Source organism: Rhineura floridana, chromosome 12 (assembly GCF_030035675.1).
Source record: "Rhineura floridana isolate rRhiFlo1 chromosome 12, rRhiFlo1.hap2, whole genome shotgun sequence".
NCBI lineage: Eukaryota > Metazoa > Chordata > Lepidosauria > Squamata > Rhineuridae > Rhineura > Rhineura floridana.
In genome coordinates this window covers 33076225-33148313 of record NC_084491.1, presented here as the reverse complement: position 1 = coordinate 33148313, position 72089 = coordinate 33076225, and positions in this window count along the sequence as shown.

Below are 72089 nucleotides of genomic sequence, written 5' to 3'. Positions count from 1 at the left end.
TGGGAACCCAAAAAACTGATTATGTAGGATCACCTATAGGCAGACACTTGTGTGATATAACTCGTGAGTCACAGACTGTTAAGAGCCATGCAAAACAACAAAACGGGGGTGGGGGTGGAGCGATGAGAAGGGGAAAGGGACCAAATCACATAATTAGGGACTAGGTCCTCTACCCCAAATTTGTAGGGTCTAGATTTGATGACTGTGCATTTGCAGGATCCAGAAAAGATGTTTCAATCCAGCAGTTACTTCAACTGCTACCAAAATAGGGTTGTCAGGTTCATGGCCTGAGACTGATCCCGTATCTTTAGGAGAAGAGAAAGTCAGCCAAGTGCAGGTGTTCTTGCAACACTGTAATAGGAAAAACCACAAGGTGGAATTCTTCCTTCCCCCTGCACAACTTTTAAAGATACAGAAGACCTCTTCGAGGTCGGGCCTGGTAACCAAGAGTTCTTCTGTATCTTTAAAAGTTGTGCAGGGGGAAGGGAGAATTCCACCTTGTGGTTTTTCCCATTACAGTGTTGCAAGAACACCTGCACTTGGCTGACTTTCTCTTCTCCTAAAGATACAGAAGCAGTCTCAGGCCCTGAGCCTGGCAACCCTATACCAAAATGCAAAGTTTTGCTGTATGTTTGATATGTTAGGAAGTCTTAAAACCTCCACACGTGTTAGGCCCCACCTGCACTATACATTTAAAGCAGTATCATAGCACTTAAACAGTTGTGGCTTCCCTGAAAGAATTCTGGGAACTGTAGTTTGTTAAGGATGCAAAGTGTTGTTAGGAGACCCCTATTCCCCTTACAGAGCTACAGTTCCCAGAGACCCCTAGGAAGAGGGATTTATTGTTAAACCATTCTGGAAATTGTATCTTTATGAGGGGAACAGGGATCACCTAACAACTCTCTGCTCCCTTAACATATTATAGTCCCTAGGATTTTGGAGAGAAGCCATGACTGTTTAAAGTGGTATCATAGTGCTTTAAATATATTTGAATATGGCCTTACAGAAAGATGCTAAAAACATCTTTGATTTTCTTCCTAAAGCCTGTCTGTCTCTAGACGTATGGAGAACCATATTCATTCCTCCTAGCCCTTATGCGTTCCGGGCCTTTACTTTTTCTAATACTGTACTCTTAAGTCTCAGCTTTTGAGAGCGGCAACCATGAAAGCAATATCCTTTTCCCAGATGTTCCCACATGGACAACACTAGATGGGGAAGGTTTCTCGCAATCCCATCTTCTCAGTTCAAAACTAGTGATGGATGAACTTGCCTTCACTTGTAATCAGTTCAGTATTTACAAGCTTTCTTGGTGAGGGTTTAGAAAAAGCTCAGCTCTTATCTTAGAGTTCTCACCTGACTCATAAGGTCAGTGCATGTGTACAGATGCCAGCCCGTAGTATTTTGTTTTATAGTATATATTTACTTTTGTTTTTAACAATACTGTAAGTTGCTTGGAGACCTTTGGGTAACAAGCGATTGATTGTTTGAATGATTTAGCCCAACACTGGTTGTGTCATTGTCCCCAGCTGAATCTTCACTTACTTTATTGCCAGGGGTCTACTCAGGAGGAGGGGAACAATGACACAACCAGTGGCCAGGAAGGGGAGGGTCCAGCAGTAAAGATATAAGCCTCTCATTAGTTTGTTGTCAAAGCCTGCTCAAAGCACTGGGTGCTATTGTGGACAGTGCTAGATCAATGCAAATATCACCATTAATACAAAATGGGCCCAAGTTGGTTTCAGAAAGACTTTGTTGAACTTGTCTGAAGTCCAATGTTCTAGATTGTTTATTCAAAAATGGGGTAGACTGAAGCTATTTAAATCTATTAAGACCTACTAATCAGATGGATACAGTTTTTCTGTTATTGGCTATCCAGAGCAGCAGTTTGGTGTGTTATTTTGTTTGCTTGCTGACATCTAAAGACATACACAGGAGTAATTAAAAGAGAATTAACTGATTCTGTCTAGTTTTCACCAGATCAAACCCTTGAAAGCAAGGGTTGCTACAATCATATAAACACTTACATGGAAGTAAGTCCCATTGGATTTTGATATGGGGCTTACTCCCAAGCAAGGATGGAAAGATCTGTTAATTGTGGTTCTCTCAGTTTGTCATTTTTCCAGTCTTAAGTTCAGTTCTACATATTTCTGCAGCAATTTGTGAATTATTTTATTTAAAATCCTCATGAAAATTCTTCAGCATTTCAGTGCAAATTTCTACTGATAAACACATTTTGTATGTAGTTTTGACTCATGTACACGTTTTTGCAAGCAATTTATCCTAATATGGTGCATTTTTGTATGTTATTTTCATGAATATCTTCATTTTTATGCACACTTTTACAGAATATATGCATTTTTAAAAACATTGGTTGGAAAACTGCATCACAAAATTTTGAAGGATGGCTATGACGATTCTCATATTGTTTCAGAAAGCGCAAATTTAATAGTTTTTGCTTTAAACGTGGACTGAATCGAACTTCTCCCCCATTCCTATTCCCACGTAAATAAACATGCATAGTATTGGGCTGATAGTATATTTTCTTAGCTTTTCAAAGGCTAGGGAGGACCACATCTCCATAGCAGAGCATATTCTATCTGCATAATTTGTCAGATCCAATCCCTGGCATCTTTTGCAAAAGCTCAAAGGTTTCGTGTCAGTCACTTTTTACTTGTAATTTCGGTAATCCTCAATTTAATGGAAAGTAGCACACTTGCTTTTCAGATTATTGAGGTGGCCATCGAGCCACAGCCATGTATATGATTTTTTTTTCCAGTTCATTGGTAAAGGAAAGTGGGTTCCTGTGATTATAGATTCTTCAGCTAGTGGGGCTTTTCTCTCATTGTGTGGGCCTGTCACCCCCCACCCTGCCCTTCCTCATGCCCTCAACTCTTCTCCCCATGGTCACATCACAAGGGAGAATATTTATAATGAAAAATAAGTAGAGGACAAAAGCAGGCTAGGAGCAGACTCTCTGGTAGGGATATTAGAAGCATTAGGGTCCCACCTCCATTAGGTCTGGTGTCCACTGTGAGAAAAGTGTGCATATAGAGAGATAGTAGGGGGAGGCTCCTTATTAACCCTAATCTGAAGAAAAGCGGCCATTGAAGCCACACTGAGGGCTGGTTTCATAGATACAGCAGGCCTCCTTCAAACTTGTGACGGTATGAAGGGCCGGTCTCCCCAGCAACCATGTCTCTAATGAGTTTGCAGGCTCACTGTCTAATCTGAGGTAAAAATGTCACAAGTAGGCCCCAGGCTGGCAGCTTCCAGCTATGGCCTATCTAGAAAGCACATATCCAGCTCACCCCTTCTGGTTGCTCGGGTGAAAGGGCCCCTTTATTCTCCACAGGGAGAGGTAGATGAAGTTTGAGCTCAAACAAGGGGCCTGCCTTTTTGTTCCCCCCCTCCCTCGAGCGACATTCCCCTCTGTAGTTAAAGGACCCTTTATTATGACTTTAGCTCTAATCTTGAAATGGGAGGGAGCAATAAGCCTGGAGAAATGGGGGGGAGGCCCCTCTCAGTGGGGAAAGGCCTCAGTCAATGGTGTGTGAAAAGAGAAGGCAGCAAAGGGGATTAGAAATGTCAGCTTCATGGGAAATGCTTGATATTTAATAGTGTTAATTGATTAGTGTGAGTCACTGACATCCACATCCTCCACAAGGTGATTGGAGCCCCACTTATGCTGGGTGCTGCACAACCTTATGGGCCCTTATTATAGCACGGGTCAGGAGCCTATGGAAGACTGCATCAAAAATCCTGTGTGTGATGGTGGTTGATGTCTTTCAAAATATAATGCTAGGTAATAAATGCTGCATTGCTAGAGATAGTATGGTTGATGTCTCTCCTGGGAGGTAAGCCAGCAATGACATGCATTAAATATATGCAAACGCTTAAACTTGCTCAGAGGCTGGTATTGAGGTTGATAGATATCCTAGCTGAAGGAAGCTCTTGCAGTTTGCATCCTGTTCTGAATGCGGCATAGTGTCCTTAAACCAAGGTTATAGAAGCTGTTTTTCAGGCCAAGGGCCACATTCCTTTCTGGACAATCTTTCAAGGGCCACATGCCAGTGGTGGGCCAAAGGCAAAAGTGGATGGAGCAACTGATGCAAATTCTACTGTGTACCTTATGCTAGTTTCTACACACACTCACACATCCCTCTCTATCCTCCATATAGATGAGCAAGAAGCATCATTAGATTTCAAGGACCCATTCCAGCCAGGCAAAAACAACTTGGGGTGCAAAGCAAGGCCAGAGGAGTGTGGCTTGGGGAGAAAAAAGTGTGGCTGAGGAGAGTACCGAGGGGCAGATAACAAGGCCTGGTGGGCCACATTTGGTTCCTGGCCCTGAGGCTTTCCACTCCTGCCATAAACAGTAGACTGATAAGGTGGTAAAACAGGTCATGGACTATATCACCATAGACTGCAAGCAAGGGATAGCATGACTTCTCCTTATAAAAATATATTCCTCAATGTAGAAAACTAGTTGCCCAGGAAAAAGGCCTAGGCTACCTTTGCCTTCTTCCTGAATGTATTTATTAGGCAGGGCACATATTCAACCATGTGATCCCCTGCAGTCTGAAAGTGGAATAGCGATGCTCTTGAACTAAGCCTGAGTGGTAAAACTAACAGCTCTTTCTTTAAACCTGGGCAAGTCAGACCTATCAGCGTGGTTTTTTTTCTGGTTGTAGGAGCTCAGCTCTACAGGAATTTGAAATAAAGTAATTTATCAGTAACAGCTCTCTAAAACAACCATTTTCTAAAGGGTTTTCAGAAGATGACTTCAAAATATGGCTCTGTGTGATTAAAAATCCTAAAGAAACAATATGTGCTAAAGTGGCTTGCAGAATTGTTTTAGCTTACCTTTATCAAATGCCAACAGGTTAACTGTGTTAATCTGCTGCAGGAACCAGTCTGGCGGCACCTTAAAGATGAACAGATTTATTGTGGTATATGTTTTCATGGAGGAAAGCCAATGCTGTCAGATGCATGAAGCAGATATACCATAGGGTACAAAGAAAAAATAATAGTTGTAAACAGTGAGGCCAAAAGCCCATGAAATGTAAGAGGCAGCAGCAGTAGATGTGAAATGGTTGTAAAATTATTCCAACATCACCTCACGACTTTGACCAGCTTTTACCCTTGGAACCACTTTATGAGCCTCTTGTGCAATCAGCTGTGAACATTTTAGCAATTTCACTGGAACAGAATGGGCAAAAAAGCAGGGACTGGGAACTTTGTTCTAAAATGATCAAACTATCAGGAGTCCATTGAGTAAACAGTACAGTCTGAACACTGTAGCTCCATATTGTCTACACCAACTGGCAGCAGCTCCCCAATGTTTCAGATCAGGGTCTTTGCCAACCCTACCTGGAGATACCAGGGACTGAACCTGGGACCTTCTCCATGCAAAGCATGTGTCACTGAGTCACATCCCCTCCTCTAATAGTGTTCATTAAATGTCTCCAGTCCAGTCTTCTGTTTGGAACAATGTCTGGTACTGAACATATCACAGAAAATGAAAAATGCCTATGTTAGTAACTTGGTATACATTATTTGGGTGAAAACTGATTTACATTAGGCTGGACTAGATGAAACTTTCGTCTGATCCAGCTGAGTATTCTTATGTTCTATGGAGCGCAGAGTTGGCATTTCAACCTCACAACAGCTCTTGGAGCTAGATTAAGCAGGACTTGGGTTCATTATTACATTTTTGCCTGCTTTTCTTTAGCAGAGACCAAGCAAGTGTGCATGGTCTCTTCCTCCCCCCCCCAATTTTACCCTCAAAACAATCACCCTGTGAGGTAAGTTAGCCTGAGCAACAGTGATTGACCCAAAGTTATTAATTGAGCTTCATGGCTGAGTGGGGATTTGATTCTGAGTTTCCCCACTCCTAGTCTGACATACTATCAAAAGCTTTATTTCAACAATTTATATATTGCTTAATTACAATTGTCTCTAATAATAATAATAATAATATTTAATTTGTGTGTCGCCTATCTGGCAGATAGCCACTCTAGGCGACGTACATTAAAATGAGATAAAATACAATAATATCAAATGCAGTCACATTAGTCTCAATAAATAAAATACTGGACAGTCATCAATACATTTATAAAATATTTACATTTGCAGCATATAATAGATGACAAAATCATGGAGATTAACCCATCCCAAGGATCTCAAAGGCCTGTTGAAATAGCCACGTCTTCAGGGCCTTGCGGAATACATCCAGGGAAGGGGCGTGTCGAAGATCAAACGGGAGGGAGTTCCAGAGAGTGGGGGCCACCACAGAAAAAGCCCTCTCCCTAGTACCCACCAACCTAGCTGTTTTGGTTGGTGGGATTGAGAGAAGGCCTTGCGTGGCTGATCTGGTCGGGCGGCATAATTGGTGGCGGTGGAGGCGCTCTTTCAGGTAAACTGGGCCGAAACCATACAGGGTTTTAAAGGTTAATACCAACACCTTGAATCGGGCCCGGAAAACAACCGGCAGCCAGTGTAGATCAAATAACACCGGCGTAATGTGATCACGGCGGCGGCTGTTGGTAAGTAACCACACCGCTGCATTCTGTATAAGTTGCAATTTCCGGGTCGTTTTCAAGGGAAACCCCACATAGAGCGCATTACAGTAGTCCAATCGAGAGGTGACCAGGGCATGTACCACGAGTGGGAGCTGTTGAACAGGGAGGTAGGGTTGCAGCCTATGTATAAGATGTAATTGATACCAAGCTGCCCGGCTCACAGCCGAAATCTGAGCCTCCATGGACAGCTTGGAATCAAGAATGACCCCGAGGCTGCAGACCTGGTCCTGTAGGGGCAACCTCACCCCGCCAAACACCAGGTCAACATCTCCCAACCCTCCCTTGTCTCCCACAAGTAGTACCTCGGTCTTATCAGGGTTCAGTTTCAGCCTGTTCCTACCCATCCATCCACTCACGGATTCCAGGCACTTGGATACGGTCTCCACAGCCCTCTCCGGTGAAGATTTAAATGAGAGATAGAGCTGAGTGTCATCCGCATATTGGTGGCACTGCAGCCCAAATCTCCTGATGATCGCTCCCAGCGGCTTTTCATAGATGTTAAATAGCATGGGAGAGAGGATAGAACCCTGTGGCACACCACAATTGAGAGGCCAAGGGTCTGAAACCTCATCACCCAATGCTACCTGTTGACGCCTATCAGAGAGAAAGGAATGGAACCACCATAAAACCGTGCCTCCCAATCCCAAACTCTCCAGGCGATCTAAAAGGATACCGTGGTCAACGGTATCAAAAGCCGCTGAGAGATCCAGGAGGACAAGGAAGGTGAATTCTCCCCTATCCAATGCCCTCCTCATATCATCTACCAGAGCGACCAAGGCTGTTTCAGTTCCATGTCCAGTCCTGAAACCCGATTGGTATGGATCTAGATAATCCGTTTCATCCAAGTGTGTCTGCAACTGATTTGCCACCACTTGCTCAATGACCTTGCCCAAGAATGGTAAATTCGAAATTGGGCGAAAGTTGTTTAAAATTTGGGGATCCAAGGAGGACTTCTTTAAGATGGGTTTTATAATAGCCTCCTTGAGGGCTAGTGGCATAACACCCTCTTGCAAGGATGTATTAACCATTGCCTTGATCCCCTCGCCCAATCTCTCTTTGCAGCTCATAAGGAGCCACGACGGGCAAGGATCAAGTAGACAAGTGGTAGGCCTTACAGATGAGAGCACCTTGTCCACATCCTCAGATGGAAGAGGCCGTGTAGAAGAATCTCAATACAATGAAAATAAAAATCAGTTAAAATTATAACATCAGAATAGTTAAAATGCCTGCTGGAATAAAAAAAAAGTCTTAAATAGGCACCAGAACTTCAAAGGGAGGGACCTGTATGACCTCAGTTGGAAGGCAGTTCCATAAAAATGGGCCCACAATACTAAATGCATGGCTCTTGGTAGATATGTGTCATGCATCTGAGCCATGGGGGACCACTAAAAATGACTTCCCCAAAGATCTTAGTGATTAAACAGGGATTAAAAGGACCAGGTGGTTCCTGAGATATCCTGGACGCAAGTTGTCAAGAGCTTTATAAATCAATACAAGAACTTTGAACCTGGCCTTGGTAGTGTATAGGCAGCCAGTGCAAGGTTTTGAGCACTGGTTATTTGCTGGTGATAGTCTGTCCCCATCAACAGTCAAACCATAGCATTTTTCACCAGCTGAAGCCTTTGGACCAGGCCCAAGTGTAGCCCAACATAGAGCACATAGCAATAATCTAGTCTTGAGATTAACACTCTTGGCTCTGTGAGAGGCTCAGGTTCTTTCTCACACCACAAAGTAGAATTGGAATCCTGTTTTTATAGAAAATTATTAATAATGTCTACAAAGAAAAGTCCTATTTCCATGGTATAAATTGTGAGGAGAAATGTCACTTTTGTCAAGAAACTGTCAATGAATTGCAGAAATGAGTTTTCTTCTCCTTCTTGTAGGCTCAGGACCTTGGGTGAAAAATATTTGCAGGAACAAGAACCATTTTCATTGCCCTTGCATCCCTTCTGCATTATCAGCCACTCTCAGGATGAACCGCTAGAGGGATCTGTCTGCCTCCTCAATGAAAATTCAGTGGACAGCTGTGAAGGACACTGGGTGGTGCTGTTGCCTCAGTCATCACAACAGCCATGCAATTTTGTCACATCCAGGAGTGATTAGGCCTTAATACTAAATATACCTCACAACATAAATGGGTAAAAGATTGATACTTCTGCCTTAGCACAAGCTTAGCTTCAAATATATATTCTAAAACCTTCCAAAGAAAAGAAGACAAACAATTCCTAAAGAAATAAGTACATTATGTACTTACAACACTTAATGTTGTTATTGGTTATTATATTTATAAATATTGCCATTAGTACAGATGATTCTTCATAGTATAATAATAATACCCAACCAACCCATAGATCTCTGCCCTGGTTCTAATAAGGTTGCATTCTAAATCAGGGATTCTCAGCTTTAGCACCCAAAGGGCCTACTCGAGAGGGTTTAAATTACTGAAACCCAGTAGTCACAAAATAGCAGTGCATAGGTGGAGGCAGAAATAAAACGGTGGATGGAGACATTGTTGTGACTCAGCCTCCCCATTTTAGGCAGGATTTGCAGACCAGAAAGCTGGAGAAAGCTTTTTTATTTTATATGTCCTCTCCACCCCACATGCCCGTCAAACTATTTTTACTCATCTCCTGTCATTTCTTCTCCCCTTTTCCTTTCACAATTAACATGTAGTCTATGCCCATACCCAAATTGCCAGTTTCTTTCATCCCTACTCCTTTTACCTTCACTTTCTCCTTCTGTAACAGTTTTCCCTCTCTTATCCCTTCATCTTTGTCCCTAGTTTATTATTATTATTACTTTTGGAGCAGCAGCTGCTACAACTACTACTTGCATCTGTCCAACCAAAAGGTTATTGCATGACTAAGTGGTAGCATTCAGAGCTGAGCTCCACTGGTTGGCCGTTAGCTCACAGTTTGAAAAATGTTCATCTAAATGTTGATGATGGGAGAGACAACAGAGGAATAAAAATTGAGATGTGCAAACATTCTGCTCACCTGAAAGGGATGGAGGCTTTGCGTGTGTTCCAAGCCAACCCCCACAAAGCTTTGAGGGCGGTAAAGAAGTAGTGGAATAACAACAAAAGCCAAGCACAAAAACGTATTTCTAATTTAGTTACCTCTCTGTTTTTAAAGCCTTATTGATTTTATCTTTGTTTTTTATTATGGCAGTCCTATGTACTGTATATTTGTTTTGTATGCATTCGTTTTTTAGTGATGATGGTTTCATGTATATTTGTCTTAACTGGACTGTGGATTTTAACTGCGTTTATCTCAATTTTATTTATAAAAGTGTTTGGAGAGCTTTTTTGATCAAGTGATATATGAGCCTAAATAAAGAAAGGATACTACTGTTAAGGACTGTTAAGTGATCCTAATATTGCAGGATAGTTCTCAGTGCATTTTGGTGTTGCTTTCTCAGACATACAAAACACCCTTTTCCATTTGCCATTTGACAAGAGGAGACACAGCTCTTCTTGCCAAATGGTGAGTAGAAGGTAGCATTTCTGTCTTTGAGTAAATGGGGCATTACCCCTGAGGAAGGCAGCTCTGACATGGGGTTTAACACTATTAAAATCTAATTTTCATGCACCTGTTGTTTCATCATATCAGGTGTGCTTTCCTCCCACTCCCTCTTACACACATACAAACACACTCAGCCTTTCCTCCAACTCACTTTCACAAACATCCCAGCATTATTGTCATCCTTGCATCTCTTTTATAGAGTTCATTGTATTGCTTCCATCTCCTTTTATTTTATCTTGGTCAGTCAGGGTGTTCCCCTGTTGATTATTCAGCATCCCTACTCTTGGTTTAAATTTCCCTTTCATTTCTCTGATCTTTTGGAATAGGGCTTTTGTTCTACCTTTTTTGTTATCCTTTTGTATTTCTTTACAATAACTATTGTAATAGTTCTGTTTGTCCCTACATACTAGCTGCTGTATTATTGCATTTAGGGTTCTGACTGTGTTTACGTCTCCTTTTGCTTTTGCTTTCCTTCTGTCTTTAACCATTTTAAGAGTTTTGTCAGTCATCCATTGAGATTTTTCTCTCTTTTTAACTAGGGGTATTGTCTTTTTGCATTCTTCCCTCATAATGTCTCTGTCTTCAATCCATAGTTCTACTGATTCTCTGTCAACTAAATTTAAAGCCTCAAATCTGTTCCTTATTTAATCTTTATATTCTTCTGGGATGTTATTTAAATTGTATTTTGGCCTTATGATTGCTTTGTTCTTCGCTTTACTCTGATTTTCAATATTACCAGTTTATGATCTGTACAGCAGTCTGCTCCTGGTCTTGTTTTCGCAGAAAGTATGGAACTTCTCTGTCTTCTGCTACCAATTATATAAACAATTTGATTCCTATATTGACCATTTAGTGATGACCACGTGTACAGTTGTCTTTTTGGTGGTGGTGGTTGTTTTATTATTTTGTTTTATAGCATGATCTATTTACTTCTGTTTTTAACATTGTTATAAGTTGCTTGGAATCCTTCAAGTAACAAGCAACTAAAAAGGCTAATTTAACAACAACAACAACAAACAAACAATAAATAGGCAGATAGTCAACTGAAAATGCTTTAATTGGTTGAAAGGCATCCTGATTAGTCAGCATGGTCTCCAAACTGTGTCTGAAGCTGTCATTGTGATCTGCACAGGCAGAGGGCACAAGCTGTCAGCAAAGCAGATGGTGAGGAATGAGGATGCAGGATATATGATGTGTTTCCCATAAGGAAGGCTCCACAGAAAATACACGGCATTCATTGAACTATGTGATAGGAAGGGATCTGAAAGCAGCCAACTCCTTTCTCAGGCAATATTTCATGACAATACTTCATACATCATTATGAATCAAACTAATTTGTACAGGCCTGGCATCAGCACCTGGCATGGCAGGGCAAATGTCATGGTCCCATGGAGCCCACAAGGTCTGATGTTGGTATCCCTTTAAAACAATTACTCTCTCTCTCTCTCTCTCTCATATTTATTACATTTATTTATTTATTTACTACATTTATATACCACCTCATAGCCGAAGCTCTCTGGGCAGTTGACATCAATTTTCATATTTCAGAACCTGCTGATGTTAAGAAAAGTGCCAAGTGAAGCAGTGCAATGGCTGCCATCTTTATTTCCCCAGAATGCTTCTATGGACGCCCATTCGGGAAATGGAGATGTCAGCAGCTGCTACAGCCATTTCAACCAATGCTTTTTTTCTCAGTGCCAGGCTCCCCACTGTTGCCTGACCCTGCTGATGCCTGTGGCATCACTGCCCACCCCTCCACCTCCTAGTAAACTAACAGAGGTGGCTTACATGGCATTCTGCCCAAGGTACCCTCAAACCTGACTCCAGCTCTGATTTTTATATATCCTTCCTTGAAATACTAAAAATAACATGGAGCCCAGTAGCACCTTAAAGATATTGCAACATACGCTTTTGAGGAAGGTTGTAACTCAGTGGTAGAACATCTGCTTTTCATGCATAAGATCCTCGATTCAATCTCCACGTAGGGCTGGGAATGTTCCCCTGCCTGAAACCCTGGGCAGCTGCTGCCAGTTAATGTGAATAATACTGAGCTAGATGACCCAGTGGTTTGATTCAGTATATAAGACAACTTTCTATATTCCTCTGTTTACATGCTACAACAGCTCTCTTCATCATATGGGTGAAGGAGAAAGTGATAAGGATATAAATGTAAATAAGGATGGGGAACCGTTTTGCAAAGGGAGAGTTGTAAAAACAATTAACAAACACTTTTAGAAAAGTGACGATCACACATGAGTTATAGAGCACTTCCATTCATAGACCCACCAAGTTTGCTTGATTCAGGAGAGCTGTAAAAATATTCCTTTTTCATCAGGGCTTTGGGTTAAAAGCAAGGCACAACATGACTTCATAAGAACATAACCCAACAGCTTATGTATATTTAATTTGATGATTTCTTGTTTAATGTTGTAATAAAGTATATTGTTTTTAATGCATTGTTAGGCATTTTTCCTGCAGAACAAAAAGCAGGGTACAAATTGAAAATAACTAGGACCAGTTTCAGGGTCCTTGGCAAAATGCCTTCTGTGTGTCCCCTCCATTGTAGGCAACCCTCTGAAAGTTTTGCAAAGCTTTCCTTTTAGCACAGCAGAGTGATGGGCTATTTTTCTTTTATTAAGTACACAGAGCAGCAAAGTGACAGCCTCCCAGCAGCTTCCATTTTATTTTCCCCACAATGCACTGGAAAGATGCAATGCCTGTACATCATGGGACAAACAAAATGACAACTGTCTGCCAAATTACATCTCCTGAAGCTCAGTCCCCCCCAGCCATGACCAGAGGACAGGCAAACATCAGCACAATGGACCCTATCTAGATGTGAAGCCCTTGGCAGCTACACCCCAAGGATGCTGTATGCTGACACAGGGCCTGAAAATAACAACAAAACCAGCAATAATTAATAATATTAACAGTACAGGCTTAATCCAACAATGGGTCAGCAAGTTTATAGATAGATTTTACGCTACAATTCTCATCAGTCCCAGCCAGCACAGCTATAAGATGCTAGGGTGAAGGGGAATGCCTGTACTGGCTGAGTTGATGGGAGTTTTAGTCGAAAACATCTGGAGGGTATCAGGTTGGTGACGGCTGTTTTACATAATCTATTAGCCAAGAAATGTTTAGGCACATCCATCCTTTGAAGGGCTGTCCTACATTTGCATAAGGAGCCTTTGATAGAGTTGCTGTCTGTCTGCTGTGATTATATTTGCATGTGAAAGTGATATTGTTTTGTTTATGGGTTGATTGGGTAAACACTTGCCACCCTGCTTTCACAGATTTAAAAAACATCTAAAAATGAAGGGATTGTTCACTCTGCCTAGTGAGGATAAGCTATGGAATAATTTGTTTAAACTGTAAGGATGTAGGGTGGAGTTAACCATTAGGAAGAATGGCCATATGAGTGGGTAACCAGTGAAACAAGTTGCCTAAGGAGGTTGTGGAAGCATCTTCATTAGAAACTTTCAAGAAAAAAAGATGGAGGAATCTGGAGATGCTTAAGATACCATGTTATGGGGCAGAAATTTGAAGGAGGTCATTTGTTAGGGAACTGAGCTGATTTACATGTGCAGAAAAAAAGCACATGGTTGATCCCTCCTCAGATGGAACCATTTCAGCATACAGTTGGTAGGCCTATGAATGCTCCCTTACATGGGAAAAGAAATCTCTCTGCATATTGAAGGCTAGAACTCGTATCAAAACAGACATTCTGAGGACATTCAGATATGCAACCCACAACATTTCCAATGAGTTACAACATGAAAAAGTGGGGTAAAATGTATTTATAAATAATAATCATCTAGTCCTCCATCTGCACTTTGTTCTAGCACAGTCCTATGAAGATGATACTGTGTTCTTTTTTCTTCAGAGTATGGAGACTTCTGAATTTATATAGCTGAGAATCATGACTAAAGCTGTGTACACACTAAAATGTTTGCAGCACAAAAATGCAGTTTTTCCTCAATTGGGAATCGTTTGTGCTTATCCTCCACTTGCTACTTTTAGTCTAGATTGATTCTACATCCTGTCGTTCACAAGGGTGGGTACATAAGAACATAAGAAGAGCCTGCTGGATCAGGCCAGTGGCCCATCTAGTCCAGCATCCTGTTCTCACAGTGGCCAACCAGGTGCCTGGGGGAAGCCCGCAAGCAGGACCCGAGTGCAAGAACACTCTCCCCTCCTGAGGCTTCCGGCAACTGGTTTTCAGAAGCATGCTGCCTCTGACTAGGGTGGCACAGCACAGCCATCATGGCTAGTAGCCATTGATAGCATTAGTTGATACGCATTTGAAAACTCTCCCTTTGATTATCCAAGCCTTTTCCTCCCTGCCCATGCCCGAGGGGAAAGAATAAGGGAGTGGTGATTGTGATCTTGGTATTCACCCACCCAGACTGTCATTGGGCAGGTGTGGATACACACACACACCCCATTGCTTGGACTGCCTACATCTGTTTTCACATAGACACACACTGGGGTAATGAAGACTCAATCTGCAGTGAGCTTTTATTGTTGGAATGAAATCAGTTTCTCAAGAAGTGCTTTTGAGGGGCAAAACATATGCAATAGATCTAGGTTGTGGCTGTGAACACGCTAGCTGCCTACAGCAAAGTTTTTCCATTAGCCACACCTGGAAGGGGAACAGGTTGATCTCCCAATCAGTTGTGAAATCTCTTTGAAGCAATTTTTTTTAAAAAATGCACTCAAGCTGATCCCACCAGGTTTTACAATAGAAAAAGGATGGGGTTTGACTAGTGTTGTGTGCCCCCATTTTCAGAAGAGAGAGATGGAGACACACTGGTACCGGCAGAACAGTGAGTGTGTTTCTACCCTGTGTGCGGAGTACACAGAAGAAACGAGTCCTCAGTCTTCAATTATTCCAGAATAAAATGGTGTATGTGTGTGTGCATCCTGATTCACACATGGATGTGGATTGCTTGGTAGTTCACTGAGTGGTCAGTCATGCAATAAGGTGCAGCTGAGCCTGGTGAGGAACCACAGACAGTAGCACAGCACATACTTTGCATACAAGAGGCCCAAGGTTAATCTCTGGTTCAAAAGATCAGATAGCAAGTGTCTGAAACTATCTGTGCTTGAGACCCTGGAGAGTTTCTGTTAGGCACATTCAATAATATTGTGCTAGGGGGATAAATGGTCTGACCTGGTATGAGACAGCTTCTTGTGAGTGAACTGTCTTCACTGAAGAGGTCTGGGTGAGATGAGATAGTAATCTGAAAACTCTGCAGATTATATAATGGCAAGCAGAGCCATTCCATAGGCTCTGCTGAGAAACCAGCTCTATCAGGCTTCATCCTCCCTTTACTGTCCCCTTGCATCAGTAATTCCATCAAGCTGCAGAAGGAGAGATGGGAAGAACTGCCCATCAGCCTATTGAAAGACCAGTTCCATCAGGCTCCTCTTTCTCTCAGCTGTCACCTGGCAGCAGCCATTCCGCCAGGCTGCAAAAGAGGGAGAGAAGAGGGAAGCAGGGCCCACTCCATCAGCCTGCTGAAAGATCAGCTCCATCAGGCTCCTCTTTCCCTTGGCTGTCACCTGGCAGCAGCCATTCCATCAGGCTGCAAATGAGGGATTGCAGGGCCCACTCCTTCGGCTCTTTCCGAGTTTGCTTTCCTCTTATTTACTCATGCCTTTTTCCTTTTGTAATCAGCCTTCTTTTTACTGATCTTATGTAAGTTGCTCTGGGAGCCTTTTCTGGCTGAAGATGCTTTAAATAGCTAAATAAATGTAAGCTTATCACTGCAGGTGCAGCCATCAAGTTATGAATATGCATACACAAACAACACTGCTACCTTCCTTCCAGTCCACTGAAGAGCTTATATATAACTCTGCACCAATAAGTATACTCATTCACTCACTTCACTTACTCACTCACACACACACCTCTTTCCATTTTGTGCCTCGCATTCCTGAGATTGATCACATAGCAGCAATTATCCATACTCAGATACAGTCTTGTAAGTGTGGGAGCTGCACCTGCCGCTGGCTGTTGACAGTTTTCACAGATCGCAGCTTGTTCTCTCTTTCTTGTCTAATCCAGCCTCCGGGGATGGGATGCACGCCTCTGATGGCAGTGCTAGACCTCACACGTCGCCTCTTTCTTACTGCATTAGGATGAGTTGTGTTGACCTCTTTATAGACTGGAAACACACATCTGCAGCACAGTCATAAACACCCTTATTGAGAAGTGTGTCCCTTTCTCAAAGTGGTTCTCAACCTCTTTTGCTCCATTCCCCCCTTTCACCATTGTTCAGAATATAATTCCCCCCTTCCCAAGATAGTCTCTCATAGCGTGTTGATGTTTCGCGAGTGACGGTGGTGTTTCTAGTGAGAGAAAAATGTCTTAGTTTATATTATAACAGAATTTCTTGGAGCATTTTCTGGTCTTTAAATAATAATTTAATTTTGCAAATGAAAATAATGCTGCATGTTCAAGAATCGATTTTAATCTGTGACATTCAATAAACTTTATTGAATGTCGCAGATTAAATTAAAAACAAACTACAATTTTACAGATTGTACATAATCTACAGGACATCACACTTTGCTGAATAGTGGTCCCAATTCCCCCCCTGGAACCCTAAAATTCCCCCCCGGGGGGGAATTCCCCCCTTGTTGAGAACCCATGGACTAGCTGATGGAGCTTCAGTTCTGATCCAGCAAGGCTCCTCCTATGATTTCAGTGGCACTTTCTTCCTTTGCGGTTTAGCCAAGGAGAGAGGAAGAGTCATACATTACACATGTTCCTAGGAATGGGGGAGAAATTAGATTTGTTTGCATTTAAAGCCAAAAATTCATGCTTTCCTAAATAATATCAGAACTGAAACACAGCTATTCTTCAAAATTTGCACTTACCTGGACATTGCAATGCTGTTTGCCAGCCAACTAATGTTTACTAAAATGCATAGATTAAGGGAAAGTGTGCATAAAAATAACTATACTGTATTCATGAAAATAACATACCAAAATGGATTATATTAGGAGAAAGTGCTTGCAAAAATTTGTGCACAAGTCAAAACTGCAACCAAAAATCTGCTTACTACAATAAATTTGCACTAAAATGCTGAAGAATTTTCATGAGAAGTTTTTTGAATGACATTGGAGGAATTTTAGCTGGTACAGCTTTTCTCTCACCCCTTTTGTGACAAGCTACATCTGTTAAAATCTCCTCTTCAGGACAACTATTAAAGATATAGGAGCCCTATAGCTTCTTTGCAGGAGGTTGCTTAGGTGAAAATCTGCTCAAATCATGTTTATTTTTATTTATTCATTTATTTGAGTGGACCCCAAATTCCAAACACTGGGGGAGCCATTATATGGAACAGTTTTATGCATAGCCAGTGTGCAGAACTGGTTACAGTGCCAGGATACTAGAACCAAGAAGATCCAGGTTCAAATCCTCGTAAGGCCATAAGGCTTACTGGATTACCTTGGGCCAACCATTGTCTCTCAGCCTAACCTGTCTCAGGTTTATTGTGAAGTCAAAGGGAGTCAGTGCAGCTAGGCCTGAGTTCCTTTCTGGGTGATCGAAGGAGGCCAGAATCATCTGTCGAAATAAGATATTGGGGGGGGGAGGCCATAGAGATTGCTTTTTTAAAATAGTGTGGAACTGGCACTGGCTGCAGACTGAATCAATTTTACACAGTGTGCTGTGTGTTCTTTGCTTCATGTTCCAAATGGTGTTTTTTTAAAATCATTAAATCCATATGCTTGTCCACTCTGGAACTGGTGTTTCCTACAGTGAGGTCTCTGCATGGTGCATGTACGTTCAAGTAATTCTGGTTTTCAACCAGAGATCCCAGATACTGTATCACAGCTGAGCATCCCAGAGTATCTTGCTGCCTCGACTTCCACAGAGGAAGAGGTGGGATACAAATGTGACAGGTAATATGCTATGTGTCAATTTTCTGTATGCAAGGAATTATTCTATAAAAGAATATTCAATCACATGAGCTTCTGCCTGCATTCTGAAGGCAGTATAGTCCAGAGACAGCTTTACTACCTCTGTGAGTTATAGGTCTAACAAACAGAACTTAGGCTGGGACTAGAAAGATGAAAGCAATGTGTTTGAAAGCATTTATTTATGGCTGGGGTCACCAGAGATGTCGAGTAAATTTGCTCCCCCCCAACCACATAGTCTCCCTAAATGCACCCTTTTACTTTCTCCCATGTATGGAACAGTTACTATTCCTCATGTTATGTGAGAAAATTAGGGTTGCCAGGTTCATGGCCTGAGACTGTATCTTTAGGAGAAGAGAAAGTCAGCCAAATTCAGGTCTTCTTGCAACACTGTAATAGGAAAAACTACAAGGTGGAATTCTCCCTTCCCCCTGCACAACTTTTAAAGACACAGAAGACCTCTTCAAGGTCGGGCCTGGCAACCAAGAGGTCTTCTGTATCTTTAAAAGTTGTTGCAAGAACACCTGCACTTGGCTGACTTTCTCTTCTCCTAAAGATACAAGATCAGTCTCAGACCCTGAGCCTGGCAACCCTAGAGAAAATAAAGCACTGCATTTGGGGATTTTGTTACACAGAGAGCTAAACCCTGCCCTTCATATTTAATATTGGGTGGCCAGACTTCTGACAGAAGATCAGAAAATGGCAACCAAAATGATCAAGGGAATGGAGTGACTCCCCTATGAGGAAAGGTTGTACATTTGGGGCTTTTTAGTTTAGCAAAAAGGCGAGTAAGAAGTGACATGAGAGAGAAACGTATAAAATTATGCATGGCATGGAGAAAGTGGATAGAGAAAAGTTTTTCTCCCTCACTCTTAACACTAGAACTTGTGGACATCCAATGAAGCTAAATGTTGCAAGATTCAGGACAAATGAAAGAAAGTACTTCTTCACACAAACAGCACATAGTTAAACAATGGAATTTGTTCCCCCAAGAGACAGTGATGGCCAACAGTTTGGATGGCTTTAAAAGAGGGTTAAACAAATTCATGGAGGATAAGGCTATCGATGGCTATTAGCTATGATCACGATGCTCTGCCTCCATACTCGGAGGCAGTATGTTTCCAAATACCAGTTGCTGGAAACTGCAGGAAAGGAGAGTGCTGTTGCTTGTGGGCTTCCCAAGGTCATCTGGTTTACCACTGTGAGAACAGGATACGGGCCTAGATGGACTACTGCCCTGATCCAGCAGGCTCTTCATATGTTCTTATGTATGTGCTTATGATCCAGCAAGGGTACACAATGCTGGACAGAGGCACATTGTACCTCCTAAAGTTTTCTGCAGTTCACAGAAAAAATGAAGTTTGCTGAAGTCAGATGAATAGACCATCTAATCCAATGTTGTCTATTCTGTTCAGCAGTGGCTCTCCTGGGTCTGCAACAGGGAGCTTTCCTGTCACCCACTACCTGGCCATTTAAACTGGATACCCAGGGACAGAACTTGGGACTTTCTGCCTGCGAAGCATGTTGCTCAACCACCCATCTCAGCGGCACAGGAACATAGGAAGTTGCCTTATTAGAGTCAGATCATTGGCCCATTTACCACAGTATTTTCTGTACTGACTGGCAGCGGCTCTTCAGTGTTTCAGACAGGTGACATTCCCAGCACTACCTGGAAATGGCAGGAACTGAACCTGAGATCTTTTGCGTGCAAAGCAGATGTTCTACCACTGCCACCCTGGGCTCCTACTGGGAGGAAGGGTGGGATATAAATCAAATAATAAATGCATGCATGCATACATACATACACACATACCACTGGCCTAGGGCCCTTCCTTGTGGCCACATAAACTCAGTCCAATGGCACCCATTTTCCTCGACTTCAGTACCATCTAATAGAGCTCATTTACTAAAACTAATTGCCTGTTAATAAACTGCTCCTTGTTGCTTTGATGACTTGCCTTGCCTTTACCCTGGATATGTGCCGAGTTGCCTTTCTCACTAGCTGAGCTCAGCCACTCCCTCTGTGAGCCTTGAAATCTCGGCTGTTATGTCTGGAAGACTGCTCTGGATTTTGGCTTGGGGGTCCCAGCCTTTGGATGTGTACAGGCTTGTATGGGAATCTGAGTTCCCTTTTGACTCTGTTTCCTCAAAGCTTAAATTACCCGTTGAGTTGTGGGCCTGAAAAATCCTCTGGCTGAGCATCTTTCAGTGCCAACGAAGATTAGTCGAGTGATTAGTTACACACACCTCTCGGACCAGGCTCTGTTTCTTTTCTCTACTTTCAAATATAGTTTTACCTAATATATGTAAAGGCTTGCAACAGATGATGGGGGAAGGAAAGAGAGAAAGAGAGAGGACATCCAGATAGGGCTTTGTTTTGTTTCAGATTATCTTACATGGGATGAAACAAGAGCAGCCTTTAATTTTCTATTAATTTTCATGCTTTGGGGCATCAACCAATCTCCGCAGAGATTAAGAAGGAATCTTATTCCTTCCAAAAGAGCATTTTCAGGTGTTGTTTTACTGGGGCTGGGTCTATCTACTGGACAGATGGGAATCAATCCAGAATGCTGAGCCTGCAAGGGAAGTTGTGCAGCCAGCTGAGAAGCACTTTGCCAGCTCAATACCTGGGCAACGCCTCTCAGCCTTTCCATCTTGGACAGCAGAGCATTTCACTGGTCTAAATGGGCAAGCCGGGTCTGCTGAAATTGATGGGAATGCCATTATTGGTAGAGAAAGGATTTAGATGATACCCTAAAGATGGACTCAGACGTTTACCCGGTGGAGGCTGGTGCATTCGGACAAATGGAGCATTGCCCCACAAAGTTCAATCTTCCCTCAGCCAGCCCCTCACCTGTCTGCTTCCTTACTTATAACCAGTCCAGGGGATAGGGAGCACTCCTCCTTTTTAGTTGCAGTGTTGTCTTTGTAGAATTCAGCAAGGAGAAGGATAGGGCAAAACCAGACCCCACCTATCATTGGCTCTGGCTCCATCTGCCATTGGCTTTGGCGCCACCTACTGTCAGTCTCCCTGCCTTCTACCCTACCAGTCCCAATGGGCACCAGCCACCAAAGCTTGTCATTGGCTTTGGCTCTGCCTCTCATTGGCTCTGGTTCCGCCTACTGTTGGGGCTCCCTGTCTTCTGCCTATCCAGTCCCAATGGACACCAGTCTCCACTGTATTTTCCTGTCATTCAAATATCCACAACGCATGTGCAAACCAACCACACTTTGGTTGAGAAGAGAGACTGGCTCACATACACCCCAAAATGAGATGGGTCACACACCAGTGAAATCACCAGTGTTTTCTTCTTTACATAGCTGAAGGTGTGTTTGAAAAAGAAAAGGGAGGGGAAAGGGAAAGAGATAGAAGGAAACAGAGAAAGACAATTGGTCTCATGTTCCATGTTAGGGTTAAAATATGTCCCAAATACTGAAGGGTACTGCTGTATAGCTGTGGTGGTTGGTGCCGATTGCTAGGGCGCAAGGCAGGGAGGCCAAAGTTTAGGTGGAGCCAGAGCCAATGACAGACAGAGCCTACTAGGGCTGCTTTCAGACATGGGGCTTATTGCATTAGTTTAACAGATTAAAATGGTAATGCTTCTGACCTGATTTCTAAAATTTCTTTCACACTGCAGTACGTGTTGCATTAAGGATATATGCCGATGTATCAGCATCTTGCACAAGTGTCTTTCACACATCTACAACCAATGTCTTGTTTTCATCCCTAGCCTATGCCGGAATACCAGTACGATTTTTGTCAGGCAAAAAATAAAAAAGTGCACCTAAAGGGCAGGAATGCACTGCATGCTGGGATGCCTCTCATGTCAGCGGCTGCAGCTAGTGAAAAACTCCTGCAATTTTCCAGGTTCCCAAGCTTGTGAACAGATTATTTCTGGGATTATTTATCATGAAAATTAGCGCCAAACTTCCACTGTATTCCAGAACTAGCTTGTTTGTTGTGTGAAAGATCAAATATAATGCACAAATTGCCAGGTAAGAAATAGTCAGAATATCGGAATAAAGTGCAGTATGAAGGCAGCCTAACTCTATAATTTTGCCCCCATCCTCCTCCTTGCTGAGTTCTACAAGGGCAACACTGAGACTAAGGAGGTGGAAGTTGACAGCTAGTGCCACCCTTTGCAATGGTTATTAGTAACAAAGCAGGCAGGTGGGGGCTAGCTGAAGGCAGGCTGGGGATGATGAGGCTATGCCCCATTCACCCTAAGGGATCAGCCTCCATTGCTGTACTGAATACATTAGATAGTATGGACCCAAATGGGGATTAGTAATTATGCTCTAGTTCTTAATCAGAAAGGCTTCTGTCTGACACATGATGTTACAAACACAGGGCAGCTAACTAATGAGACGTAGGGCAAAGGTGGACAGCTAAACCTGCTCCTGATTTTTCAGCTGTGCACCAACCCAGCCCACGATCCTGCATTCATCTTTCATCGTCCATCTCAAAATGAGCCATGCCCAAATTTTCTCCACTACCACCCTAGGGTGTACAAAAAAAAGAAAAAAATGATCCCTCAACATGTCCAAAATATACAGCCCTGAGCAATTAGTCAGGTGCATTGTGGGAATTTCCTTTCTCCTCAAATATCAGGTGTTGTGTGTTACGGGAGGAGCGGCCACATCAGATGGATCCTCTGGCTTCATCCTTGTAAGATTCGGCAGCTCCCCAAGGATTAGGGTTATTTTTAGGAACCAATGCACTTGCTTTGATGTGAGTCTTTAGAGAAGTCCCATTTCCCCCTTTATTTGGCTTTGGAGGCAGCACTGGAGATGAAAAAAAGAGGTTTGTTTTTTTCTATGTGTTACTTGATTAAGGTTATGGCTGCTAATAAACACTCTCACGTCTCCTCCTTTCATCATGCTTTAATGCCAGTAGTGGTTCTTTCTTGGCTTAAATGGAGTCTCCCATCACTCTTTCAGATCAGAAGAGCTCAACCAAATCCCCATAAATATTTATTTGGCTTTCCTTTTCCTTAGTTTGCAATGGTATTATTCAGTTTATTTTCCTCAAAGTGCCATTGCTCTTAGTTTTATGACAGGCTGGGAAAGAGCAATATAAAAACCCTTCTGAAACCGGGGTTTATGCATTTAAACCAGCCTTCCACAACCTGATGTCCTCTAAATGTTTAGAAGGACAACTTCCATCAGCCCCAGCCAGAGTGGCCAATGGTGAGGGTTGATGGTTCTTGTAGTCCAAAACATCTAAGAGAGGGCACCAAGTTGGAGATGACTGATGTAAGCCAAAATACTTTGCCCCCAAGTCAACTGCAATTGATAGGCTTAAGTGGAACAAAAAAAGAGCTGGGGCATATGATGAGGAAGAGATGTCTGTCAGGGACTCCATATCTACCAGCTAAAGCTGGGACCTTGCTCTTTTAGGCTGTGTGTTCCTCAGAGCCCTCTTCAGATGAAAAAAGGAGCAGCTGTAACTTTGTTCCCTAGGATTGGAAGGCAGTACGAAGCCTCTGGATTGGTTGGCCAGAGCTTGGAAAAGTTACTTTTTTGAACTACAACTCCCATCAGCCCAATCCAGTGGCCATGCTGGCTGGGGCTGATGGGAGTTGTAGTTTTAAAAAGTAACTTTTCCAAGCTCTGGTTGGGCCTGATATAAATAAACACAGCCTGACCTTCTGGCCTTGCCTGTTCTGTAGAGCAGTACATTCTGTGCTTGATAAGCCTGTTTTCTTTCCTGAAGTTCAAGCTCCCTGTTCAAGCTGTTGACCCCAATGATCTTGAGTAAAGCAAGTGTCCTGTACACTCTTCAGGCTCACAGCTCCACCTATCCCCCCAAAAAGTCAAATTCTACAGAGTCAATGACAGAAGTAGATTTTGTAAATAACAAAGAGACAGAACTGCTTAAATGTACGCCAGTAAGTCAGCCGTCCTCCAGATGACAGCTACAGTCATCAGACTGGGGAAAACGCTGACTGTTGTAGAGTGAAAGAGAGTTAATGCAAATGCTCTCAAGGCAGACAGAGAATGAGGAAGGGGTGAAAAAGAAAGAAATGTAACTCTCTTGTATTAATTAATGTCTAGGAATGGAATAATTAGAGATGTGTTGAGGTTATATACACTGTAATCTCCTAAAACAGGAATCCTCTTGAAACTTATCCAGCAATCAAAATAATTTTCCCAAATCAGTAGCATGCATGCGCTCTGCCCATGAAGACACGCACCATTTAAATGTTCTCATAGTTGCTAGTGTTTATATCGGTACACAAGGATGTGCAGAAAGATACAGAAGTTCTATCTATGCTCACATGGATACACATCCATTCTTTTTTACTCATACATACCTTGACCTGACTATCTCTTACTGCCTTCTCTGATAATTTCAGGAGAATTTCTAACATGCATTCTGGAAATGCAGTCTGGGCAGACTGGTGCAGCTCCCAGTTTGTTCTGTTCATTTCCATCTTTCTCCCCCTCTGTATTACTGATGCACTCATGGATACATGGATTAAACAGTGTCTTCCCCCCCCCAAGTAATGTGATTGTACGTAGAATTGCATCAAGGGTTCTTTTGTACAGTGTTGTATTGATGTGCACATCAACTTCTGGCACATCAGTTCTACTTCAAGTAATTCAGAACTGCAAGATTCAGCAGGGTATTTGGACAGGGAGGATTTGGGAAAGAGCCCTAGAATTGGCCCACCAACTATCCCTGTTAAAGGTGGTGGAAAACCCAATCCAAAAGCACCCAGATGTGCAGCTCTAAGCCAGCACACTAGCCCTTTAAGTTCCCTGCAATTCCTTGAAGGGCAGGGTTCTTGTTATCATTAGGCCCTGCTTGAGGATATAAGAGGTCAGTGGAGTCTTGTGGGAGCAACATCTACTTTCCCCAAGAGCTGTCCAAGGTCCTGTAGAGCCTGACCCTGCTACCTAGAGCCTGATGTTCAGAACCTTCTACATGCTTCCCATTGGTGGATGATTCCCTGCTCAAGTTCAGTTCCAGGCTTTGTTTAGTGTTCATCGAACACACAGTTTGACTGGAGCAGGAAAGCCTTGTCATCTAAATCTTAAAAATCAGAAACTCCTAGGAATATGTCTCACTTTTTTAAAAATAAAATAAGATAGCTGAGTTGGTCCATTTGAAAAATATAGATAAAATTAGCTCTGATCCAGATTAGGAGCCCTACTGCTGCTTTATTGCACAAGTGCATGTGCACACACACACACACACACATACACACACACACACTGACAAATCTAAGGTCATTTCTGAACCATATGCTTGAAGTTTGCTTGCAGTTTACTTCAGAAGCAATATTTCCTCATTAAGTATGCTTAAGGTTGCAGCTTTAGAGGAGTTTCATATGTGAGTCTTATGTCACCTTTAAACCTCTTTTAAAAGTGATGTCAACTTTTAAGTGTTGCTGATGTGGAAGAGAAAGGCGTTTGTAATGCAAATTAGACTTCTTACCAATGTAATTTTTTATGCTTTAAGCTTTATGCAAATGACTGAGGGGACACATTAGATAATGTATAACATTATGCATGGTGTGGAGAAAGTGGAGAGGGAGAGGTTTTTTCCCCTCTCTCATAAACTAGAACTCGTGGGAGTTGGGAGACTCAGGACAGACAAAAGAAAATACTTCTTCCCAAATGCAGAGTTGAACTATGGAATTTGCTCCCACAAGAGGCAGTGATGGCGCCTAACTTAGGTGGCTTTAAAAGAGGATTAGACAAATTCAAAGAGGACAAGGCTATCAGTGGCAACCAGCCATGATAGCTATGTTCTACTTCCACTGTCAGCAGCAGTATGCTTCTGAATACCAGTTGCTGGGAAAAGCAGATGGGGGGAGTGCTATGTGCTCAGGTCCTGCTTGTGGGCTTCCCACAGGTGTCTGGTTGGTCACTGTGAGAACAGGATGTTGAACTAGATGGGCCACTGGCCTGATCCAGCAGGCTCTGCTTATGTACTTAAGGGCCTGGGTTCCTGGGAGTGCAGGCAAGGAAGATGAGTATTAGAGACCTGGTGTAATGGCTACAAACCTAAGCTATGAATCTGGAATTCAAATGTCACCTCCATCTGGTTGGCCACTGTGAGAGCAGGATACTGGATGGGCCTTTGGTCTGATCCAACTAGCCTCTTACATTTTTCCCACCAGAATTTGATCTCAATCTTTCCCTGTTGTTGCCTGTGTTATGTTCTGAACGTCAATAGTTTTTGTTCTAGATGTTGGGAGCTGTCAAACTGGCATCCCTAAGGTCAGAGTAAAGCCAATCAGGGATAATATGCAATTCTTCTTGCTGTGGCATGACGGATGCTTTTGTGTTTCAAAGTACGCTGCTTGCCCTCATGTGGATTTCAGCTCTTAGCCTCTCATGTTCCTCCACAATGAGGCCTATGTTATTCCATGTGCTCTTAGGAGACAGTTTGGGACTGTTTGAAATGGTTGCCATCCATTCAACTGATGTGGGGGTAGGCTTGGCTTCAATGATTTCATTATCAGACTGCAAACCTCAGTGGGCTGAAATTAGCTTTGAAAGTGTGACTTGAGCAGGGCTGTACTCCAATATTTCTCCAACACTTTCTAAGGCTTTCGTACAATGCCAGGGAGCAACCACCACACCATGCCTCGGCATTTCACCTTTCACACTGTCGGAAAAGAAGAGTGGGACTCTAGAAGATGGAGGGATGCTTGGCAAGGTCCAATCAGTATAACAGTAATCAGGCCAAATAGCTTAGAAACAAGCTAAAATGAAATATGGAAATAAGATTGCTAAATTTTGGAGAATGAGCAATATGTGGATTTTTTTAAAAAGGCACATGTTATACAGAGATAGTTCCACCTCACAGCCCACATCTACATTGCAAAGACTCTCACACTTTGCCCCAGTTATGAAACTATGGAAAAGTTTTTCCTTTCCTCCATGGGCCTTTAAAAGGCTCACACCAGGCCTGGTGGAAAACAGGCATGCAGCTGGTGGAATTGAATAACAACCCACATTTATTTGTCCGAGAGATTTTCTAGGCTGGTGTGTTGGTTCCCCTCCCCAGTCCTCCTCAGATTATTAGCTAACCTTTAGCTTTCAATTTTACAACACCATTGTGTTGTAAAATATTTCCTATTTGATTGTTGATTTCAAAACCCTTTGGTCAAATAGTATTTTCATTTCAAAGCTACAAGTAGGGAATGAGTTTCAGAGAATGGCTGGCAAAAAATTCTAAGCAGTGTGCGTGTGTGCACGTATGTGTGCACGCACGCACGTGTGAAAGAGAGAGAGAAACACATTTGTTCTGCTGATCTATAACCTTCCAACTGTTCTGAAAGAAGATCATTATTGGAGAGAGAAATGGCTTTTGTCTGAGTATTGGACTGAGTGCAGTAGCTATCTCACATATATCCTTACAGTAGAGCCCCACTCATACGGCGGGTTATGTTCCTGACCCCTACTGTAAAGTGAAAACCTCTGTAAAGCAGAACTCATTGAATAGAATGGTGTGTGATGCCTGAAAACCACCGTAAAATCAGAACAAGCGCCATATGAGTGAGGCTTTAGTCTAATTGTGTCTAATTGAGACTGCTGTATTAGCGAATCTCCATAAAGCGAAGTGCCTTAAAGCGGGGCCCTACTGTATTGTGTTTTTCATAAGAGTCCATGAGGTCTAGAAGGTCTAGGAACATAGGCATGGAGGGTGCGGGGAACTGACCTCCTCAGGGATATTCCTAATTGTTCAGTTTTTGCTAAAAAATGGGGGGAAAGGTCTTATTCCCTTTTACCTTTAGAACAGAGATGTTTTTAGTCCAACAACATCTGGAGGGCTATAGATTCCTCATCTCTGCTGTAAAGATATAAAGGAAAACTGTGGCAGTGAAATCTATCCAGTTGCTCTCTGAGAAGTAAATTTGCTTCATCCTTCTAATGTTCTAGTCTTAGGATGGTTAATCTGTGGCCTTTGTATGGCCCCCTAAAGGTTTTCTGTGGACCCCAGAGAACCCCCCCCCCGGACACAAGTTTGTGCTCTGCTCAATACAAGAGGTGGTCTGATGTGAGCAAAGCTTGATTGGGTCAAAACTGCCATATTCTGTATATGAATTTGTTTGAACTCCAGGCTTCCTAAAGTTGTGATTGCAACTTATTTTAAATAATTTTTAATGTTGTATTTTATATTATTGTGACCTGGAACCTTTTGGTGAAGGGCAGGTAACTAACAATGATAATGAAAATACTGCAACCAACACACAGATTCAGACAACAACATGTATAACTGTATTGAGATATGTGTGCATTGATATAAAATTATGCTAGTACAACAAGGGACTTGACTCTTTTATATGTATTATATTTTTAATATGCGTGTGTGTGGTTGCATATAATTTTGCTTAAAGTTGTTTGGGCTTTAAAAAATAAACCCCAAAATGCATGAGCAGCCCAGACATAAGCGCTCCTCTTACTTTCCTCCCGACTTAATCATCTCATTGGAATGAACTCCCACTGATTTCATGAGAACATGCATTCAGTGACGTTCAATTCTGAGTAAATCCTTTCCAAACAGCAGAATAGTTGTCCCACATATATTTTCCTATCAGAATCCCAGTTGATGTAATTAAGTTTTTCTTTTCTTTGGGGATTTCATATTTTCAAAGAACAGTCTCTTATTCAAATGTCTGGTCAGTTTCACCCATAATATAGACACTCCAATCAACATGCCATGTTGCAGAGAGATTTAGGGCAGAATGGGATGTCATCATGTCCCTTATTCCTCAGCCCCAAACAGCTGTTCACTGCAAACAAAAAAAAAGTGTTGGCCCTCAACAGCTGTCTTGCACTTATCACAGCCCAGATATCTGTTGGCTAAGCTGACAGCAAGGATCCTGTGCAGCCAAAATAAATATAATACAAGGGGAAGGATAATCAGAGCATAAATATGCATGACAACATGAGTTTTGTTTCCTAATTTATTAGCATGTTTGTGTCCATTCATGCACTGGTTCACTCACTAATGTGTATATGTGCCTTGATAAAGCACACCAAAAAACAATCACCATCTTGATGCGATTATACATATGATAGTAGCATTATTTGCTGTTTTCTCCCAATGTACAGGAGTGCATGTGTGCATCGGTAAAACATTACTCGCCAAACCCACCTAATCCCCACCAACCCCCTCACCTTTTTCCCTTGCAAAGGCTACCCACCCCTTCACTTTGCAGGTTGCCAAATCTACCCACCTTTACCTCTTGCCAAAGCTACCCACCACCTTTACTCTATGCCAACGCTACCCCATAACTTCTCTTTACCCCTAGACAAAACTACCCACCCTCACCCTTTACTCCCTCTGCATCTGTCTCCCAGCAAGTCACAGAAGTCTGTCATCACACTGTAGTTTGCAGTGCCACCTGTCAGCAGCCAAGCAAATTGCAGAAACGTGATGACATCCTTAGAATTTTATGTATATAGGAAGATGTACATCTGCATCAGTAATGAGGGTGGAGGCGACCAAGGAAATGCAAATGGACAGAAGGAAATTAAAGCTGGATCAATTCCACAATTAATTTTAGGAATTCTCCTAGTGGGTTAAACTGGAATTCAGTGATGCAGTGAAAGGAAAACACAGGAGAGTGCAGATCCAGGACTTTTTTCACAGCAGAAGTGTTGAGGTCATCTGCTGGAGTGCCAGGGTAGCTGATGGATCCTCCTTGCTCTAGCAAGTGAATTAAGATAATCTTGATGAGTTTCTGCACTGTAATATTAACCATCACACCACTGTTGAAACTCAGAAGTTAATCGCAATAAAGCAAAGGTGGGGAACCTCAGGCATGGGAGTGGTGGCATGTGGCCCTCAGAGCTCTCTCCAGGAGGACACACCAGTCCTGCTTGATACCCAAAATGATTTGGTTGCCTGGATGAAAGATAGAGAGAGGTATGTGAGTGCGTGTAGAAACTAACCTACTATACAAAGATAAAATTTACATTCATTGCTTCACCCACTTTTGTCTGTGGCCTCCTCCAATGTGGCCCTTGGAAGGTTGCCCAGAAGGAAATGTGGCCTTTGGGCTGAAAAAGATTCCCGCCCCTGTAATAAAGGAGTGAAAGAGGAGTCATTGTCTTACTCCTAGGCCCAAGTCCCTGGGACTGGAGGCTGTGGAAATCTAGCCAACAGTGAAACAATGGCCACATTTGCAGGCAAGGCAAATGTCAAGCCTTACTGCTGCTACGTAGTAATAATAATAATGTACTAATATTAGTAATTTAATAATAATTATTTAATAATGATTTTCTAGGTTCTGTACAAAGTGTACGAGAACAACACAGTTTCCTGCTGTAAGCTCACAACAGAATGCTCATGATACGAACTGGGGAGGGGGAAGGGGAGGAAACAGAAAAGCAAGGAAATTCAGGTGCTACTTCTTAAGTTACATAATAAACATAATCAGATTTTTTTAAAAAGGCAGTGGTGACTGACAAAGGCTCTAGAGGGATGATGATGTCAGTGTCCCCTCCCCAGTGGTGGCTGGCACCCATTGGGACTGGTGGGGCAGCAGGAGGGAGACCAAGAGTGGATAAAGCCAGAGTCAATGACATCACTGCCAACTAACTCTGGCTTTGTCTCCCACCCTTCTACCTGCTGAGTTCTACAAGGGGCAACATTAAGGAGGAGGAAGCTGATAAGCAGTGCCACTCCCCTGGACTGGATGTAAGCAAGAAGGCAGGCAGGTAGGGTGATGGGGCACTGCCCCATTTGCACAAATGCACTAGCCTCCACTGTGCTCCCCCCAGCCTTTAGATGTTTCTTGGAAGCTTTTAAAGCCCTGACAAGTCAGGAGAAGCCAATGACTCACCTGAGCAAGTAGAGTCATTCTGCAACTGGTGAGGATCTCACAGCCTTGGGGACCTTTCATTCTGCAGTGCCAAGCATCTCACCACTAGGGGCAGCAGAGAACAGATCCAAAGATTTTAAATATGTTTTTAAAGTTTTGGGGTTTTTTTAATATGTTTTTGTTTGCCACGCTGGGCTCCTACTTGGAGGAAAGGCGGGATATAAATAAATAAATAATAAAAGATTCCTGAATGCAGTCCTGACAGACTTTGGACACAGTCTTCCCACTACTGCACTGGAATTTCTGTTCTCATTGCTGGAAAAATGTGCTTTCTTCCAACAACTTCTACTTACCTTTTGTTTTCCTGGACAGAACATTTAAAGGTGTATGGCACAGGGGTGGGCCACCTTTTTCAGCCCAAGGGCCTCATTCCCTTGTGAACAACCTTCTGGGGACCACATGCCAGTGGTGAGTGGGGCCAGAGGCAAAAAAATGGCCGGAGCAACTGGATGTGATGTCTACCTTCTTACCAGAACTTGGAAAAGTTACTTTTTTGAACTACAACTCGCATCAGCCCAATCCAGTGGCCATGCTGACTCAGGCTGATGGGAGTTGTAGTTTAAAAAAGTAACTTTTCCAAGCTCTGCTTCTTACAGTAGACTGCATTCCAGGCACACTAATGTCAGTGGCTTTTATACACACACACACCCTACCTCTCCATCCAAAAGGCAACGAGTCTGAGCTCATGATGGGGCAGGTGGTGGTATTATCACAGTTCCAGGGCACATTCCAGTCAGGCAAAAGCACTTGAGGTGGGCACTGAGGAGGGCCAAGTGAGGGGCGTGGCTTAGGGAGAAGAGGTGTGGCCTAAGCCACATTCATCCTTCAGGCCTGAGGTGGCCCATCCATGGTGCATGACAATCAGACAGATCAGTTCCATCAGGTTGACCTCTGCTCACATTTCAGAATGTTTTGACTGGGTTATTTTGAAAGTGCAATAGATGTACTTCTCCATGAGCTTGGAGCAGCACCCATTTCCTTCAGCTTTACACTCTCCCTTTAAAAAAGTTCCTCCAAGGCATTTAGTCCTATCTTTGCCTGTACATTTATCCTGTGTTTCAAGCACACATCGTAAATGTTTAAGAAAATAAAGTGACAGAGCTCATGGCCACACATCTCTATGTGATGATTCCTGGATGTTGCCTAAAAGCAAAGTTTTAGGGTAAATTTGGGCGTTCTCCTTAGGTGAAAAATCTTAGGGATTTGGAAAAAAGCTCAAAAGATTTAGATAAGACATCGGGGGAGGGCAGATTGGATGAAAAGGTTGTACATCCTCTTGCATAGGGGTGGGTGAATCTGTCCGTTTCAATTTCTCATTTTTCCAATCTTAAATCCAGTTCTTCACATTTCCATATTAGTTTGCAATTTTTTTAAAACAAATCATAACAATGTTAGCATGCATCTCTCTTAATATACACATTTTCCATACGACTTTGCCTAAAATGTACATTTTAGTAAATCGTTTTCCATAGTAATATGTATTTTATGCATATATTCATTTCCATGCATACTGTACTCTAGCATGTGCACTTTTTACACATTATTTGGCTGAAGAACTGTGCTGCAAAATTTGGAGAAGTGCAAATTTCAAAAGATGGGAGCGTTTCAGTTTGTGTATTGATTCAGAAAGCGTGAATTAGGTTGGTCCCCCTTTAAAAATGAAGTGAATTGAATTTGTCCCCCATTCCCTGCTCTTGCAGCAGTTTAGAACTCATAATTCACCCGTAATTTACTCATGGGCATGAATTAAAAGCATGCCACTTTCTTTCATCAGGCTTTTTTAAGAGGCATCCCCTGTAGAATCCTATTAGATAAATATAATTATCTGTGACAATATGCTATCAGCATTTAAAATATGTCTCAGCAGCAGCTGCAGTATTAAATGGCAAACTGTGTAATGCACACGAAAAGAGCAAACATTTATACATGTGCACTAGAGATTAGATCTATTCACCCTCCAGTAAAAAAATCACACATGTAAATGTATAATAAGACATCTCCCAAAGGCAAAAATCGAGGCAGTGATTTGCCAGCGACTAGCAGCAAGGAGAAAAAGAAAATATCCCTCGTAAACTGGTTCAGTTGAAGCATTTCTTTGATTCTATTGTTGCCATTTTGAAACAGATCAGGTTCCTGGTTCTCTTTCTAATGCTCACCGTCCCTGAGCATCCTTCTCCTGAACAAGGGCTTTCATCAGGTGTTGAGGAAGAGGGGAAGGAGATGAGAGGGGCTAATGTTGAGTTGCTATGGAAACAGAGCTTATACTGTCCAGGGCAGCAGCAAAACAAAACAAAAGGAAAGGGGGGGATTTCAAATACTTAGAGCAGTAGAGGAACAATAATATTATCCCCAAATGACGTGTTCAAATTGAAATCAGCTGCAGGCCTTTGCCTCAGCAGTCCCGAATGAATGGAGGAGCTGCAAGAACAGAGGGACTTGATGCTGTGGAAGAGATGAAAGGTGATACCTTGAGAAGAAATTAACTTTTTAGCCAGGCCCCTCCCAAATTCCCAGGCCATTGTCACCAGCTTTGTTAACCGTACCCCTGGTCATCCCAGCTCACACAATGTTAATTGGGGGTACTAAGAGACAAAGACAACACACTCTGTACATGCTCACAAGCAATATCTCAACAGATCACTCTTCTGCCACAGTACAATAGGAGGTCCCATCCCCTCTTCTAGGCCAAGGCAAGGAGCCAGGCGGTGGGCCCACTATATTAATCTATTTTTTTTAAAAAAATCAGGTCATAGGAAAGGAATGGGGAACCTGTGGCCTTCCAGATGTTGTTCGGATAACTTCTCTCAGCCCCAGCCAGGATGACCAAAGGTTAGGATTGATGAGAGCTGGAGATCAACAGTAACCGGACGTTCCTCATACCTGGTTAGGAGATGCAAGAAGAGCTGGATTCTATGAACTGTATATAGATTACAAACATTTCCTCTTATTGTACACAATTCTGCTCTTTTGGTTATGGAGCCCAATGTAACTCAGGGAGTGTCCTACTTTACAGAGGACAATCTTAAGTCTGAAGGGCTGCAAGCCCTCGATTTGAAGCATTGTCTGGTCCAAGTCTCATTTCCAGACAAATAACCATCATAAGAAGTGAGAGCAGGTGGGTCCTTGAAGTTGCGTGTCCACAGCTACTACTAGCTGGATAGCAGACTGAGCAGGTCACCTAGCCACGGTCTTCCCCACACCCCAGGGTACAAAGCAGTGGTGGCTAGTGCCCACTGGGACTGGTAGGGCGGAAGGCAAAGAAAGACCAGCAAAAGGTGGAGCCAGAACCTATGTCAGACAGAGCCAAGTTTTTCTACCTGTGTCTCCATCCTCCTCTTTCCTAAGTTCTACATTGGCGATACTGACACTAAAGAGGAGGAAGGTGGCTGGACCATCCAGTTGTTGCAGGACTACAACTCCCATCATCTTGGACTATTGGTTTTGTTGGTGGGATGATGCCTCATTAGCCCTAACGATGGACCAGCCTGCAACGGTAAGAAGTACTGCATTTCAGTTTATATTATAGTAACTCTTTCTAAATGTGCGTTAATGCATGGGAATTAGTGCATTCAGATCAGTGTCTCCTTCTGTCCTCTGTTTTTGCTGCTGCATAAGTGGCTGCCCTACCTGTGACTTTGGTTACGAACGTCTGTAACATTATCACGTCGCACATAGCTTCAAGAAAAATCATGTGAGCTGTTCACCACAGCCAGTTGGAATCTACAGCTTTATTAACAAAGAAGGCCACGGGCTGTGAGAGCCTAAAAGAAAAATGGGACCATGAAGGAGCATCCGGGAAGGAGGAGAGGACCAAAAAAGGTATCAAATCAAAGATTGTGCAATCATCAAATATTCAGCATGGAATTATTTGCGGGGTTCTGTTGAGCTACTCTGAAATGGGCTTTTGAAGCAGTTGTCAACAGCAAAGAACATTTGGAGCAGCCCTAATGACTGGCCTGTCTGTGAAACTTTATTTATTTATTTATTTATTTATTTATTTATACCCCACCCTTCCTTCCAGCAGGAGCCCAGGGCGGCAAACTTGTTGAACAATCTAAAGCAGGGATGGAAAACCTATGGCTGTCCAGAGGTTGCTGTTGGATTCCACCTCCCATCAGCCCAAGGCAGCAAAGCCAATGGTCAGGGTACTGGAAGTGCAATAGCAAAGATTATTCAGTGTGTAACTTCAGGGTTAATTCTGATACTAGCCAAGGGGATGATGGGTAGGGGTGCTGCTTAGCAACCAAGCAGAATGCCATGATCTTCACTGAGGTAGAATGTGCTCTGATTGGATGTGTAATTCTGAGGGAGCTTTTCCTCTCTACATTTGGTTGAACATCTCCCTGCTATGTACAAGGCCTGACCTAAGAAAGACAAAACCTCTTTTTTGATTTCTCCTCAAGTTATGCACTGCTTTTGTACAGTTTTTTTCAGTAAAGCGTTATCAGGACTTTTCTCTCTGGACTCTGTCTGCCTTATTTAAATGATTCTCCTGACAGCAGGATGATGGGAGTGGTGGGCCATCGGCACCTGGAAGGACAGGTTCTCCACCCCTGATCTAAAGCACCATACGGTATAAATGCTCTGCATCATTCTTATTACAACATGACAGTGGAAAGGAGGCAATGTTGGGCATCCCTCGTGTTCATAGGGAGGCTGCCAAAGGTGGAGCACAGCGAGACAGGAAGGGAGAGCCAGGAAACCTGGGAGGGAGAGACTTCTTGTAAGCTGTGAACAGATAGGAGTCGGAAGCTCTGGAGGGCCCTGGATTGTTATAACATTTCCTATTCCAGTAGAAAAAACTTTGATCTCTCTTACACAGACAGACACACACACATGTCCACACACAGCTGCCATCTTACAGATGTCTAGCAAAAGCCAGGAAGGGCGACTGCTCAGTAGGGATGGGTGAATATGTCAGCTTAGGTTTCTCTCCATTTTTCATTTTTTCCAGCCTTAAGTTTAGCTCGTCACATTTCCACATCAATCAGCAACTTTGTTTAAAAGCTGCATGAAAATTCATCAGCATTGTAGAGTGACTTTCTCCTAATACACCATTTCTATACGCAATTTTGCCTAATATACACATTTTTACACAGCAATCTTCCCCAATATAACGCGTTTTAATACGTTATTTTCATTAATATGTTCATTTGTGTGCACACTTTCCCCTAGTATATACATTTTTGTCCACATTGCTTGGCTGGAGAACTGCACTGCAAAATTTGAAGTGTGAATTTCGAAAGATGGCTGTGTTTTGGTCCATGCACTGTTTCAGAAAATGCCAATTTGGTGTGTTTACCTTTAAATGCAAACTGAATCAAATTTCTCCCCCATTTTCCCCAGTGTAATGCATCTTTGTATTCTCCCCCACACTGATATGTATATTTATATGCACACTTTACCCTGGTATATGCATTTCTGTACACATGGCTAGGCTGAAGCACTGCATTGGAAAATTCGGAAGAGCGCAAATTTTGAAGGATAGCTGTGTTTTGGTTCTTACATTGTTTTGGAAAATGCAAATTAGGTAAGTTTGCCTTTAAATGCAAACTGAATCTGTAGTGGTCAGTGGTAGAGTACCTATTTCCCATGCACAGGGTCTCAGGATCAACCCCCAGAAACAGGAAGTTGCCTTATACCAGGTCAGATTATGTGTCCATCTCGCTCCTTGTTGTATGTTTTGACTGGCAGCAGCTCTCCAGGGTCTCAGGCAGAGCTTGGAAAAGTTACTTTTTTGAACTACAACTCCCATCAGCGCAATCCAGTGGCCATACTGGCTGGGGCTGATGGGAGTTGTAGTTCCAAAAAGTAACTTTTCCAAGGTCTGGCAGAGACCCTGTTACCTGCTGCAACCTGATTCTTTTAGGTGGAGATGTCAAGGATTGGACCTAAGGCCTTTTGCATGAAAAGTGGGGTGGACAAATCTGTCAGTTCCACAGGTCTTAAGTTTAGTTCATCCCATTTGCACAGCACTTTGCAAAGCAAAACAAGTCTTAATCTTTTCCCCTAATGTGTAGAAGGAAGGGCCATAGGCCAGTGGTACACCATCTGCTTTGCATGCAGAAGGTCCCAGGTGCAATCCCCCAGCATCTCCAGGGAGGCCTGGGAGATAGCCTTGCCTGAAAACCTGGAGAGGAGCTGCCAGTCAGTGTTGACAATATTGAGCTAGATGAACCAGTGCTCTGACTTGGTATAAGTCAGCTCCATCTGTTCCCAATACTTTGTTGCAGGCAATTTTGCCTCATATACACATTTTGCAGTTTACCCTGATAGAATGGATCATTATGCATTATTTTCATTAGCGTGTGGATTTTGATGAGTGCTTTCCCCTAGTATATACACATTTTTGAATGCTTTTGCTTTTGTTGGAGAACTACATCAGAAAATTCAGAGAAGTGCAATTTTGAAGGACAGATGCGTTGCAATTAATGTATTGGCTCAGGAAGTGCAGATTAGGTAGATCTGTATGAAAATGTGAACCAGACAAATTTCTTTCCCATCCCTAATGCAAAGTGTGTGCTGTACCACTGAGCTATGTACTGTCTCCAGAAACTCCAGTTAAAGGATCTCAGGTTGCTGCAAAAAATAGACCTTGCTTTGGCTGCAACCTTAGACCAGGGTAGGGACCTATGGCCTTCCAGATGTTGTTGGACTCTCCGCTAGGGATGGGTAAATGTCAGTTTCTCACTTTTCCAATCCACATTTCCATATCAGTTTGTGGTTTTTTTTAAGACCTCATGAATATCCATCAGCACTTTAGTGCAAATTTCTCATTATACAAAATTTTATATGCAATTTTGCCTAAGATCCACATTTTTGCAAAGCAATTTTCCCCAGTGTAATGCATCTTTGTATTCCCCCCCACTGATATGTATATTTATATGCACACTTTACCCTGGTATATGCATTTCTGTACACATGGCTTGGCTGGAGCACTGCATTGGAAAATTCGGAAGAGTGCAAATTTTGAAGGATAGCTGTGTTTTGGTTCTTACATTGTTTTGGAAAATGCAAATTAGGTAAGTTTGCCTTTAAATGCAAACTGAATCAAATTTCTCCCCCATCCCTACTCTCAACTCCCATCAGTTCCACCCAGCATGGCCAATAGTCAGGGGTCATGGGAGTTGTAATCCAACAACACCTGATGGGCCGTAGGTTCCCCATCCCTGCCTAAAAGAGAGCTTCCAGTAGTCACAAAAGGGAACACCACTGCACTGAATGGATCAATGATCTGACTCTCTACAAGGCAGCCTCATACATTCAGAATTCCCAATGCTAACTTTGTAAACCAACTTAATTTGCACAGAGGCTTGGAATATATTTCACGTGATTATCATTACTGAGATTCCACTGGTCACCAGCACTGATACCTCCAAAATGGAAAGCCAGTGAGACACATCCCTTGAAGGACCATTTGAAGATTTATGTGTCTGGGTTTACTTTCTAAAAAAAATATTATATGAGAGAAGCATGCTTTAATCAGTATGAGCACTGGCACAAATACATTCCTTTACAGGCCCAGTTCCCCATCCGATTTATTTTCAAACATATACTGCATTTTAATCATCTGCAAGTTTTGCAAATGTTCTCTGTGACGGTTGAAAATATGTGGTTAGAAATGGAACCACAATGAAGAGGGAGCAGAGCAAAGGGCTTTCCATCACTCCTCCTTCATCTCCGCTTTAATTGTTTTCGGTCTTGAGATGATTTCTAACAGCTGGCCCAACTATCATCCTGATCGTGTTGCTCTGAGCTTCGGCTCACAGTCAGTCGATTGGGAGGGACTGAAGGGGAGGACTTGGCAGGCAGGCAGCTGCTCTGGACTCTAAGCCATGAATGAGCTCAGAGGAGAAGAAAAAGAGAGAGAGAGCAGCAGGCAGAGGAAGGGACTTGGATAGGATCGATGCAATTTAATTATTATTATTTTCTAAGTGAGAAAGGCTTGAAACTGTTGACTGGAACCAGACACAGAAGGAGCCAGCGCTGTGCAAGTCCTGCATAATTCTCCCAACAAACAGTATGTGCGCCTTGCATAACTTGTACCAACAAAAAGAGCAAAGTATGCATTCGATTACCTAAGATTTGTCAGGACAATACTGAAACACAAAATGTGCATTTGGGCAGAAGGCACATCTCGCCTTGCTTATGACCTCCTCGCCTAAAGATAAAGCCTCCCATCAACACCACCCCTAAAAGTGATTGTCATGGCTGTCATCTCAACATTAAAAAGGTATCTTCCAGAATGAATTTTAGAAAATACTGGCCCTGAAAACGACGACAGTAGCCTTCTGGCACAAAGTGTGGCTTTAGCTGTAACAGTTTAGAGGTCAAGTGTTTTCCTTCCACTGCAATCAAGGATCATACCCGATACTTCTTTGGTCCAGATAAAGTGCATACATAGCTAATTGCACTAGAATTCATCAGCCTCCACCTGGTTTTTACACTGCCTTAGAGAGCTTTGCCAGCGTAGTTTAGCAGTCCCTTCACATACCAATCAGTGACACAGATAAGTGTTGCGACAGGTTCAAATCTTGCCTAGTAGCCTAAGATCTGCCATTTATTTCCTGCTTGGTCTCCTGAGAGGAAGAGTGGGGGAACCTTTTTGTTTTCTGCCCGAGGGCCACATTCCCTTTTTGGCATCCTTCCAAGAGCTGCATGCCAGTGGTGGGCAGGGCCAGAGGCAAAAGTAGGTGGAGCTATGACTGAACCGTTGTACAGTAAGGCTAGTTTCCACACACATTCACACATCACTTTCTATCCTCCATCCAGGCAAGCAAGAGGCATTTTTAGAGTTCGTGGATGCATTGTACCTGCACCAAAAACATTTGGGGTGGGAAGCAGGGCCAGTGAGGGGTGTGGCCTAGGGATAGGGGGTGTGGCCTGAGGAGAGTTCTGAGTGCCATATAGAGAGGCCTGGAGGTCTGCATTTGGGCCCCGGGCCTGAGATTCAGAGCCAGTAATTGTTGGGACCAGAGCTCAAATTGAGCATGGCGCCCGTTTTTCTCTCTTTCTTACATCCTGTTTTCTCTCTTGCTTTCTGCCACCCCATTTTCCCTCTCCTTGCTGCCCCTGTGAAATTAGGCCAAGGACCATGCATGACCCACAGAATGAGTTCAGTGGAGCTTACTCCCAGGAAACTAAGCATAGGATTGCAAACATGCTGATCCTAATAAATTGGGGAGAATGCTCTTTATTGCTACTCTTTTGTTATGTATGTGTATCATAACGGAGAACCCAGCTGCTGGCATTTTTGGACTCTTCTGGGGGCGCATGGCTATGGACTCTCCTTGGGGGTGTGGCTATGAGGCTGTCATGCTGAGCACCTGTACTTCAAAATTTAACACTACACCACTGTAAAACACACAGTTAAATTGGCCTGTTGTTGTTTTTAGTGATGCATGCCAGAGGCACAAATCCCTTGGCATAAAATGTGTGTTCGCAGCTTGATTTATGTGGCTAATGCTGCTAGCTATTAATATGTTTTAAGAAGTAACTGCAACATATGTTCTTAAAATATACTGCCTTTTCTTGCCATTTATTCTTGAATATGTCCAGGATGGGGCCTTTAGATGTTGTTTAGAATCTTACCCTTCCCCCCACCTCTAGTATCTCTCCACACAGATGCAGACTGAAATCCCACCCGCCTACCCAAATTCAGTTCCACTCAACTGGAAAAACACAAGCAAATTACTGTAGCAAAGGGTGAAACGACAGGGCAGGAGCATCTAGGAGGTTAAGACAGCTCTGCCCTGCTTGCATGGAGAGAAGGTTGCTTTACAAACCTTTGCTTGAACAGTAACAGCCACAGCAGGCCATAGGACTGGACTACACTGTTTGGATGGATCTGTACCATATTCCTCAGAGCTACTGCAAAAACAAGCGAATCCATAATAGACTTAACTCAAGCCCCATGGCAAGTCCTTATGTGCACTGATGTGTCACCTCTGGAAATTATCTTGTTATGCCACATAGCTAATGGTTCATGCCACCACAGTTTGAAGTTTGATTCCATGATTTTTGGTGCACATGACCTGCGGGAAGGGGGGGGAGTTAAAATATAGCCTGTGGACTGGGACAAGTTGTCCTTGGCAGAGAAAGAAACCCTGAGTCATTGTTGTGCTAGGCTGCTTACATTTTTAAAAATGAAGGCATTCCAGAGCTGAGACAATAGATGGGATTTCTGAAAAGCCACCTGGAATTGTTCTGCTAACACATCAAGGCATTTAGCAGCCACAACACTGACACCATACATTTACAGGGCACCTGGAGTTAGGCCAAACCTGAATGTCAAGTGGCAAGAACTAGTTGCTGTCTCCTCCCGCACTCTTCCTCTTATAACATGTGAAACATTTATTAACATCCCCCACAGGCCAATGGTCTTTAAACAGGTCACACTTCTGATATGACCAAAGAGGGGCTCAGCACATCAGCTTGGGTGTGTGTGTGTGCAATAGGGTGGAGGCGATTGTTGCATGTTTCATTTCAAATGCAATAGTTTTGGAACTCCCTGGAGCCACTGGTGATGCGTTGCTATGCAATCCGGGATATCCTCTACACAAGTCTTAGAAGGTTGGAAACAAAGCCTCAATGACATTGACATATTTTTTCGACATCAAGGGTTTTCACACTTACACTGTCAAGTAACTGTTGTTTTCTAGGCGAACCCTGTGGCCTATTTGGCTTCTTTTAGAATGGGACAGTGTATTGTCTGAGTGAAAAGAGCCCTAATTTTGACAATGAATTAACTATGCAAATAAAGCAGCATGGGAATAATAATAATAATAATAATAATAATAATTTTAAAAAAAATTGGTATCTGGTGGCTATGGCAAGGAGTGTGGGAAGCAGAAAAGCTCCATGCTGGACCACTTTTCCATTGGAGTTCTGCATTAACTTGTATGGAGAGGACAACTGGTGGGTACATCAAAGCAGCAATGAACAGCTCTGTCTGTTTCAGTTTCTCAGTTTTCCAATCTTAAATTCTGTTCACCCCATTTCTGTATCAGTCTGTGAACTTTTTTTTAAGCCAGCAAAAAAACAACAACACCAAGTACACATTTTCTTGCATGTTTCTCTTAATATATGCATGTTGGTATTAGGGATGGGGCTCACTGCATGGTTCCGATCCGCTTGCATTCCAATAGTCCGTCGTTTTATCCCGATCCACCCTTTTTTTGTTCCAACTTGCTCTCGCACTTGCCGATTCGATCTGCTGTGCATATTTTTGGGTGATTCGATCTGCGGTTTATTTTTCTTTTCAATGGCCAAAATCTCACAGCTATTAATGTAGATACTTATGTAAATGATGACAGTATTTGACATGGTTTTTTGGCAGCAGGAAAAACATTCAGTAATTTTTAGGTAGCTTACGTGAATGATCACAGTGTTCCATGTTGTTTTTGGGGGGGCAGGAAAAACATACGTAAAGTAGGGGGAAGTTTTTTAAAAAATTCTTGCCGATTTTCAGCCGTGGCCACAAAATCCATGCCAATTACAATCCATTCCCCATTCCCACCCTAGTACAGTACAGCTGAGTAATCATCCCAACAAGAAAAAAGGTCACCAGCCGCAAGAAGTTAGTGCTGGGCCAACAGCAAATTCAACTGGAATCCAGTGCCAGGTCTGATTTAGCGGATATTCTCTCCCATCCCTAGTTGGTATACAGTTTTGCCTAATATACATATTTTGGTAAGCAAATGTACTTAACAGAGTACATTTTATTTTACTTGCTACCTGGGGTTGCCTCCAACTAAGTTTTATTCAGAGTAGAACCACTTAGATCAATGGATCTAAGTTAGTTTTGTTAATTACAATGGGTCTACCCCAAGTAGGATTACAACCCATGATTTTCACCAATATATGCATGTTTGTACATATGTTTTTGTTGTTTGGGGAAGTGCATCACAACATTCAGAGAAGTACAAATTTGAAAGGATAGCTGGGTTTTTATTCAGGACGTGTAAGTTAGGCAAGTTCACATTAAAATATAAACCAAATGAATTTCTCCCCAATTCCTACCTCAAAGTACCCAAAGTCACAAGCAACCACTGAAATGAGGCAATTTTCTCAATACATCACATTTGGCAAAGTGAGCAGCTGGTTTCTGCTATCATTTTAAGTTTACAGGATTGAAAGGAGGGGGAGATTTGATTAGAAAGATGCAAAATTCACATCAAGTTCCAAAGACATACTCTTGGATATATTGAAAATTAAATTGCAAAAAGGGTTGTATTGTATGCATTGTAAGAAGATGATAAAGGACTTGAAGTTATTGCCAGTCATATGATGACCCTGTACCAGGGAGTGGGGAAATTCTTCCAACCCAAGGGCCACATTCCCTTCTGAGCAGCCTCCCAAGGGCCACATGCAATGAATGTAAACAGTACCTTTATACAGTAGGCTAATTTCTACACACACACCTCTCTGTCCTCTGTGCAGGCAAGTAAGAGGCATTATTAGAGATCCAGGAGACATTCCAGCCAAGCAAAACCACTCCAGAAGGGTGCAAAGTGGGGCAGTGAGGGGTGTGGCCTCAGGAGAGTCCTGAGGGCCAGATAAGGATGCCCAGAGGGCCATATTGGGCAAGATAATAGAACGAGTGGTAACCGCCCAGTTCCAGAGATTTTTGGATGAGACGGATTATCTAGATCCATTTCAATCTGGTTTCAGGCCCGGCTATGGGACTGAGACGGCTTTGGTCGCCTTGGTGGATGACCTACGCAGGGAACTGGACAGGGGGAGTGTGTCCCTGTTGGTTCTACTGGACCTCTCAGCCGCTTTCGATACCATCAACCATGGTATCCTCCTGGGTCGCCTCGCTGGGATGGGACTTGGAGGCATGGTGCTACGGTGGCTCCGATCCTTCCTAGAGGGGTGAACCCAGAAGGTGGTTATGGGGGATACCTGCTCGACCCCTTGGCCATTGACCTATGGGGTCCCCCAGGGTTCAGTCCTGTCCCCCATACTATTTAATATCTACATGAAACTGCTGGGAGAGGTTATCCGGAGTTTTGGGGTTTGGTGTCACCAATATGCGGATGACACCCAACTCTATTCCTCCTTTCCACCTAATGAAACCAAGGAAGCCGTCCAGGTCCTAAACCGCTGCCTGGTATCAGTGATGGACTGGATGGGGACGAACAAGTTGAAACGAAATCCTGACAAGACAGAGGTGCTCCTTGTCAGTCGGAGGGCGGATCAGGGAATGTCAGGCCCAGGATGTGACTCAGGAACCAGACCAACGGCTGTAGTTAATTCGTGTTTTATTAGGGTAATGTCCAAACAAAGACTGCGTTTTCTCATGAAGCAATACAGGGATACAGGTCCTGCGGCATTGGGAGAAAGTTGACAGAGCAAGGGACTTCTTCCCGCCTGTTCTTTAAGAAGGGGCCAAACGGGCGCGCAATCTTTTGCTCCTCCTTAACTGCCCCTCAGGTACTGCCCGCCTTCCCCCCCTTCTCTCCTGTCTTATCAACCGTCTGCGTGTGCGTGGTGAGGGGGGAAGCATCACCCCCTCCTCGTCTGAAGTTTCCGATTCCAGGATGGGGGATAGGGGAGGGGCTGATGGTAAACTGCCTCCCCGCTTTTCGGCTGTGAGCAGCCCTCCCTCTTTCCCCTCTTGCTCTGAGCCTGAAAGAGGGGGAGGCGTGAGAATGTCCAGGGAGGGCTCAGGCTCCCCGTTGCTAAGCGACCTTATCACTGGCAGTTCCTCTGTTTCATCTTCGCTCCAAAGGGGGGAAGTTCCTCCCCCTTCCCTCTGCCATCCATCCGAATACTCTTCTCCCAACTCTCCGGGATCCAGCTCCCCGGGATTGGGACCCCAGCTCTGCCTTCCAACAGGGAATAGGGATTCAACTTGTGCTGGACGGGGTTACACTCCCCCTAAAATCTCAAGTTCGCAGCTTGGGAGTACTCCTGGACTCGACTTTGAGCCTGGAGGCGCAGGTCTCTGCTGTGGCCGGGAGTGTCTTCGCTCAATTAAGATTAGCGCACCAGCTGCGCCCGTTCCTTGACCTGTCAGACTTGACTACGGTAACACATGCCTTAGTTACATCCCGATTAGACTACTGTAATGCGCTCTACGTAGGGCTGCCTTTGAAGACTGCTCGGAAACTTAAATTGGTACAAAGAGCGGCAGCCAGAATGTTAACTGGAGCTGGGTTCAAAGAACATACTACTCCTTTGCTTTACCAGCTCCACTGGCTGCCAATCTGTTTCCGGGCACAATTCAAAGTGCTGGTTTTGACCTATAAAGCCTTATACGGCTTAGGTCCAGGCTATCTGTTAGACCGTGTCTCCCTCTATGAACCTGCCCGGATTTTAAGATCATCCGGTGAGGCCCTCCTTACTATTCCATCTTTCTCGCAAGTTTTTCTTGCCGAGACACAGAATAGGGCCTTTTTGATGGCTGCCCCTAGATTGTGGAATTCCCTCCCTAGCGAGGTTCGGTTGGCTTCCTCGCTATCGTCCTTTCGTGCCCAGGTGAAGACTGTTTTATTTAGGTGGGCTTTTAACTGAAAATGTTACAGTTTTAATCTATTTGATTTAATTTATTTTTAATTGTTTTTAACATGCATATTGGTTGTTCTGATTGTTTATTGTTTTAATTGTGAGCCGCCCTGAGTTTCTTGGAAGAAGGGCGGGGTATAAGTATTTTAAATAAATAAATAAATAAATATTCGGCCCCAGGCCTGAGGTTCCCCATTCCCACCCTAGTATAGTACATCTGAGCAATCATCCCAACAAAGAACAAGGTCACCAGTTCACAGATGGGAGGGCCATCATGCCTGAGCATTGTGACTGCTCTCCAAAATTTACATAATGGTTTTTTTCCCTGCCGTGCACCCACTTTCTCAACATTTGTGACTTGAACAAACAGAAGGAAGCTTATGCATGCGGAGAAAGGTGTTTGTATAGGTGTGGGGACCTTTCCTGCTGCAGCCCTGAGGGTCCTCAGGCACAGAGGTGACATCAGTAGACCTACCAATGGAACATGGGTTGCTAAGGTAAACTCAGGATGACGTCAGCCAACAGAAGTTCCAAGCCAAGGAAAGACTTTGTAGGCTGGCTTTTTCTTGTGCTAGGGCAGAGTAAACATCAACCATTCTTGCGATATCCAAATCTCTTAAATAACTTCCCTCCCCCTTCTCGTTGGCAACACGACCAGCTTAAAGAGCTATTTGTGCATGGAGAGCGCCTGCCTTGTGGCTTTTCTCAGTAAAAAAAATAAAAAAAATGTTTTCCCCTTCTGAAAATAGATCATTTCTCCAGGGAGGAGAGGGCGGGGTTGATGGGGTCATTATTCATTGCTGCTAAACTTACCTCTGCTTGCCAAAACACCTTTGCAAAAGCTTAGTCTTGAATTGGTGTTGATGTAACATCTGAAGACTATTGGAGGGCAGCCCTTGGAGGGAATGTGAGGCCCATGTAGTGCCCCATCTATGGACTCTTACTGCCCATACCTCAAGGGGGAGGTGTCACCAGCAAGATTTAAAAAGGTTAAAAATGTAACATTCTGTCAGGCTCCAGTCACAACTTATGGACGGTCTGTAGCTCAGTGGCAGAGCACCTGCTTTGCATCCAGAAGGTCCCGGTTTCAGTCCTCGGGATCTCCAGCTAAGGCTGGATAAGACCCCTATCTGGGAATCTAGAGAGCCACTGCCAGCCAGTGCGAATTACTGAGCTGGATGAATAAATGGTCTATCTTGATATAAGGCAGCTTCCTAAATTCCCATCAAACCATACACACCAGTTTGTTCGTTTTTCAGAGAGGCAAATGGTACAAGCATGGAAAGGAGTGAATGCTCGACTCAGCCTCTGGTTTGATGGTGGTCTCCCCTTTCCTTTTGTTTTAAAATCTGTCCCACTCTCTGTTCAAAAGAAATCAGACCAGCTAACACTCAAAAGGTTGTATTCAACTACGTCTTACTCAGTGTAGACCCGTAAAAATTAATGAACCTGATAGTTGTGTCCATTAACTTCACTGGGTTTACTCTGAGTAGGAAGAACATTGAATACCACTCAAAGAAACAAATAACAATATCAAACCCATCAAATCAAAATGGGCAGAAAAATGTTGACAGCAGAAGGAAACTGTCAGAGGTTAGACCTCCTACGTGGGTGAAAATGTAAACCAAGAAAACCAGCCTTCAGCCAACTCTGGAAGCTAGCCAATAGAGCCACATTTTTGCAAAGCATCAGAAGACACTCTGCAATGAAGCTGAGAAATTGGCCACCCTGCTGCCACCACCAGTCGGGACCTCTGTACGCTTGTTAAAATAGCTTGGTCAAATATCCCTGAATAGTCCATGGGCCAATGGTTGTCTGTGTTAAAAATCCATCAATAGTGGCAATCCGCTATGGACAACATCAGGAGGTAACCACACCAAGGTGGTAGGGCCTGTTGCTAGACCCAGCTGGGGAGTTTTACATCAGATGTTTCTGACCAGCTCCCAGAAACCAAGAGCAGGTGCTCACTTGTAGATATTTCTTTATGCCAAGAATGACTTGGAGGCTGTTGACAGAAGGAACATGTCTTTTGCTAACAAGAAGAAACAGCGATTTGCCTCATTTATAGCCATCATTTCACTCAACGTATACTCTTGACTTAATCCAGTGGGCTGCCATCCATCCTCCAACATGGATTGCTTTATGTCCCATCAGCCAAAACCCTTTTACCACCCAGCCTCATGCCAGTCTGGGCAGCGGCGTTAAGAGAAGACCATACCATTATGTCAGGCTCTTTTTATTTATTTATTTTTGTCCATGTCCATAACAATGTTAGCTCAGGGCTGCAGCATGTGTCAATGCCGTGACCAGTCTAACAAATTGCAAGCAGAGGGCACAAAGAATGGAATCCTGCTTTTAACAGAGGCAGAGTTTCTCTCTTGCTCTCTTTGCCCTTCCATCCTGCATCTGTCAGCGATCTCGGCTTGACGGAGTCCCGGTGGACTTGCTGTGGTCCTTGTGTTAAGGAAAACCAACACATTAGTACAAATGTTTTTCTGTGAGCTGCTGGGATCAGTGATTTAATACTGCCCGATATTTGATAGAGGGTGTCCAGGGAATACAGACTGGAAACCAGGAAGTAATATTACATGAAATGAAAATAGAAACATATCCCTAATGGGTTAGGTCATTTTTTCCCCCGTGTCTCCCTGGTATAATCACAAATTAGCTTTCTCCTCTCTTTCTTCCCTTTTACAGTTGCTTCTTAAAGAAACTGCTATTTTTCTTCTCCATAGGATTCCTGGACACCAAGCAGTGAAGCTATCGTGCTCGGCATAGGTCATGGGCTTCTGCAAGCAGTGACGGGTGAATCGATCAATTTTGGTTTCTCATCTTAAGCTCAGTTCTCCACATTTCCACATCAGCTCGCATCCAGAAGAAAGTCCTCATGAAAACTCTTCAGCATCTTAGTGCACATTTCTCCAAATATACGCGTCTGCATGCAATTTTCCCTAACACAATGCGTTTTTGTAAGTTATTTCACCAATAGTTGCATTGTTATGCACCCTTTGCCCCAGGATATGCACTTGCATACACATTACTAGCCTAGGGAACTGTATTTTTAAATTCAGAGACATGTGAATGTCAAAGGGTGGGTATGTTTCAATTTGTGTACGTTTTCGAAAGTGCAGATTAGGTGGGTTCCCCTTTAAATGTGAATGGCATTAGCTGCCTGTATGTTTCCGAGCTCGATTCAAGGCGCTGGTTTTAACCTATAAAGCCTTACACAGGACCACAATACCTGATGGAACGCCTCTCATGACATGAACCCACCCATATACTACGCTCAACATCTAAGGCCCTCCTCTGGGTGCCTACTCCGAGGGAAACTGGGAGTCTGGCAGCAAGGGACAGGGCCTTCTCAGTGGTGGCCCCCACATTATGGAATGATATTCTTGATGAGGTGCACCTGGCGCCAACACTGTTATCTTTTTAGCACCAGGTCAAGACTTCCCTCTTCTCCCAGGCATTTTAGCATGTGTTTTTAAATTGTTTTAATTGTTTTTAATTGTTTTTAAATTTTTTTTGTGTTTTAAATTTGTGTTTTAAAATTTGTGTTTTAAAATGTGTATATTTGTTTTTATTGTTTTTAATTGCTGTAAACCGCCCACGGAGCTTCAGCTACGGGGCGGTATATAAATATAATAAATAAATAAATAAATAACTTTCTTCCCGTCTCTATCACTGTGAGCAGGTTAATGTATTTGTCCAGTATGTGAACATAAGAACGTAAGAACATAAGAAGAGCCTGCTGGATCAGGCCAGTGGCCCATCTAGTCCAGCATCCTGTTCTCACAGTGGCCAACCAGGTGCCTGGGGGAAGCCCACAAGCAGGACCCGAGTGCAAGAACACTCTCCCCTCCTGAGGCTTCCGCCAACTGGTTTTCAGAAGCATGCTGCCTCTGACTAGGGTGGCAGAGCACAGCCATCACAGCTAGTAGCCATTGATAGCCCTGTCCTCCATGAATTTGTCTAATCTTCTTTTAAAGCCGTCCAAGCTGGTGGCCATTACTGCATCTTGTGGGAGCAAATTCCATAGTTTAACTATGCGCTGAGTAAAGAAGTACTTCCTTTTGTCTGTCCTGAATGAGAGAGGGAGAAGAACTTTTCTCTATCCACTTTCTCAATGCCATGCATAATTTTATACACTTCTATCATGTCTCCTCTGACCCGCCTTTTCTCTAAACTAAAAAGCCCCAAATGCTGCAACCTTTCCTCGTAAGGGAGTCGCTCCATCCCCTTGATCATTCTGGTTGCCCTCTTCTGAACCTTTTCCAACTCTATAATATCCTTTTTGAGATGAGGCGACCAGAACTGTACACAGTATTCCAAATGCGGCCGCACCATAGATTTATACAATGGCATTATGATATCGGCTGTTTTATTTTCAATACCTTTCCTAATTATCGCTAGCATGGAATTTGCCTTTTTCACAGCTGCCGCACACTGGGTCGACATTTTCATCGTGCTGTCCACTACAACCCCGAGGTCTCTCTCCTGGTCGGTCACCGCCAGTTCAGACCCCATGAGCGTATATGTGAAATTAAGATTTTTTTGCTCCAATATGCATAATTTTACACTTGTTTATATTGAATTGCATTTGCCATTTTTCTGCCCATTCACTCAGTTTGGAGAGGTCTTTTTGGAGCTCTTCGCAATCCCTTTTTGTTTTAACAACCCTGAACAATTTAGTGTCATCAGCAAACTTGGCCACTTCACTGCTCACTCCTAATTCTAGGTCATTAATGAACAAGTTGAAAAGTACAGGTCCCAATACCGATCCTTGAGGGACTCCACTTTCTACAGCCCTCCATGTGGCTAGCAATGCCTCTCTAAGTTCTCCCCTGTCACCTGTTACCTGATCCTATGAACTGGAGGTGCCAGGGATTGAAGCGGGGACCTTCATAGATGCAATATAGTTCATAGCTCCTGAACCTTTAGTAGTTGTGAACATTTCCAGCAGGTGTGTAGCTCATCATGCTGAAATCCCTCCTGTTGTGAATCCTTGTGGGTTTTTCTTTTTTGTTTTGCATTACTTTCCCTTCTGCTATCTGGTTTTGTTTCTGCTTTTATTTCTGTCTGTTTTTAAGATTTATAATTTTCTATTAATATTTGTTGTTTTAATAGACCATCGCTTTTAGATATTTGGGCACTCTTGATTTTTTTTCTTGTACTGTATTTGTCAGGGTATATTTCTCCTTTTTTACTCAGTCTTTGAAATCCCTCTTTCTGCATAACTTCTGAAGGTGCAGGAGCCCTGCCCTCTTTTCCATTTGCCACCCTAGACCATATGCATGCAAAGGTGGGTGTAGTACAGGTGTGGGAGAATCTTTGCCCCCCCCGATGTTGTTGAACTACAACTCCCATCATCTCTGGCTGTTGGCCATGCTTACAGGGACTGATGAGAGTTGTAGTGCAGCAACATCTGGAGGGCAAAGGTTCCTAACATCTGGTGTAGTGGTTAGAGGGTGGGATTAGAACCAGGGTTCAAATCCCTACTCGGACAGGTAGCTCATTTGGTGACCTTAGGTCAGTCGTCTCTCTCTGCCTAACCTACCTCACAGGGTTGTTGTTAAGATAAAATGGGGAGGGGAAGACCTCCATGTACGCCACCTTGAGCTCCTTGGAGGAAAAGTGAGATAGAAACATAATCATAAATAAAAATAAACAACAAAAGCCTGTACTCCACCACTAAGCTGCAGTCCCTTCCTACTATCTGAGAATGGCTTGGGACCAGTTTACATAAGGAATTTCCTTTCCCTGTATTACTTCAGTCTGCAGAACTTGCACTTCCCCTCTATTTGCCACTGGCTAGGCCTCATCTCGAATACTGCGTCCAGTTCTGGACGCTACACTTTAAGAAGGATGCAGACAAACTGGAACGGTTTCAGAGGAGGGCAACAAGGATGATCAGGGGACTGGAAACAAAGCCTTATGAGGAGAGACTGAAAGAACTGGGCATGTTTAGCCTTGAGAAGTGAAAACGTAGGGGAGATATGATAGCACTTTTCAATTACGTGAAAAGTTGTCACACAGAGGAGGGCCAGGATCTCTTCTCGATCATCCCAGAGTGCAGGACATGGTTAGAGGAAGTCAGATTTTGACTAAACATCAGGAAGAACTTCCTAACTGTTAGAGCAGTATGACAATGGAAACAATGAGCTAGGGAGGTGGTGGGCTCTCCAACACTGGAGGCATTCAAGAGGCAGCTAGACAGCCACCTGTTGGGTATGGTTTAATTTGGATTCCTACATTGAGCAGGGGGTTGGACTTGATGGCCTTATAGGCTGCTTTTAACTCTATGATTCTATGATTCTGTGCCACAGAATGTCCACCCCACATTTGCAAGGAGTTGATCCTATGCTTTGGAATTCCCTGCCTATTGCTGTTAGACAGGTGGTCTCGCTCTATTGTTTTAGATACCTATTGAAAACTGTTGTTGCTGCTTCAGGAAGCCTACCCAGATATATAATTTAGTTACCTAGGGTGGTATTCAACACTAGTCCTACTCAGAGTAGTCCTATTGAAGGTAATGGACTTCATTAACTTAGGGTCATTAATTTCTATGTGTCTACTCTGAGTAGGGCTTAGTTGACTGAAACCCCTATATTTGCTTTAAGAGTTTTACTTATTTTAACTGTGTTTTGACCCTGGTTTTATCTATATTTGTTTTTAAAAACTCTTTTTGTGGACTTTAGCTGTGCTTTATCCATAATTTTATTTGTACACCACTTAGTGAGCTCTTTGATTCAGAGGTTTATAAATCTTCTAAAGAAATAAGAAATAAGAAATCATATGCAAATATGCTGGATTTGCATAGGGTTCAGAGGGCACAAAATTTGAGTCACTATATAGGACACAAAACCATCAAGTTCAAAGTGCAAGTGAGCTTGACCCAGGGAGTTTTTCAAAAGCTGTCATGACTACATTCTTGGCAGCCAATCCAACTGCCTTTTGCACACATGAGTCTTCACACTCCTGTATTGCTCAATGTCTCCTACACCACTGTGTTGGGATTTTTCAGATAATGATCGTAAGTCACAGCAAGGGAATTTATTCCCCCCCTTCAGAAAAAACCACAAGGCATGGAAATTTTTCTGTTATTCTTTGCTTTGAAGGGGGGGAGACTCCATGCACACACATGTTAAAAGAGATGAAGTCATGCAGGTCCAGTGTTAACTACCAAGGAGGTCGTGAAACTCAGTTCAGAATCTCCACCTGCCCATCTTGTGGTTGCAGATATCCCATCAGGGCCCAGAGGTCCAATGAGGAGAGAGAATGACATCACATCCTGGTTTGTTATTCAGAATGATGTTATGGCAAATTGTGGCCTTTTGCACCACTTGCTTCCACGTCCCCACCTGTTGATGGCAAGATCTTCTCCAAAACGTCCATAAACCTTGAGTGGTGGCCTTCAACACTGGTCCTGTCAAAGGTTTGCTCAAGCAGAGTTGTGCCAAAGCACTGGAGGCTGATCCAGTGGAGGGCAAATGAGGCTCTGTCTCATAAACCTCTGTCTGTCCTAAGCTAGCCCCCATCTGCCTTCCTTCTTACTTCCAACCAGGCCAGAAAGTGGCACTGGCTGTCAGCTTCCTACTCCTTATTCTCCCTGTTGCCCTTGTAGAACTCAGCAGGGAAGAGGATGGAGACATCCTGCTATTGGCTCTGGCTCCACCTACTGCTGCCTTCTGCAGTACCAGTTCCAATGGGTACCAGGCACCACTGTGCCAAACCTAACCTTTTTCTTCCATCCATCCCCCATGCTCTCACCTTTTGGGGCATTGTGGAGTACAACAAGAAGAGGCAGGACATTTACAGGGAGATTTGAATTGTATCCCCCCCCCCCAAAAAAAAAGTCTTCTAGAAATATGTGCTGGCTGGATATAAGCTTGGGACAAACCAGCGTGAAGCAGACAGACTGGTGGGGATAGGACTTGGATTCCAGTTCCTGCGTCATCATGAAGCTAGATGTCATGAGTAAGGATGCCTGAGGAATTTGTTCTTTGAATTGACCTCATCTGCATCTTCTGATGTGCAGATCGGAATGTAGTTATCCTTTCAATTTTTCACTTCTCTAAAGTTTGCCATGCAGTTTTTGGCTTCAAAAAACCCCAAAACATCAAAATGTGTGTTTTAGGATACTATACTTTTAGAAATGTGTGCCTTGAGAGAAAATACTTCGAAAATATATCATTTAAGTATATGTTGAAATACAAATTTTTGTATTTTTTTTTTAAAAATGCAGATGAGTATGAAAACGGAACGGAATGTACCTATGAATGATCACATGGAAAACTGGCATGGACAGAAAATAGACTCATTGGTCCCTCCCTAGCCACATGCTCAAGGGCAGCCAAGCAGCTTATTGGGGGAGCAGCACAAGGGGAGAATGAAGTATTGATTGCTTTGATTGATTTCCTTACATTTATATCCCAATTTTCTTCTCTCTTGGAACCCAAGGTGGCAAACCCAGGCAGTCATCCATCCAGGCACTGATCCATACCAGCTTAGCTTCCACAAGCTAGTAGCCTCATATACCTTCAAGGCATAGTCGCAATACCTGAAGGGTGCGGCAGTTCTGTGAACGTTATATTGCTCAACGGCATGGGATTGGCTGACTGGTGTCACCTGATTCTCAGGTCAGGAGGATTCTGGACTGGTCGAGTATTCCAGCTTGATTAGACCTGTAGCTCCCTCCTCCAGCTAAGAGCTCCAGTAGCACAAAGACCCATGCCTCATCCATAGGGTTTCCTGTCCAAGCTGCAGTGCCTGACACTGATTCTTGAGCAGTTCACTGTCTATCAGCACAACCTACCTCAGATGGTTGTTGTGAAAATGGAATAAGACTGTGTATGCAGCTTGGGGGGGAGAAGGGACATATTTGTAATAAATAACCTGAGTTTTGCTCAGGGTGACCTAACTGAGGCAGAATTCTTCCTATTCAGAGGCAGCCTGAGGCCTCTGCTTTCCTCAGGGTCTTCAAGCAGAAGTGCCCAACCCAGCACACTCCCCTCCTGCTCTTCCCTGGGAAAACATCAGTGGAGGAGAAGTTGTCAGTAGGGATGTCGGAGAATTCTGACAAAAACAGAACCAGGAGCTGAAATTGCCAGTGTTTGCTTGTTTGTCCCATGACCGGAACAGAAATCTATCCAGCGAAGATGAGCGCTGTATTCATGGCAGTATTCACTGCTGTTGTGGCTTTTGGTTTGCACATGATATACAATTCATTACATTTCCCACCATTTGCACTGCATTTCCTTTACACTGAAATAAATGGGGTGGAATAATGCATTGGCAAGTGGAATTCATGTAAGTTACGGAATTTCGCCACAGCAGACAGAAAGATGAATAACAGGCAGAAGACAAACTACGTTGTTGTTATGTGCCTTCAAGTCGACTACGACTTTTGGCAACCCTATGATTCAGCGACCTCCAAGAGCATCTGTCGTGAACCACCCTGTTCAGATCTTGTAAGTTCCTTTATGGAATTGATCCATCGCTTGTTTGGCCTTCCTCTTTTTCCTACTCCCTTCTCTTTTTCCCAGCATTATGGTCTTTTCTAATGAATCATGTCTTCTCATGATGTGTCCAAAGTATGATAACCTCAGTTTCATCATTTTAGCTTCTAATGGTAGTTCTGGTTTAATTTGTTCTAACACCCAATTATTTGTCTTTTTCGCAGGCCATAGTATGCGCAAAATCTCCTCCAACACCACATTTCAAATTAGTTTATTTTTCTCTTTTCCGCTTTTTTCACTGTCCAACTTTCACATCCATACATAGAGATCAGGAATAGCATGGTCTGAATGATCCTGACTTTAGTGTTCAGTGATACATCTTTGCATTTGAAGAGAAACTACAGCAGAACAGAAATGGTGCTGTATGCAACAAATACAGGGCAGAATGGAAAAGCATCTTACATCCCTAGTTCTTAGGCACCTTGAAACAGCAGCAGCACCTGATTGGCCACCCTTGCCATGGACCTTTCTCTCTGGAAAGGCTGTGGGGCTTTCCTGGAGAGGAGGGGGAGCTGGGGAGGGGATGGAGACAGCAATTTTTGACATCGTCAGCAAAGCCAGCCCAAAGTTATTGGCTCCTGTTTTTACAGACAGCAGAGACTGCGGTTCCCAGTTGATAGGAGATTTCAAAGGGAGAGGCTCAGATTGACAAGGGAGTGAGAAATGTGGGGTGTCTCTGGATTTCTTCCATCAGGCTCATTCGTGTGACATTCCAGCATGTTCCTCTCCTTCGTTTGTCCAGCAATTTCAGGGAGGGACGAGGAGGAAGTGTTCCAGGCCTGTCCTTTTGCTGACAAGATCACAAGGAGGGGGGCGGACCCTGCTCAGGCATCCAGGCATTTTGGGAACCTGCAGCTGGACAGCATGGAATGAAGAGAAAAGAAAAGAACGCAAGACAGGTTTCCTGTGTGCAGCAGCAGGAGGGGAAGAAATGGCCTCTGGATGTTTGGGTTCTTCTGAAAGGAACCATCGAGGCACAACCGTCTCCGCTTTTTATAACAACATAACCACCCCAAAGCTATGGCTTCAGGATGTCAGCCCCAGAATACAGGAACATAGGAAGCTGCCTTGTACAGCGTCAGACCACTGGTCCATCTACTTAAATATTGTCTGCACTGACTGGCAGTAGCTCTCCAAGGTTTCAGGCAGGGGACATTCCCAGCCCTACCTGGAGATTGAACCTTGGGCCTTCTGCATGCAAAATAGATGCTTTGTCACTGAGCTACAGACTTTCACTGTTAACATAGGAAACTGCCTTATACTGAGTCATACCAATGGCCCCTCCAGTTTGATGTTGTCTGCACTGACTGGCAGTGCCTCTCCAGAGTTTCAGGCAGGGTTCTGCCCCAGCCCAACCTGGTTATTTGGGGATTGAACCCTGGAGCTTCTGCATGCAAAGCAGATGCTCCTCCAGTGAGCTACGCCCTTTCCTCACACTAGCAGAGCTCAGCTGAGGAAGGTGTGGCACAAAACCAAAAGAATGGAATTGCCCTGATCCAGACCAACCTGCAGCATCTGTGGGCTTACCCGTTCACTTCAACAGGCATCCTGCCGCATGCACAGTTTTCTTTTCCATTGACTTTAATGGCGATGCCCTTGCATATGGGAGCGCTCCACATCTGCATTGGAGCTCCCAAACGGCAAGAAATGCCTCACTCAGAGCAAGTTCCCTGGTGCATATGCAGAGTGCCTTTTGCCCCGTGCTAAGCAAGCTCAGAGAGTTCCCATACATTTGTGTCAAGGAGACAGGAATTCTAGATTGGGGAGTGAGGAGTTCCAGGCGGATGTGAGCATGTGTCAGTTTATAAACTAATCACTGTTAAGGTTGTAATGGCCAACTTATGCATCATCATCATCAAGCTGACTTCTTTTGTTGTTTTATAACCAGAGAAACGCCATATAATTCCAAGTCTTTATTTCGAGGAAATATAAAAGTACCAAACGTTCCCATTCCAGCCTGGTGATGTTCTTCTCGGCTCCAGATTCTTTTCTTACAAGAAACTCAAAGCAATGTGCAGCAAGCTGGAGGCTTGGCTTCCCCTAATCTCTCTGTAGATGATTCCAATCCATTATTGGCAGCCGCAAGCCTCATGATGTTTCTCGATGCCCAGAAGATCCTGTGCTCAGCACATATACATCCAGCAGAGATCAGAAGGATAAACTCATCAATGAAGAAATTAAGGGAGGGGGGCTGCAGAAGAGTTTAAACAATGGCAATTAGGCAGGGCTTCTGGGAGGTTCGTGAAATTACCTGCTAATGCAGTCTGTACTTATCCAGAGTTGGGATCATTTCCATCGTACTGTTTCCTTTTAGCATATGAAGTCTCTCTCTGTGTGTGTGTATGCGTGTGTATGTGCGCACGCATGCACATGCGCACATCTGTCCTCATGAAATTTGGGCCCAACACTCCTTTTTTCGTTGGAAATCTACTGACCTCTCCAGGCACTCCTTAAACCAAAGGGAAGAATCCGTTGTTTTTGTGATGATGTTCTCATGGCCAGCCAAAGGTTAAAACTGTGACCTTCCCAGGAAGCTGCACAACCAGGTTGGAGAATTCTGGCCACTCCCCTGACCGATGGAGATGACCACATCCAGGAAGGGGTGTGGCCTACAGCCTTATATAATAGCTCTGACTGATTGCCCTGTGATGCTGTTGCAGGCTAGTCTGCTAGGCAGTGGCTGTAGATTGAGGGAGGGAGGAGAGTGTTTGAAAGAGGTGGACTATTTGATTTTGAAAGGGCGAGGGCATGTGTTTAGCTTTGGAGCTGCAGCAAGAGTTTCACTGCTTTGTTATTATTTATTAATTAAGTTTATGTCCCTTCCTTCCTCCCAAAGGAGCCCAGGGAGGCAAATGCATTAGTAATAAAAGAACACAATTAAAAATAAAACAAAGGCATATCAAAAATAAAACAAAAACATCTAAAAACTTATTTTTAAAAATCTGAAAAAGGTGGGTGTCTGTTTGTTTTTTATAGTTTGTGGGTCTGTTCTGATTCCCTTCAGATGCAGGCTAAGGCCAGTCCTGTTCTAGGAACAGAGGCTTTTATGCATGTGGACGGAAACACTTAAGGAGCATGGGGGCCATGAACATGCCCACCCTAGTGGTGGTTGTCCTATATGCTCATACACCATCACCTGTGTGAAGTCATGACATGGCATGTGGGGCCCACAAGAGAAGAAGCTCGAGTGCTCCTGTTTGACTACTTTGAAGGAGTTTGTGTAACGGTACCTTTTGCTTGTGGCAAGTGAGCCAAATGATTCACCATAAGTAGAGGAGATCAACACTCTTCTTCCTTTTTTGTTTGTTTGCAATGTTGTGCTGAATCAGGGATGGGGAACCTGTGTTCCTCCAAATAGTGTTGTACTCCAACTCCCATCATCCCTGTCATAAGAACATAAGAACATAAGAACATAAGAAGAGCCTGCTGGATCAGGCCAGTGGCCCATCTAGTCCAGCATCCTGTTCTCACAGTGGCCAACCAGGTGCCTGGGGGAAGCCCGCAAGCAGGACCCGAGTGCAAGAACACTCTCCCCTCCTGAGGCTTCCGGCAACTGGTTTTCAGAAGCATGCTGCCTCTGACTAGGGTGGCAGAGCACAGCCATCATGGCTAGTAGCCATTGATAGCCCTGTCCTCCATGAATTTGTCTAATCTTCTTTTAAAGCTGTCAAAGCTGGTGGCCATTACTGCATCCTGTGGGAGCAAATTCCATAGTTTAACTATGCGCTGAGTAAAGAAGTACTTCCTTTTGTCTGTCCTGAATCTTCCAACATTCAGCTTCTTTGAATGTCCACGAGTTCTAGTATTATGAGAGAGGGAGAAGAACTTTCTCTATCCACTTTCTCAATGCCATGCATAATTTTATACACTTCTATCATGTCTCCTCTGACCCGCCTTTTCTCTAAACTAAAAAGCCCCAAATGCTGCAACCGTTCCTCGTAAGGGAGTCGCTCCATCTCCTTGATCATTCTGGTTGCCCTCTTCTGAACCTTTTCCAACTCTATAATATCCTTTTTGAGATGAGGCGACCAGAACTGTACACAGTATTCTAAATGCGGCCGCACCATAGATTTATACAATGGCATTATGATATTGGCTGTTTTATTTTCAATACCTTTCCTAATTATCGCTAGCATGGAATTTGCCTTTTTCACAGCTGCCGCACACTGGGTCGACATTTTCATCGTGCTGTCCACTACAACCCCGAGGTCTCTCTCCTGGTCGGTCACCGCCAGTTCAGACCCCATGAGCGTATATGTGAAATTCAGATTTTTTGCTCCAATATGCATAATTTTACACTTGTTTATATTGAATTGCATTTGCCATTTTTCTGCCCATTCACTCAGTTTGGAGAGGTCTTTTTGGAGCTCCTCGCAATCCCTTTTTGTTTTAACAACCCTGAACAATTTAGTGTCATCAGCAAACTTGGCCACTTCACTGCTCACTCCTAATTCTAGGTCATTAATGAACAAGTTGAAAAGTACAGGTCCCAATACCGATCCTTGAGGGACTCCACTTTCTACAGCCCTCCATTGGGAGAACTGTCCGTTTATTCCTACTCTCTGCTTTCTGCTTCTTAACCAATTTCTTATCCACAAGAGGACCTCTTCTCTTATTCCATGACTGCTAAGCTTCCTCAGAAGCCTTTGGTGAGGTACCTTGTCAAACGCTTTTTGAAAGTCTAAGTACACTATGTCCACTGGATCACCTCTATCTATATGCTTGTTGACACTCTCAAAGAGTTCTAATAGGTTACTGAGACAGGACTTTCCCTTGCAGAAGCCATGCTGGCTCTGCTTCAGCAAGGCTTGTTCTTCTATGTGCTTAGTTAATCTAGCTTTAATAATACTTTCTACCAGTTTTCCAGGGACAGAAGTTAAGCTAACTGGCCTGTAATTTCCGGGATCCCCTCTGGATCCCTTTTTGAAGATTGGCGTTACATTTGCCACTTTCCAGTCCTCAGGCACGGAGGAGGACCCAAGGGACAAGTTACATATTTTAGTTAGCAGATCAGCAATTTCACCTTTGAGTTCTTTGAGAACTCTCGGGTGGATGCCATCTGGGCCCGGTGATATGTCAGTTTTTATATTGTCCATTAAGCTTAGAACTTCCTCTCTCGTTACCACTATTTGTCTCAGTTCCTCAGAATCCCTTCCTGCAAATGTTAGTTCAGGTTCAGGGATCTGCCCTATATCTTCCACTGTGAAGACAGATGCAAAGAATTCATTTGTCTATTGGCCATACTGCCTGGGACTGATGGGAGTTGGAGTCCAATAACATCTGGGGGGCTACAGGTTCTCCATCTCTGTGCTAAGCCATGGTTTAGAGCTACAAGTATGTATCTAAGCAAGCCTGGAGCTCATAGGCTGTCTCCTCCTGTGACATGTTCATGAGGAGGAATTTGGAGTCTGGAAGCTTTCACTTCCACTTTTGATGAGCCACAAATTTCTTTGTTATCCAGACCAACAAAGTGGCTAATCTTCACTATGGCTTGTTGAAACAAGCCAACCTCCAATCATAATTTAAGACGTTGGCTTGCTTCCACAATCCATAGTGAAGATTAACCACTGTTTAGGGTTTGACATAATGCTAAACTGTGGTTAATATAAAATGGAAGCAGAAGTTTCCAATCCCATCTGCTTGGCCATGGCAGAGGAGGAGAGGAAAGGGGGCAATGCACAATCCCAAGGCTCTCTGTGGCTCTTCCTTGTAAACCAAACCTGGCTTTAGTGTTACATGTGAACCCCACGAAAGAAAGTTAGAGCTTTTCAAAACATTCTACAAGCTTAATGATTGAAATCAACAGAATAACTATACTGAAGTTTAACTACACTGAGTATTAGGTACACCTTTTACCATCCAGTGCTATATAATAGCCCACTCACATGCACTGATTCCATTATTGCTATTACAAACTGCTAGAGAAATGAATGTACATTAACAAAAGTACAGTTTCCCTTTTCTTTTTTTTCCTTTCATGTGGAAATCAATTTTGATTTAAGGGCCAGAGAGAGGAAATGTGTAGGCTTAATATTAACCACTGCATATATTAGTTAAGTGGCATTTGTGCTCTTGATGATTCCCACTAGGCTACCAGCTTCATCAATCAATTTTTAAAAAACATTTTACTATAGAGTTTTCATTGGTTTTACAACACGTACAACATTTTACCAGCTGGCCTCACCCTGTACAAATTCCAGTCCCTGGAATAGAGTAGTGCAAATTGCCAGTAGAAAATAAAAGGCTAGTACATTGCAAAATACAGTTTCACTATATTAGAGTACTAGAAATCTACAAAGGTGTAAAGGTCAACTGTGGCCTCACCACACTCCAAAAGATTTACAACAGAGGTGGCTAATCTGCAGTTCATGGGCCAAATATGGCTCACCAAGCCTCAGGGAGCAGCTTGCCAGCTGCCCCATAGCTTTATCTCCTGATCTCATGGATAAAAAAGCATCCTGTCTGTTCTATGGAGGGTGACATCAAAACAGCAGGCAGAGTGCTTTATCTCCTAATCAGAGACAGAAGATCCCTCTGACTATCCTTTAGAAAGGATCTATGTTGTTGTTGTTGTGTGCCTTCAAGTTAATTTCAACTTATGGCGACTCTATGAATCAGCAACCTCCAAGAGTATCTGTCGTGAACCACCCTGTTCAGATCTTGTAAGTTCAGGTCTGTGGCTTCCTTTAGGGAATCAACCCATCTCTTGTTTGGCCTTCCTCTTTTTCTACTCCCTTCTGTCTTTCCCAGCATTATTGTCTTTTCTAGTGAATCATGTCTTCTCATGATGTGTCCAAAGTATGATAACCTCAGTTTCATCATTTCAGCTTTCAGTGATAGTTCTGCTTTAGTTTGTTCTAACACCCAATTATTTGTCTTTTTCACAGTCCATGCTATGCTCAAAGTTCTCCTCCAACACCACATTTCAAATGAGTTGATTATCTACTTTTTTCACTGTCCAGCTTTCACATCCATAAATAGAGATCAGGAATACCATGGTCTGAATGATCCTGACTTTAATGTTCAGTGATACATCTTTGCATTTGAGGACCTTTTCTAGTTCTCTAATAGCTGTCTTCCCCAGTCCTAGCCTTCTTCTAATCTCTAAATAGCAGTTAGAAGGATCTTTTCTTTCTAATTGCGGTGCTAATCACCAGATTCTCCACAACACTGAGATTGAAGTTAAATCCTCTGATTAAAATGTACTGCCTTCAAGTCGATTCTGACTTATGGCAACCCTATGAATAGGGTTTTCATGAGGCTGAGAGGCAGTGACTGGCCCAAGGTCACCCAGTGAGCTTCATGGGTATGTGGGGATTCGAACCCTGGTCTCCCAGGTCGTAGTCCAACACCTTAACCACTACACCACACTGGCTCTCCTCTGATTAGGAGATGTAAAAATTCCTCTGACTGTTGCTATGTTTTGTTATTCAATATTTATATCCTGCTCCTCAAGGATAAGAACGCACAGCAGCTTACAAAAAAGAATGAAGAGATCCTGTATAAAAGGCAGCCAAAGGGATCTTTTATGTTCAATCTCAGCACTGAGATTAGAGATAAGGTTTGAGATGAGCTTTTGTAGACTACAAAAACAGATAGACACACCTGAAGTAATGTTTCCTCAGGTTGATTGTGGACATGTCCAAGTGTGTCTGGAAGGAATTTCTTTATTGTTAACTAAAGGCCACAGCAATGCAATTTATAAACAGTTGGCACCCTAAGAATTTGTTCCGAAGGATGGTGTAAAAAATGTCTCAAACAAGCAAACATCTTAGCTCAGTTCTGGAGTATCTGCTTTGCATGTCAAAAAGTCCTTGGTTCAATCCCCAGCATCACCAGGCATAGCTGGCAACATCCTCTGTCTGAAATCCTAGAGAGCTTCTGCCAGTCAGTGTAGACAATAATGAGTTAGACAGGCCAGTTGGTCTGACTCAGTAGAAAGCAGCTTCCTGTGCATATATTGTTTTTACAAAACAAGAAACTAAAAACAGAGTCAATCAGCAAAACTACATCAATCTAAAATAGTTTAAAACAAATTGTGTAACATTGCAAAATATGATTTGCAAAATACCATCTAGCGCTTACTATAAGGATGCCAACCAGCAAATTATTGCATAACGTCACTTAATAATTTACTATATTGGCCCAAAGTCAACCTGTTTGCTTTGGCATTAGTGGAGAACAGAATCTAACTTAGCAAGAATAGTAACAAAACAAAACAAAATCCATTTAAGAGAACCTTTCCTGGGCCTTGAGGACACATAAGCCCTATTATTGTTGTTGCTTATTAGTCTCTTTTCCCCCTCAGAAAGATGAACTAAAAGCCCATTACAAAAAGAAACATTGGAGACAAGTGTAAAAACAACAGTAACAACCACCTAAAATGCAACAATAATATCTGCAAAAGAACAAATGCAACTCCCACCCCACTAAAAGATAAGCAGAAAATTAAGGTCCAAAGGTCTGGGTGAATAATAATGTTTCTGCCTGGTGCCTAAAAACAGAGAGGGTTTGCCTCCCTGGGGAGAGTGTTCCATAAATGGGGAGCCACCACTGAGAAGGCCCATTCTTGTGTCACCACCCTTTGGAAGCTCAGATGACAAATGCAGGGTCTGAGCTGGTTCATGTGGGGAGAGGTGGGCCATGATCTATCGGGGTCCTGAGCCGCATATGTCTTTATAGGTCAAAACCAGCACCCTATGCAGACATTCTTTCAATGGGGGTGGCAAGAGGCCCTATTTGGTGGGGAGTCTGCTAGGAAGATGCTCACCAACCCTGCCCCAATGCTCCTGTCATGTGCTCATTGATTCTGACAGGACTTGAGCTTCTCACCACACTGAGTTTGCATATGTGACTCCGCTGTCCTCTTCATGTGTTCATTTTGAATGCCTGAGGAGGGCTTTCGTCTGCTGCTGACATACATTTAGTTGGGGTTCTGTATGGAGCCTGCACACATACAGTTGTTTCTGCATAGAAGGCTCTCCACACAATCAGCAGCCCTCATTTACCAGAGTTCCTGACTGGGCACAGAAAGTCCTAGCCACATATGGGAGGGGGAGCCAATGTTGTGCCTTCCAGATGCTGGACTACAACTCCCATCAGCCCTAGCTAACATGGCCAGTAGTTAAGCATGATGGAAGTTAGAGTCCAACAGCATCAGGAGGACACTGCATTGGCTAACACTGATGTGTGTTGTACATGCGTAAGGTTCTATGCAAACGTTCAAGATGAATTATTTATATTGGAAGCAGGAACAAGACATGTGATCATCCCTCTTCCCCATCCTTTTACAAAAAAACCTCTGCATAGAGTTTATTTGAATTCTGGATCTATTCCAGGGATGTTCTTTAGGGATGGAAAGATCGATCAATTTTGGGTCTCTCAGTTTCTCATTTTTCTAATCTTAAATTCAGTTCTCCACATTTCTGCAGCAATTTGTGAAATTTTTAATTAAAAAACCACATAAAAATTCTCCAGCATTTTAGTGAGAATTTCTCCTAATAAACACATTTTTGTAGGCATTTTTTAGTTAAGTACACATTTTTGCAAGCCATTTTTCATCATATAATACATTTTTGCATCTTCGTTTCACTCATATATTCATTTTAGGCATACTTTCTGCTAATATAAGCATTTTTGTAAACATTGGTTGGTTGGCGAACTGCATTGCAAAATTCAAAGAAGTGCAAATTTCAAAGGATGGCTGTATTTCCATTCTCATATTGTTTTGGAAAGTGTGAATGTGACAGGTTCAGCTTGAAATGCAAACTGAATTGAAATTCTTGCCCATCCCTAGTGGTGTTGCTGTTTCTGAGGCTGATATAGGATTAGACTTCAGTTATCTTCTAGATGAGAGGGCACTGCTTTTGATTCCTCTGTGCCATTAGTTGATAGAATTTGGAAACATGGTCAGAGTAGTATGGAACAGAATACCAAAATATTGTGGAGTACATTACACAATATATTGCAAAGCATTTTGCCGGACATGTCTCCAAGTAAAATATCTTTATGGGTTTTTTAAAAAAAGCATTAAAAGTCTTTCCATCTTTAGTGTAATCGTTTTAGGATCCCCACGGGATTTTAATGATGTGTTGCAGGACAGTTTGCAGCGTCTTGTGTGCAAGCATTTGCAAAAGACGGGGTTGATAAACGAGGGCTCGAACTGAGTGATGTGCTGTTTGCCACAGGTATTTCTGAAACATTTCTGGAGAGCTCTCTGTGGGATTTGGATGGAGCTTCTTAGGAGATAAGGAAGATTTTAAAAACCACCAAGGCCCCAGATGTAGATAAGCAAGTTAGTAAGAGATAACGCATTTAAACAGATAGTCTTACTCTTCAGTCCTAAACATAGATACTAACAATTTCCATTGCAATCTCAACTTTGGAGATCTGTGCAGAGCAAAACAAGAAATTTCTCTTAACAGGATGCTCAGTCCCTTCACATTATGTTTTTTTTAATATTCTGCTTTCAAAGAACCCCTAGCTAGGGATGGAAAGATCTGTCCACTTCAGTTTTCTTGGCTTCTCATTTTTCCTATCTTAAAATTCAGTTCTCCACAGTTCTGCAGCAATTTGCGGGAAAATCCTTATGAAATTTCTCCAGCATTTTAGTGTGAATTTCTCCTAATGAACACATTTTTGTATGCAATTTTGACTATTGTACACATTTTACAAGCAATTTCTGCTAGCAAAATAAAGTTTTTTATGTTTGTTGTCCACTAATTTTATTTATTTATTTATTTATTTTATTAGATTTCTAAACCGCCCTATAGCTTTCTAGCTCTCAGGGCGGTGTACAAAAGGTAAAAACAGATTAAAATACAATAAACATGATAACAATACACTGTAAAATATAGAAACAAAATCAAGACAAAGACAAATTAAATAAAATTAAATTAAAATGCCTGAGCAAAGAGGTAGGTCTTTACCTGGCGCCGAAAGGATAACAAAGAAGGCGCCAGGCGTATCTCATCAGGGAGGGCGTTCCATAGCTCGGGGGCCACCACTGAGAAGGCCCTAGTTCTGGTTATTACTCTCTGGGCCTCCATATGCGTTGGAACCCGGAGAAGGGCCTTCGATGTCAAACGTAGTGAACGGGCAGGTATATAGCGGGAGAGGCGTTCCACCAGGTATTGCGGTCCAATGCCGTTAAGGGCTTTATAGGTAAGAACCAACACTTTGAATCTGGCCCGGAAACATATTGGTAGCCAGTGCAGCTGGGCCAGGACAGGGGTTATATGATCATATTTTTTTAATCCCAGTAAGAATTCAGGCCGCAGCATTCTGCACCAGCTGAAGTTTCCGAACCGTCTTCAGAGGTAACCCTACGTAGAGTGCATTACAGTAGTCCAATCTAGAGGTTACCAGAGCATGGATAACTATGCATTTTAATGCACATGTTCCTTTAACATGTGCATTTTTGTAAACATTGGTTGGTTGGAGAACTGCACAGCAAAATTAGGATATGTAAATGTTGAAGGAGAGCTGTGTTTCGATTTTCATTTTGTTTTGGAAAGTGTGAATTTGATAGATTCATCTTTAAATGTGAACTGAATTAAATTCCTCCCCCAAGCACATTGGCTTGTCTGCAAAGAAACTCATATGTGTTGCATAGCATCAGGGACATATTCTAGAGTAGGAGTGAGGAACCTGTGGCCCTCCAGATGTTCTTGTATTACTATCTCCATAAGTCCCAGCCAGCATGGCTAATGGTCAGTGACGATGTAGCCCAGCAACATTTGGAAGTCACAGGTTAGCCACCCCTGTTTTAGAGTGTGCATTCTGTTTAGCCAAGACACTGATTGGGCCGCCTGCAGAGAAAACATGTATGCCACTTTGAGATGGTTGTCATAGTTTGAGCATAGGGATGGGTTAGAAATTTGATTCAGTTTGAATTAGAGATGAAGGAGAAAATCAATTCAGTTCACATGTAAAGCCAAATGTATCAAATTCCCACTTTCTAAACCAATATGCAAAACAGAACACAGCCGTCCTTCAAAATTCACACTTCTCTGAATTTTGCAATGCAGTTCTCCAGCCAAGTCTTGTATACAAGAATGCATATATTAGGGTAAAGTGTGAATTTTTATTTTATTTATTTAATTTAATTTATATACCGCCCTAAGCCCGAGGGCTCTCTGGGCGGTGTACATAACAATAAAACAATCAGAAAATATATAAATACAATAATACAATGGAATCAAACCAAACAGACGTAAACAAAAATCAAAGCAGCAACGAAATACATCAATAAATATTAATAGTACACATTAAAATGCCTGGGAATATAAAAAGGTTTTCACCTGGCGCCGAAAAGATAGCAGCGTCGGCGCCAGGCGCACCTCATCGGAAAGACCATTCCACAGTTCGGGGGCCACAACCGAAAAGGCCCTATTTCTAGTCACCACCCTCCGAGCTTCTTGATGGGATGGTACTCGGAGGAGGGCCTTAGATGTTGAGTGCAGTGTACGGGTAGTTTCATATTGGGAGAGGAGCTCCACCAGGTATTGTGGTCCCATGCCGTGTAAGGCTTTATAGGTCAAAACCAGCACTTTGAATTTAGCCCAGAAACAAATAGGAAGCCAGTGCAGACGGGCCAGAACAGGTGTTATATGAGCGGACCTTCTGGTCCGCGTCAACAATCTGGCCGCTGCATTCTGGACTAACTGTAGTTTCCGAACTGTCTTCAAGGGCAGCCCCATGTAGAGCGCATTGCAGTAGTCCAATCTAGAAGTTACCAGAGCATGAACGACTGAGGCGAGGTCGTCACTGTCCAGATAGGGACGTAGCTGGGCTACCAATCGAAGATGGTAGAAAGCATTCCGTGCCACTGAGGCTACCTGAGCCTCAAGAGACAGGGAAGGGTCGAAAAGAACTCCCAAGCTACGAACCTGTTCTTTCAAGGGGAGTGTAACCCCATCCAGAACAGGGTGAACATCCACCATCTGGGCAGAGAAGGCACTCACTAACAGCATCTTGGTGAATGAATGAAAATGAATATATAACTGTGAGAGCTGAAACTGGCATATCCTTCCATCCCTAGTATGAATTTAAAGCTGTACCTATCTAATTTGCAGTTTCCAAAACGATATGAGAACTGAAACACAGCCATCATTCAAAATTCACATTTCCCTGAATTTTGCAGGCAAACAGGCAGAGTGTATACATGGCAACCCTGGTGCCAGCAAGCAACATCCTTCAGCATCTTCCAGCCTGGCAAGTTCTGGTCTCCTCAACTCAAAAAAGGATATTGTAGAGATAGAAAAGATTCAGAAAAGGGCAACCAAAATTATCAAGAGGACAGACCCTGGAGCTGGCACTGAGAAAGACTGGAGGCAAGGATGCACAATGGGCAGAAATTCTAAATTAGGAGGGGCATCCAGGAACACAGGAAGTTGGGTCAGATTATTGGTCCATCTAGCCCTGCATTGTCTACACTGACTGGCAGCAGCTCTCCAGGGTTTCAGGCAGGTTTCTCTTCCTGCCCTACATGGGTTGGACCTGGGACCTTTCACATGCAAAGCAGATGCTCTAATGCTGAGCTGTGCCCCTTCCGGTTCAAAACAAGTAGGGATGCTTCCGAACGTCTCCACAGATTTTGCAGCTCCACATTTACCTGGGTCTTATTGTGACCACAGATGGAGAAATAATTCTGGTCCAGAAGGTCTTTTGATCTGATTGAGAAAGGCAGTTCTTTTCTTCAAAATGTAATCTCAGGGAATGTTCTCCAATTCAAGCCAATTGAGCGAACAGGGTTGAAATCAGGTTAAAAGTGAACATTTTGGTCAACTGGGTTGAGAATTATTCTGTTAAAATCTGACAGGGATAAGAAGTAATCTCCAGCCGCAGGACAGCAGAAGAAGGTCTTGCTTTAAATGGAATTCTCTCTTTGTTTCAGCTGTTGTAAGCTTTCCTTGGAGGTCCCTGGGGTTCTTCCTTTCTTCTGAAGGCAGGTTGCGGCAACTAAATAAAATGCAAGAAGATTCCACCACCTTTTAAATATGAGATCTGGATCATGTATTACTGCTGTCAGGCATCTCACAGCCAGGTCTGGTGTTGCTGAGCTCAGTTGAAAAAGAAAAAAAGTATCAACAGGTTTGATCCCAAGTTCACTCGAGGGTTTCATTTCCTGGAAAGAACAAACTCGTGCAACCTGCAAACACAGCAGTTTCCTCTAGAAATATGTCTCGCTCTTCTCTAAATCTCTTGCTTTATCTGAGGGATGTTATTTTGCCATTATCTTAGTGCTGCAAAAATGCATCAGAAAAGCAATAGATATAGATATCCACACATCAGTTTCAGCCCTGCATCCCTGTCAGATTTGCAGAACTATCCACCCAATCAGTGCTTCCCCCAAACCCAGCTCTTTGTCTCCCTTGTGTGGAAGAAAGACCCACTAGAGTCAATGGGGCTTCCTCCTTCTGAACAAATACTGTAGGTACGACATGGTGCATGTATGTTATTTTCACTGATAAATACATTTTTAGGCATATTTTACACTCGCACACATTGTTTGCCTGAAGGACAACACTGCAAAATTCAAAGAAGTGCAAATCTCTAAGGATGAATGAGGTTCTATTGCGTATTGTTATTGGGTGGATTCACCTTTAAATGTGAACCGAACTGAATTTTTCCCACATCCCTAGTCTGGAGTAAGAGTCAGGTCTCTCCCCCCCCCTTATCACAGCATTGACTTCTGCCCATTAGGCACTTGGAACAGAGGCAGCCCTTATCTGCACATTCTCACCCTTTAATCTGTGTATCTCCATCTTGTGTTTCTTGGTGTGGCACTATCCCACAGGAACTACTTTTTAATGTCTTCATTGTTGGCAGAGCTTGGAAAAGTTACTTTTTTTGAACTACAACTCCCACCAGCCCCAACCAGCATGGCCACTGGATTGGGCTGATGGGAGTTGCAGTTCAAAAAAGTAACTTTTCCCAGCTCTGATTGTTGGTGACACTTCCATCCTGCCCTTCTTCTAAGCAATTTGTCTCACAATAACATTGTGCTGTAGGTTGATCTGAAAGAGTGACTTGCCAAAGGCCACCCATTGACCTTGGGAGCTTCCCACACCTATGCTCAGTCCTAGCTGCTCCACTTCACTTGTTCCTTTAGGAAACTTGTTCCACAAACCCCATTCCATTCCAGAAGGAGCCAAATGATTAAAATCCCAATCCAAAGCATTGTTGGAAGTCCAAGGAATGCCAGGTTGAAAACCAAAAATTCTTCAGGCCTTGGCAATTAACAGAGCTACTCCTCTTTCATGAAATCTAAAACAGGAGACATTGTGGCCAGCTAGGATTGGGGGGGGGATTCGATTCAGTTCACAGTTGAAAATGAGTCTGTCAAATTTGTACTTTCCAAAACAACTTGAAAACCAAAATACAGTAATCCTTCAAAATTTGAGCTCAGAATTTTGTGATGCACTTCTCCAACCAATATCTACAAAAATGCATATTTTAGGGGAAAGTGTGCATAGCAATGAATCTATTACTGAAAATAACATTCAAAAATGCATTATTTTAGGGGAAATTGTTTCCAAAAATGTGAACATTAGTCAGATCTGCATACAAAAATATGTATATTAGGAAATTCACACTAAAATGGTGATGAATTTTCATGAGTATTTTTTTCAAATAGCTGCAGATATACAGAGAATTGAATTTCAAGAATTGAAAAATAAGAAACGGAGGGAACCAAAACTGGCAGATCCTTCCATCCCCACTGCCAACTATTTGGTTTGTGTTGTGTGACAGATGGTGATATCTCCGTTCTGCATTGTCAAAAGGGATTTAGGGAATGCTATCAATAGGGCTTGTGAGAATCCAGCAGGCAATGTTTTTTAACTTCCTCCCTTGCTAGAAAGATGCAGCAATATCAGAATGGTTTTTCTGAACATCTTACAGATGTATGCTTTCTGGATGGTGTTTATAGTGAGGAATAATCAAAGACAAGGAATAGCTGAGAAGCTGGGGGCGCAGATTAAGCTACTCCAAAATGCCAGGATGATTATATGAGAAGGCTCACTAAAGGACACTTTGCCTTGGCCCCCCTCAAGCCTGGAAACAGCCCTAAAACCACTCTTAAATCTGCCACATGTCATACTGTTCTTAGCACATGGCCATGCAAGCTTGGAAACAGCCCTGAAACCAGCCTTAAGTCTGCCACATGTCATACCATTCTTGGCACTTGGCCATGCAAATGAATGAGTGATCCAGCAGAGGTGGCAAACATGTGGCCCTCCAAACATTCCTGGACTACAGCTCACATCAGCACCAGCCAGCATGGCCAATAGACAAGGCTGATGGGAGTTGTACTTATCTGGAGGGCCGTAGGTTAGCCAACCCTGTGATGGAGTGTACTGTACTACTTCAAACTGTATGACAGGAGTTCCATTTCTGAATACTCTCCCCTGTAAAAAAAACACAACAACCTGTAACCAAACCTGCCTGTAAGAATCAAGGTACCACATCATATAGAAAGATCTCTCTGTTACTTAATTAAAAAAAAAGCAGGAGAGGAAATCTAACGCCCTCTATCGCCTTCAGTCTGTAGTGTGCTAGCATTCTTTCTAACACCTCCAGATTCTACCGCTTCATCCCCTATCTCATTCTATTGATGCATAGACTGAACAATTCTTGTGCCCTAATGAACACAGGATCAACACTTTCTCTTCTTAACAACCTCCCACAATGAGTTCAGTGTACCACAATGTTTTATAAGAACCAGTTTCACATTCATATATTCCACTTCCTGTGCCTCTTCTTTACTAAGAATGTAAGAAGGAGACCTGCTGGATTAGGCCAAATCCCCATCTAGTCCCGCTGTCTGTTCTCACAATGGCCAACCAGATGCCCTACGCAGAGCCTGAGTGCAACAGCAGTCACCTCAACTGGGATTCCCAGCAACTTGTATTCCAAGTGGTATTGAGTAGATGCTCATTGTGTGATCCTTCGGCAATGGGATCTTTTATTTTCCCCCCCAGCTGTGTTTTTGTTTGCCATTGGCTGCATCCACGCAACATTTGATTCAAAATCAATGGAGAATGAGTACTTGTTTTTTCTTCAGAGTCCACATACAATCTAGATTTATTGCATATTTTTTTGCCCCTGAAAAGTGCTTCTTGAGAAACTTGTTTCATTCAAAAAATAAAAGCTTGTTGCAGAGTGATC